Source organism: Schistocerca serialis, chromosome 8 (assembly GCF_023864345.2).
Source record: "Schistocerca serialis cubense isolate TAMUIC-IGC-003099 chromosome 8, iqSchSeri2.2, whole genome shotgun sequence".
NCBI classification, from domain to species: domain Eukaryota; kingdom Metazoa; phylum Arthropoda; class Insecta; order Orthoptera; family Acrididae; genus Schistocerca; species Schistocerca serialis.
Window position 1 is genome coordinate 316,224,383 of NC_064645.1, and position 72,089 is coordinate 316,296,471.

The 72,089-nt window shown below is 42.8% G+C and overlaps 1 protein-coding gene across 2 annotated transcripts; it reads left to right on the plus strand.

Annotated features, from left to right (window-relative positions):
* Window positions 1-14,240: 14,240 nt before the first annotated feature.
* LOC126416062 (uncharacterized) lies at window positions 14,241-54,880 on the plus strand. Of its 2 annotated transcripts, none has more exons than XR_007575407.1 (2): window positions 14,241-14,413; window positions 54,023-54,880. XR_007575407.1 is itself a non-coding variant. In XM_050083538.1 (2 exons), the coding sequence occupies exons 1-2, from the start codon at window positions 52,768-52,770 to the stop codon at window positions 54,787-54,789; spliced, it is 831 nt and encodes a 276-aa protein (XP_049939495.1). In that variant the 5' UTR covers window positions 52,763-52,767; the 3' UTR covers window positions 54,790-54,880. The 2 variants fall into 2 exon arrangements, 1 of the variants encoding a protein (XP_049939495.1); XM_050083538.1 differs by lacking the exon at window positions 14,241-14,413 and adding an exon at window positions 52,763-52,831.
* The last annotated feature ends 17,209 nt before the right edge of the window (window positions 54,881-72,089 follow it).

Here is a 72,089-nt window from a genome sequence, read left to right on the forward strand (position 1 = left end):
ACCGTAAATTGGATTGCCCTCTTCGCCATCAAAAGACCCCGAAGTTGTTATTTGCGATCGGAAGAAGAAAAAAATTGTCTAGACATTAAGCTGAAAACAACTGAATTGTGTGGAACAGGGATGGAATCAGTCCGCGACAAATCGTAAATTGGACGCTGTGGTCAATGCACGACTGCAGCTGTAGACCAAACACCTTCAAGCACTGGTGGCATATTTGCAAACACCTGCAGCTAAATTAAACTGGGCAGATTGCCGCACTGAAGATTTGAACAAAAAGCACCACTGAACAGTGGCGAAGCAGACGCGCAGCGCCACCCTTTGTGTTTGGACGCTGGGATTTTCCAGGCTACGAACACATCCCTTGGTTTCAGTTTTTAGATAGGCGCTGTTGTACATGGGACGCACGTATAGAAATTGAGAGGCATGTAACTGCACTTCAAATGTCGTAGGCTGAGTGGGAGGGACTTCACTCCCCTTAATTTCAGGTATCTACTGGTCTTCTTTTTAGCATATGCTGCCCTCTCCTTTTAAACGCCCCGTTGCCCTACACTCGAGTTACCTGGTTCACACGAACTCCAGAACTTGCTTCTCTCACCGCAACATATCAGTGACGGTAAGCCATATTGTATGAGCGTAGCTGTGTTAAACTAAAGATTACTACTATATTTTTATTAAAAATAGCCACACATTATCCTAAATACACAAACAGACACAAGGAAGTAATCGTTTAAAGAAAGAATATAATAACGAGCTTTGAAAGCAAGCGCTTTTATTCAGAAGATATTTTTAAATTCACGGTAACGTTGCGCTGAACAGAGTTCAATGAGTAGTACATGTACATTTCACTGTTTTGTCATTACAAAATTCAGTATGAAAATATGTTTTTCTTTGGTTTTCTTATCGGTTCTTGGTACGGAACCAGAGTTGACATTGCTTAGTCAAATCTGTCAGTCTAATCAGACTGGAATGTGGAGCTAGCAGTCATATATAAAGAAGTACTGTATGAGACGACTCTCTGTGAGTGTGATTGAACGATCATGTCTCAGCTGGTGCCCTGCACCTCATGCCCTCCACACCGCACTAAGGAACACCCAGTTTTTAAATTACCAATTGACTATAATTTCAGCATTTGTCGTATTATTTTATAATAATTACTTATGTTTTGTATATAAGCTAAAAGGATGTAAGAGCACAGGCAAATGAATAAAACTTGAATTACACAACATTTGTGCAAGCAGTTGCAGGGTGGAGAGTGGTCAGCACTACGACCTGGTTTGTTAAAACGTGTGTCTATTATGAAGACTGGTTAGCAATTAGAGGACAGCCAGTAAGAGCAAACGGAGTTTGCTGTTGGGGACGAGCCGTATATTTTTGGTGTGCGTTTGTGACGGCCTGGTGTGGCGCCTTGCACTGCTGTAACTGACTCCAGTGAGGAGGCTCCGCTTCCTGCAAGTTTTCCGCAAGCGGAAGTGGTCACCCGCGCTCGTCACCGCACGGCAAACTGAGCCGAAACGTTGCTACGCAAACCTTTCATCATCTTCGGCAGCTGCTATGGAGAATTTGTTGCATGTATGCTGTGGAGGCGACAGTTTACTCTCTCGCTTCTGAGTAGCAACCTCGATTAGGAGTGATCTCACCCAGAGCTGGTGTTTGTCGTTTGCGGACCTCCAGTTGTAGGCATTTGAGTGACCGTGCCAGCGACGAGTATGCAACTCTATAGCCAACTTCAATGTTTCAGCGCAAGTACCTCTGGAACTACAAAAGATATTGAAGTACGACTTTCACAGATATGAATGTAAGGCAGGGGTTGAAAATAAATACCTTTGAGACATTCAAGAACTTAGCAAATATTATTTTCAACGCAAACTTATTATTTCTTTAAATGGACACCCGGTATTATTTCTTATACCATCAACACGAAAAATCACAAAAAGAATAGCGTTGGTTGCATCGCAATACGTCGTTTACATCCAGAGAAACAAGTGAAGTTCACGCCTAAAATAACGAAACGCGTCGCTATTACATATCCCTAGATTCAAGCGGGAACCCCACGTTGCTCGTAATTGCGATGTAATTGACGTACTACGATGCAACAGACGCTGTACTTATTGCTAGTTACACTGCTATTAAGTGGACTGAAAACAATACGGATGATCAGTCACACAACTGCGTACAACTACCATTTACCCCTTTGTTAGATCCTTGGCGGGCCATTAGTTATATTTACGCTGGCCGGTGATATTCCGTTTTTCGTTACCGTTACATCCATTTTAGTGCTGTAGTAAAGATCAATAAAGCACAAACGTGTAAAGCCTTTCCTTATTTTTCATTGTGTGAGACTGTACGTCTGTATTGTTTCCAGTCCACTTAATAACAATGATAGCAATAAGTGTTTGTTGCATTGTAGTACGTCAGTCACATAGCGATTACGAGCAACGTTGGATTCACACTTCACACTTGCAAATCGGAATGTGCGATAGCGTCACGTTTCGTTTACTTCAAGTGTAAACTTCATTTTGCAATTTCTCTGGATGTAACTGGCGTACTGCGACGCAACCAACGCCAATCTTTCTGATTTTTGATATTGATTGCGTAAGAAGTAACACGGGTGTCCGTTAAAAAAAAGAAAAATGTAAGTTTGCGTTGAAAATATTTGCTTACGTTTTAGAATCTCTCATAGTATTGACTTTCATGAGCCTCTGCTTTACATTCATGTGAATGTGCGTTTTCAATATCTATTGTTGTTCTAGAAATATTTGCGCTGAAACGTTAAAGTGGACCATCCTTTATATACCTCCACAGCCAATCACACGATAATTTTCACTTTCTTTACACTTTTATTCATCGTATCCGAAGCTAGATATGAATTTTACAACGAAAATTAGTTTATTTCATAGTCAGACTGAAATTTAAACATAAAAAAATCATGTTTGGTTGCACTTCTTGTTAGATTAGGTGCACACATAGCGAGGTATAAGGCATTTAATTAGCGATGGGATAGCGGGCGGTGGTATATCCATGATATCGTCCTTAAATGTACTTTTTGATGGTTTCCGTTAGCCATGTCGCGTGAACTTGTGCAACATCGCTAGTCACTTATGTTCCCTATTCGTTACACCCTGTATGTTTCTTTGTGGGTGATACATTAGGGGACGTTATTTCACACTTTACCCATTAAAGCCTTGTTAGCTTTAAATTACAAGCTTCGGATATTCCTTTTATCTTTTTTATTGAAGAATATCCGAACACTTCTAGGCATATAGGCCCAATCTAGCACGAACAGTTTGAGCAGTTACTTACTTCCTAACTTTAGTGTAAGAATGCAGTTATCGAAATATCCCTTTCCTACAAAGGCGCTTCACTAAGCATTTACATAATGGAAGTAGTTTGTTCTTCCAATTTCTGTGTTTAACGTTGCTTTTCTAGATACATCACTTGTTTTTCGTTTTACATACCTTGTGATTCTGGAGTTGTTACTTGTAGCTTTTAGTCGCTTAGTTCCATCAGATCACGGTCCAGTACACTGCATGTTAAAGCCCTTTCAATCGTACAGTTGGTAAATGCCAGCAAAGTGGGTAGCAGAGCTTTTTCGGTGGTCTGGTGACGGTTGTGTTCTTGACTTTGGATGCCCTGTTGTTCTTCGAGCGTCAGATTATTACTCTGTTTGCTACTTCTTCCGTTAATTAAGTCCAAGAGGGTTACTCCAAAATAAATGCATAATATTTTGTTACAAAATTCCGACTTTTGTTCCGGAGGTCATAGGAACATTCTACCTGCTTGTATTCAAATTTAATTCAACCTGTTTCGGTAAGTCACGCTACCGTAGAGATGGCAGTTCGTCCGAAGCAACGTGTTGTTATACAGAGTTCTTGTGAGGTGAGAACGTGACAGTGATAAACATTCAGAAGAGATTGAAGAATGTGTATGAGGATAACGCTATTGATTACACTTACGTTAGTCGTTGGGCAAGCAGATGATCTGGTGAAAGAGGGCACTGTCAAAACCCCACCACAATATCATCACAGAGACGGACGGACGCTCGTATCTTCAGGCGCCCATGGCCAGTGGCGCCACGGCTAATAAGTGCTGCTGTGTGAGAACAGTTCCGTCAACTACACGCTGGCGTTAAACAATTGTGGAGAAGCTCCACGCATTTACCATCTAGATCCGTATGGCCGCAATCATAACGCGATGAACGATAGGGAGTAGCGTTTTACACTGCCGAATATCTGGATGCCTGCGAGACTATCGTTTTGCACCAGTGATGGGGTCTTCGTAATCTACTGATACCAGAGCGCGGCCAGTAATAAGAAATGAGCACAAACGAGGCAGCAGTCGGGAACTCTGGCGAAGCTTCCGTAAGTCGTCGGTGGTGGGGACGAGTGAGGCCGGACAGGATGGAAGCGGCAGCTGGCGATTAGCGGCGCTGTTTTCCGCGCCCAAGGCCGGCCTGAGCGCGGCCAGACCGGTCCGAGCCGCCGCCGTCTCCTGGAATGCCGCGAGCGGAAAACCTGTCCCTTCGCAGCCTCCCATTGTCCGCGCCGCAGCCTCCAACGGACCGTGCGTCTCACATTGTGCCCGGTCCCACAGGTAAAAGCGCCCAGACACCTCACGCGTTCCGATGCCGAGACAAAGCCACTACGGAGGAGGTGTCCACGAGTACAGGGACACTGTGCAAAGGGTGCGTCTAAGAAAGTTGAGGCAAAGCAATGAATAATATATCTTAAAGGTGGGCTAAAAATGCATACAGCGAAATGTGTCAATACTTGGCCGTACAGAGTTGCGAAGTAAACCAAACTGTCGCACGTAGTCTCAAGGGTAAATTTAAAATCTGTATTTTTTTTTATTCTAATTGGCTTCTGGCGATGACTCACACTGAGATCTACACTCTGGTGTGCTAAATTTAAGAAAGAAACTTTTCCCGTGATGTGTTACTCTTAAGTAACACAGCTCGGTGAAACTTGGGCCACACATAGAAAGAACTACAGTATAGTATAGAAGGCAACTGAGACGAACGGAAATGACGCCTATGTTGAAAGACAACAACTACATCGAAGTCATCGCGATTTGTGATCGTCCTTTGGACATTGCAAAAGACGAGACGTGTTCTTAATAGTACGAACAGCTATAATGCTCTCTAACTTACTTACACGCTGGCCACAAGGTTGGTAAGGAGTTCCTGTGGTGGGACGTTACTGCTGTGTGGTCGTAAGTGGATGTAGGAGTGCTAGAATACGTCTCACACTTGCTGGATGGATTTTAAGTCGGGGGACGGCCATGCTCCATTTGTTGTATATCCTCTCGTTCCAAGAGGTCTATCACCTGCGCTGCTCGATACGATCGCGCACATCATCCTCCTTCCAGTTTCTCTCTGATTCGCCTCCGTATGAAGTTCAAATGGCTCTGAGCACTATGGGACTTAACTGCTGAGGTTATCAGTCCCCTAGAACTTAGAACTACTTTAACCTAACTAATCTAAGGACATCACACACATCCATGCCCGAGGCACGATTCGGACCTGCGACCGTAGCGCGCCTAGAACCGCTCGGCCGGCTCCGTATGAAGTAATCCATATGTTGTCTCACGGGCCACGTTGTAATGAAGAACGCTGCTACAGTTCACCGTAACTGCTGGCTGATTAACACACATTGCCTTTTCCAGTTCCTTCAACTGCCTCGTGTTGTGGGACCAGTACCATTTGGCGCTGCAGTCTCGGAATTCAGGCCATGCAACGTCTAGCTTCTGTGCACGGCTGGGAGACCTCTGGCGACGTGCTGCCGCACATTCACCCATCTCTAAACACTTTTGAACGTTTCCAGAATGAGATCTTCACTCTGCAGCGGAGTGTGCGCTGATATGAAACTTCCTGGCAGATTAAAACTGTGTGCCCGACCGAGACTCGAACTCGGGACCTTTGCCTTTCGCGGGCAAGTGCTCTGTTGGTAGAGCACTTGCCCGCGAAAGGCAAAGGTCCCGAGTTCGAGTCTCGGTCGGGCACACAGTTTTAATCTGCCAGGAAGTTTCACTTTTGAACGTGTTAAATTACTTTATCTATTTCGTCGTTAGGTTCGGCAGAGCAGTGCACAATAATTTCTACAAAAAGCTTTTGCAAAATCTGTCAAATTTAAGATGAGACGTGTTGTCATATCAGGCGGTGCAGGATTAGTTCGTGGAACCGATCCCCCCCACAATAACTCTAATGTCAGTGCGAATAAGAGATGGAAAAAACACAAAGCTGTTAAAGTAGATATGGAAAGGGACGGATAATTTTAAGCAGTTCTACGTCGTGATCGAAATTAGAATCGGCTTTCATTACTTAGAATTTTAGGTTATAGTGTACTGAGAAGTTTGCATTCTAAGCAGTTGATTCGGAGTTGATCGAGTGGTTGCAATCCATTTTGGATTTACGAAAATAGCAGCGAGTTGAATAGAATTATATCACAGTACAACCAAGTAGAAGATTTAGAAATGTGAAGCAAAATTAAATTGTGGTTACTTGATACATAGGACACGAAAATAGTAGTATTTTTGAAAATTAATATTTGTACACTTTGTCTTCATGAATGTAACACTGTGGTATCCAAAGCATTTTTTTTTTTTTCATACGTTAGTAATGTGAGGGAACCAATCATGTGATATGTACAAACATAAAGCATCATTAGACACAAGGTTGCCGTATCTAGTTGGTGGACCTTCTCGGGAGGGTGTATAAATGAAGTAACAAATTTATTTAATGTAATTAATTTCTGATCTGTATGTCCTTTCTTGACAAAAAAATAATATTTTATGTGATCAACCGAAAACATACTTTCTCTTTCCATCCTTAAGCAATTTCGTTTGCTATGATAAGTTTACTAGGCGTAAACAATCGACAATAACACTTTGGTCATCGAAGTACACCTCACTATATACTTTACGCACAATATAACCCCCCCCCCCCCCCCCCCCCCCCCGCCAGTAAACACTTCAAACATTTCTAACTTGCGTTCATTGTTCGTATTACATTTAGAATGAATCGTCTTATCAGATTGCTATTCAAATGGGAATTACACGATTCTTCCGCGTGATACTGCTAAAATAGTTCCAGCCCTGTACTACTGGGGAGGTCTGGTGTTTACTCGAATGACGGCGCTAGATCTGGAAGATGTTTGCATCATCGGTACAAGGTACGCATCATGCAACGTCATCTGTGTGAGGCGATGTTGCCAACACAATCTTATTGGCATAAATAAAACTAACTAGGGCTGAGTTACTGTTTGTCCACGATAAATTGACGATTGGCGTAGTGGCTGTGGGAACGGCCGTGCCCCCGCGTTACGGCTGCGGAGGAAACAGGAAAGGTGAGGGGAAGGCAGCGTCGGCTGCTTCCTGCAATGCTGGCACCACTACCCGCGTTTTGTGGTTTAACACGAAATCGGAGGCGGCACTCGCGGTACTACTGCGCACTTAACAGAGACTTCCGTCGGTCGGAAATCACCTATTTTATTTATTTTTTTATTTATTGTATTTGTGGGTATCCATAGCCTCCAGATGCTAAATAAACTTAAACATGGTCCGTAGTAGGCGTTATTGTGATTTTTATTTAATCTTGTGATTAGCTAATTTCGACTACTTGTTATTGTCAAGCACCTGCAAAAGCAACATGGAAAAGCACTCCATATGCCCTTATGGGCAGTCGCTGACTGTTTTTATACATGACATCAACTAAGTCTGGCACGCCAGCAGTATATGTAACGTGCCTGTGATATGTGCTATCGAGAGTCTTATAAGTCTTTGGATGAATATAATGTGACAACAAATTACCAGCTGCTGTCAGTTACAACGTGGTTGTAAGAAAATTGTGCAGTAATGTTTTATCTTAATGCGAAGTGTGTAAAGTGTTATTTCTTCATGGCGATGTATGCAGACAAAGTAGTGCTTTTTCATTTTTGTTTTACAGATGCTTGACTACACCGTACTACGAACCTCGTTTACGTTTATTAAACGTAATTTATTGATATGTTCATGCTTGAGGGTTTTACCTACAACTTATGTCTTATTCATCGAAAACAGTGAAAAATGAAAGTAGATTAATGTACAATTTACGATACTACGAATAGAAAGTCAACTGTTTTTTTAATCTGTTTGCACATTGCATGTGTTAAACACAGCACTGCAGTAATGTTTACAAAGTGTAATTAACTGTACCTGAAAGAATTGTCAAAATGATGTTCACTAAAGATCACCGTCTTTTGTGTTTGATTCAAGTTGGTCGTCGTCGTCGTCGTCGTCTGAGGGCCGGGTATTGGTGATAACTGTATCGATGAGCATTTCCATTATTCCATGTCGTGTCGAATATTCTGGCTTCAGCTGCCGCACTTTCCTGCAGTAGCCTTGAATGTCCTGTGCAGTAACTGAAAGGAAACCAGCATTTTTTGCAATCTTTCCATCGAAATGTCATCAGTGATATTGTTCTCCCTGAAATTGTGTTTTGTTTTGGCCCAAGTCAGGCCTATAAGATTTAGATCGCAGTTTTAGTGCGGTCTCTCCTGTCAGTGATTTTATCCACGACATACGCTTTCATGGCTGGTTTGTTTTCCTTTATTTTAGATAGCATTTCAGCCTTCCTCATTGAGTCGTAGCAATTTGTTTGCCTGTCTCGCAACCACTCTAACGTCGCAATCATGTAGTCATATATCTTAAGCGTTCTGTCGAACTTCCTGCTTTGGTATGACGCATTATCCATACAATCACAGAACAGGATTGAGTATTAGGAACCATCTCACCTGCAAACGACACCCGCCCTCCCCCACCTCCCATCGACGTCCCCTAGTTTCGTCACCCTAAAGAAGTCTGAAAGTTAGTGGAAACTTGAATGAAATTTCCTGGCAAATTAAAACCATGTGCCAGATTGGGTTTCCAGTTTGGAGTCCCGGTTCGGCACACAGTTTTACTTTGTCAGGAAGTTTCAGATCAGCGCACACTCCGCTGCAGCGTGAAAATTCTACCTAGTTTCTTGTATCTTGCTGCGAGTACTTGTCGAATTGATCATTTCGTGAAGGATTCCATAAACTTACAGAAAAGTTCCGTCTGTTCAGTGCCGTTTCCAGAAAGCTAGTGTCGAAAAGGAGAGTGGCGCAAAGACAGATGGGCCGAAACAAATGTACAATTGGAACCACTAAATAGATATAATTGGCACCACTAACCAAGGAAGTGAGAAATGCGTTTACTAATCAGTTTGTTTCACCAGAAGAGGAAGTAAAATGTCAGTACAGACGTATTTAAATGTTAGTGTTACCGTAAACATAAATGCATTACATTTGTGATAAAAGCAGTAAAATACTGCTTGCAAAAACCGAAGAATAATTAAAACTCATTAAAATATAGTTTCTTGGTGAGGTGCCGCGCTGCATGTTTGTTTCATGTTATGGAATATTTCTTTGAAATTTTCATACGGCGTCCTCAAAGATTTCAATCTGAGTAAAGACCTCTGATTTTAGTTAACTGAATAGTGTAACGTCAGTATGTACTCGTCTAACATTTTTCAGTTTTTTTATTTTTGTGTTTCGTCACGATTTTTATTCATTAATATTAATGCAATAACAGTGGCGACTGCTCTAGTTTTTTAAAAATACCTGCACTTATTCATCTAGTACTTGCAGCAAATCCTGAAATAAACTTGTCCCAGTGACCTGAAGTAAACTTGACTAAGTTCTCGTTTTAACTTAACCATAATTCGCGTCTAGGAGAGGCTTGACGTTGGCAGCGCTCGGAGACAAATGAATATCTTTCAACTAGTGCCGATTTTCTCCTCTTCTGGCGGCACTTGGGAAATCGTCAAGTTATTGTGAACAAACAGCACATGTTGCGCTAACAGATGGCGTTACTTCAGTACTTGAGCCAAGCTTGTTACAGTATTTCGCAAAATCTGTACAAAATTGAGTCTTGTCGGGGTGTTGAGACAGGAATGTCCATAACGGTGACGATCCCGATGTACCGCTACTGACGGCAACCCTAATTAAAGAGCTCTCATACAAAGTCTAATGAAATAATAAGTACATTTGCAGGTTTCATACATCAAAGAAGTTAGAACCAGTCGTAGTGCTGAAGTGTTTTCTCGCATTGTTCTTTTTTGTGTTATTGCACTCCAGTAAAAAATGCAGGATGTCATCGTCAGCTGAACAGTAACTGCCATTTGGAGAGGCTACAAATTTTAACGGGTTTTCCTTTTGGGTATTGTTAGCTTGGGCGATGATGCAGTAAGGAACATAGATGTACTGTGCATAAAAGGTTGTTTCCAAATGGATATGGGCCCAGGCTCATAAGTCGGTTGATCTTACAGTTATTGTATGTACATAAACACATAGAATGACAACGTAGTTCTCACGGATCCCTGTTGGAGAAATTTGAGAGAACCTACTTTGAGAGAAGACTGTGAGGTCATTATTCTGTCACCAAGGGTAGGGATCGCAAGAATAAAATAACAGATTAGTGTGTTAATAATCAAGCTTACCAATGGTAAAACACCCACTGCCCATTTCCATACGTAGATATGTGCAAAGCAATGCGTTCATTTACATATATTTCGTATTTATGGTATTGGTATATTTTTTACCTAAAATTATATTGCACTTTCACAGCGCATTCGAACAATTGTGGAAGCAAGCAGCTGATTCTTACTGGGAGCTGTGGAATCTACCCAACTGCGTTGGTAGCACCGATGTGAAGCACCTTAGGGTTAAAGCTCCCGCTAAATCTGGATACGCATTATGTAATTCCACTCCATAGTATTGTTAAGTGATTTTACATGTACGTACGTACCACTACTAGACTTTTCCTATTCCACTCGCAAATAGAGTGCCTCCGTATACGCCCCAATTTCTCCACTCTTCGTGGTCCTTGCAGTAGAATCGTTCTGCATTCAATCTCAATAATGTTTCTCGAAATGCCATTTGCGTTCACGAAGCATCTCTGTAATACTTGTGTGCTGTTCGAACCTACCGGTAAATAATCTAGCAATCTGCCTCTGAATTGCTTCGATGCAGGTGGATCATTTTTATCGGTTGACGTTGGGGAGTATGACCGCAACAGTTACAGGAGGTATAAAAAGAAAGTTGTTTCAGTTAAGCATTGCTTGGAGGCGCTCTCCCGCTCTCGGAACGTAAACTTACTGGGAGAAGACTGGAGATTTCATTATTGTTGTGTTGCGGAGGAAGATTTACATCTCACAAGACATAATGAAACCATATCGTAGAAGACGTTTACTAAAGAGAAGCTTCTGTTTATTTCGGATTATCCAGTAGGAAGGGTGTCTGTAAAATGTTCTTTGGGTATGTTAGTACAGAATATCGGGTTTCGAAACTTAGTAAATTGCGGCGTGAATAAAATCGATATGACACTTCATGCTATTTGTTTATTTCATAACTTATGCGGATTTATGATAGATCTTTCAGCTACTTCTCTACATTGTTGCCGCTCCGATTTAGGACATTTGTCGTAACGTTGAGCCAGCTTTTTATACTCTAGTTATAGAAGGCAGCCGCCTATGCTTTCCGCCAATACTCTACGCTGGTTTACAGATCATCGTCTCTGCAAAAATGTTGTCTTCAAAGCCAGCGGTTCATGTGAGCAGAGAAGAAACTCGGGGACAGCCAGTTCCGGACTGTATTGCGTATGAAACACTCCCCATCTAAAACGCTACAGGGGCATTTTCATTGCCCCTACAGAGTACGGCCCGAAATTGTCGTGTAAAAGGAACCGTACGACAGTTGTTTTATGCAGTTTGCATGACATCAGACGAAATCTATCACCGGGCCCTCATACTTGGCGGGAGACGCTATTTCCTAGGCATCTTTGCGTGTTCACTGTCACTCAGAACTGAAGAGAGCGACGTGACGCGGTAGACGGGCATACTAGAGACACTGCCCAACCAACACATTTGTTCAAAGAAGGATTTTCGCAGTGGTTTCCATTTCGCTACTGATTGGAACTTGCTTTCCGAATAGCTCTCCTATTATAAGTCATGTGTGCAACACAATGTGGACCACGTTACTGGGAGCTTGCATCAAAAGCCAGGAGGCCAACAGTGACGTACAAACAATGCTATGTAGTTTAGTAATCCGATCTGTAGTTCCTTTCTTAGCCCAGGTGGAACATTGTCTTTCCAGAACAAAGTATGCATGAAGTTACATACCGAAAGGATCTGATATTACATTAGGTCAAGAAAAACATGTTCCGTAATTGTATTCAGATCAATACCTTCATTCCCTTGCACAGAAAAAGAATAAAAATAAAATTAATTTCAGTAACTGTATCTGTCAGATGTTTCACTTGCAGTCCTTTCTCATGCTTTATTTTTTAACGTTCCTGTTGCTGTATTCAACACTGCTGTGATCGTAAATGCATGGATATAGTTCACTACACGGACGAAAATAAATATTTAACTTACAATCACTTCTCATTTTCTTTTGTAGAGAAACAGTCGAATAACGAAAAGATAGAATCGCACAACCAAAGCAGAAATGTTCGTAAACCATCACTAGCACAGGCACAATACGCGTGGCAAAGTGGAGAGCGGTGCCGCATGACACAGTTACGTCTTGTCAGTCCTGTAGGCGCTGGCCGGTTATATTGTCTGTGTGCGTCGTATGAAGTAGCAGTTGGGATGCATGCCTTGTGGCTCGTCACGCGTCTCGTATCTCACTCCACTGGGTGCCTCTAACTGATACCTGTAGCAGGTATATCACTGTTGAACACATTACACATGCATGAAATAGAGTACACGGAAATCAGAGACATTGTACACAAACAGTTGGCATAATTTGCTTTGTCGCTGTTTAGATTAGCCTAATTTGCTATTATTATGGGATCGTGTTAATGACTAGTTGCGGTATTTACTCGGAAATTGTTTTCTTTTCGTCATTCGTGGAGTTTCGTGTAATATCTATAGGGAGAAAAGAAAGAACGTTAACACACATTATTTCACCAGCGAGAGGTCATTTGAGACAAACGGGACGAAAAAAAGATACGTCACAAGGAACGCGGTACCTTCTGAAAATGGCTAAAATTACAGGTTTATAGTACGATTTATTTTCAGACAGGACTGCAAGGTAATCGCTAAGGTAAGGGAATCATCGTGCGTGAAGAGATACTGAAAGCACACCCATTAAAAGTAGGGGCCATTTTACCGTCAGATGCTTTGCAATTAAGAAAGAGCTAATCTTCCCATCACCCCCCCCCCCCTCCCCTTCCCTACTTGCATAGCAACCAAAACAGTTGCGGGGACGATGACTTTTAATTATTCACTGTGCAAATGTAATAGTCCTGCTATAAAACCTTACGTAAATGTTTAGTATTTCTCTGGCAACACTTTTAAGAATCGGAAAAACTGTCAGGTCAGTTTACTCTAGCTGATAATGGATAGTCTGAAGAGACTGCGCCATCACGTTACTTGAATCGTTGAAGTGGATATCTACCCACTCAGGAACTCGATCGGCGGAAAAAGTGTCTGGCGTGACTTGGAGAATCTTGCCAAAGCGAAGTTATTTTATAAAGTTTTTTACCATTTCGAGAAATATTTATCTGATACTGAAGAAGAACAAACCCGTAATCATGCCTTCTTTTTCACTTTCTTGTTCCATCATAAAGTCAAAGATACAAGCCACAGACATCAACATGATTAGTCCGCAGCTCGTGGTCGTGCGGTAGCGTTCTCGCTTCCCACGCCCGGGTTTCCGGGATCGATTCCCGGCGGGGTCAGTGATTTTCTCTGCCTCGTGATGACTGGGTGTTGTGTGATGTCCTTAGGTTAGTTAGGTTTAAGTAGTTCTAAGTTCTAGGGGACTGATGACCATAGATGTTAAGTCCCATAGTGCTCAGAACCATCAACATGATTATGACATGGATAGCAAGGTCATTCGGGACGTGATATTTATGACTGCTATGACGAAACGGAGGCTGTGATAGATGGAAGCTGCATACGGCTGGAGCGATGACGGAAATAACGGAGGATCTAAATGGGGATAGCTAGACAAGAATGCGCCTTGGTTGCAGCTAAAGTCCTGTAATTAGTCGTCGTCACGCGAGTCGGTATGCAGAAATGTCAAGAGCTGCAGAGTACGGCAGCTTGTGGAAGCCAGAGAGGAAACTAGTGGCGCGCCACGTCAGATCACGCCAGCTACTACCCTCCCCACTTCCCCTCGCCACCCCCCCTTCAGCAGTACGTTAGTGCCGCAGCTGAGTCAGAAGGCGCGCCACGCCAGTAGCACAGCGTCTCTCAGACAGTACACTTCGGTAGTGCGCCACTTATGCCTCCACCGTCGTTCGTTCCGCAGTGCCCTGTTTTCGTGTGTTAACTCGACTGTTCGGGGAATCTAAAGTGCTTGTGTGATCTACAGTTTGTCTTCGTGCTCAGCAACTTGCATCATCGTGGAACGTGAGTACCCTTTCCATGTACAAAGAGGCATTTTACCTGTAGGTTGCACGTAGTGAAGATGTGCGATCTCCGTATTCGCCAAAAAGCAGGGGCCAAATACTCTGACTGCAGTGAATTCCTCATTCTGCAGATGAGAGCAAAGGTAGGAAGGCGTGCAAGAAAATGCAGTTGCTTTGCATAATGATCTGACGGAGGGCGTCATAGATGTTTCTGTGTAATTCGTCAGGGAAGTAATACCAGCAACGCCATTGTCGTGAGGGATATTACTGATGCTTCAGGTTCGGACGAACCTAAAAATATTTAACTTGGCAACTCACAAGCAGAAAATACATTAACAGGAAATAATAACTCGTAAGATGCCGATTCGACGTCGTCGATAGGTAGTAGGTTTAGCAAGACATCGGCTTGGTTGGTTTTGATATCCGCATGGAAATATTTCTCTGTAGTTCATAGTTGACACAGTTTGTTGTGTCCTATGGCACGGTGGAGACACAATTGTTTGCTTTCGAAGTAGATTGAATGTTTCATTAATACAGCGTACTGGATTCTTATTCTGTAGCAGGAGCGGGGTTCAGAGCCTTGTCCGGCCAGTGCAGCTTCAGGTTCCCCGCCGTTTGTTAAGTATCTCCACAGGTAGTTGCCTGGATGGTTCCTTAAGAAAGTCTTCGGCCCGTTTCGTGCTTCGCTTTTTAACAGTTGAAAACACGTACAATTTGAAATCACCTTGATAAAGACGGAATGTTTAAAGACGATCTTCGCTCCATAGTTCTCGCTTGCCGAAGAGTAGAGTGATATCAGTTTTGGCTGTTCATAATGATTGTTATTTTTCAGTAATTTCTATTGCTAACTCGAAGATGATACTTCAAGAAGGCTACCAAACATGTCTACCACATTCTGGATCAATTTTAATCGCCTTGAAGTCGATGTGGCTGCAGCACACTTTGTACTGATTGCTCAGTTCTGCAGGCAGTAACGTTGAATGTTCAAAACCTGATCTGGTTCCTTCCACACTGTTATCCATACTGATAGGTAATCGCGAAAGCTACGAAGATAAATTCATGTACAATTTTGTTTATGATCGTATCAATTATATTTACTCATATCCTCATTAAAATACGACAGACTTTAAAGAGAAGATGAATTTGGCCCCTGTCTCTATTTCCGCAGCACGGTAGTGTGAGGTTGTGTGTTACTCTGAGGAGGCATGTCGTTGACTATAAACTGAAGAGCAACAATAGGACGGAAATGTAGACTACGGAGGAATCCTGTCAAGTACATTGTCGTAGTCTGTTGATGTTAACTGTGTGGTTGTATTGTTCGTCTCTCTCGCGATTGTGATTTTTGGTATGTTGAGCTCCTGATTGAACTCATTCGAGGAGGTGGTCCATTTTAATTAATTCTCTGCAACTGCCGTCCGGAAAGAAATGAGATCTGTAGGCATTGAGTCGAGCCATTGAGACGAAGACAGACCGTAAGCGTGGGATGTAGGAGACTGCATTGGTGTTGCGGTGGGCGTATCAATTTGGCCTGCGCGGCCTAGCCCAGTATCGTGGCCAGGTGGAGTGTCGTGTCCCGGCCGGTCAGAGCAGCTCTGCGCCGCGCCGCATCGATCCGCGCCGACGACCTTGCTCGCCCTCTGCCGGGCCCGCCTCTTACCGGGACACTTGTCGCTGCCGCCGCTGCACGCCCTGCCCCCTGCTCGCCTCTTCATCTGTCACATCCCGCCTCCGGCCCCTGCCATAAATCTTTCTCGTGAGGACTTTCGTGGCCCTGGCGTGGCCTACACGCACGGGCGGGTAGTCAAGGCCAGTGAATGCACTGCTTTCTCGAAATGTTATTTGCTGCTCTAAGAATCGTGCAACCCGAACATTTTCCCATCGCACCATTAAAATGCCAGAAACGTTCACCAATCAGTGAAATGCTAGTATCGGCACGGCACTTATCGTTGGTGCACGCTATATCAGTAATTTGACTAGTGCAGTGGCGAAACAGTTGCCTCTATTAACTAGTGTAATCAGGCAGCATCTATCACCGCCAACTCGTCAATAGCATTGCAATGGACAGTCTGAATAGCAGCTATCTAGTAAGAGATAATTTGTAGATCGTTTTACTACGAGCAGGTCACAGCAATTCGCACTTGTCCGCCAGGGATAGGTGTCACTGGTGATAAAACAATGACTACATAACCAGTAACTCAATACAGTGACATAGCAAAACATCATTATTAAACTATCATGTTATTGTAATGTCCGCCGGCCGGGGTGACCGAGCGGTTCTAGGCGCTACAGTCTGGAGCCTCGCGACCGCTACGGTCGCAGGTTCGAATCCTGCCTCGGGCATGGATGTGTGTGATGTCCTTAGGTTGGTTAGGTTTAAGTAGTTCTAAGTTCTAGGGGACTGATGACCTCAGATGTTAAGTCCCATAATGCTCAGAGCCATTTGAACCAACCTCATTCAAAATCTAATCTTCGTGTAGGTAAGAAATAGCAGTCGCTGCACTTTCAACTACCTAGTCTTGAACAACTTTTTAATTTCATTCAACTTGCTCCACCCAAAAGACATACATGTGGATCATCATGTATAGAACACGTTTTAGGATTTTCGCCACAGTAACGAACATTAACAAATATTTTCATACAAAAACTTTTATTGGTTTTGTATCTACATTTATACACAGAAAACAACTGTTTCTTAATTTTTGTTTGGTGTAGTTTAAATTGGGAGGTTACCCTCATTGGTGGCATCTAGTAGTCAGGCCTACTAGATGAGTAGCCAGCCAAGCGAGTGCTGTCATTATTCGTACATCAGAAATATTTTCATGATTTATCACACCCACTGCAACTATGCTTGAAATTAGAGCCCTAATACCTAACAGTTAAGCTATAATTTATTCTCGTCTTTACTTCTCCACGCAACGGAATGGATAACGCATCTGACTCACAGCTTGTGCACGTTTCTGATGGACTCACTCTACCCTGGCAATACCACATTTCCTTTATGTGGCATATATTTTAATCAAAGCTTGGGCATACTAGCAAAAAATGGAGCTTATGGTATAATACCTCTACAAAATGGCTACTCACAACTCAATAATCAAGACCACCATTTGTTTCATATGTCTCCTCTTTTATTATAATAAATTCTTTCACGTTAATGTTGCATAATTTCTTGCATTACACTTACACAATAGTTAAAAAAGGGATTCTCCACCCAATGGGCATGACATTACATAAGCATATTACTATTCTATGGTCTTGTAATGTTTCTGTTTATTGGTACTGCTCAGAGCCATTTGAACCATTTTTTGTAATGTCCATTTTATTGTTGCTTTATTATTGTCTTAATTGTAAACTAATGTTCTCTTGACGCAGTCCGTATTGTTCTAAAATAGTTAATAGTGTTAACTGCTAACCGGTTAGTCACGCAAGGTGATCCTTCTCTCCTTTCCGAGCACTGGGTTTATTCGGATTTCCGCTCTACTCTAGCGTGTGCACGTCTTTTTGTCTACGCGTAACTACCGCGCCCAAATCCATTTGAACTTGCTTACTTTGTCTTTATTTGCAATTCTTACCCGTCACACTTTCCGTCTTTACCAAATTAGCGACTGTAGCTCAATCCATGCATACAAAGATTCATGGGACGCTGGTCATTCGTTTCTTTGTCTGCAGAGAGCATCTTATCAGCAACATTGTATTGCCGCCACAACAAACAGGTTATGCACTTTTTGTGTGGTAAAAGGAAACGCAGAGCTTCGACATACGATTGAGAATCTGCTGCTTAACACCATGAAACGCGAACGTGCGTCCGTGGACGGTATAATCAAACTAATTCTTCAAAAAATAGCTCTGAGCACTATGGGACTTAACATCTGAGGTCATCAGTCCCCAAGAACTTAGAACTACTTAAACATAACTGACCTAAGGACATCACACACATCCATGCCAGAGGCAAGATCCAAACCTGCGACCGTAGCGGTAGCGCGGTCTCAGACTGAAGCGCCTATAATCGCTCGGCCGGTAAACTAATTCATGTTTGCGGAAAATAACGACGTACGTTTTAAGGTTCCATTGCATTCCTTTGCTTTAGTAAAAGCGATTGATGTGGGGATCATCTAGATTACATCAGTGAACCGCTGTGAAATCCCGGAATGTGCGTTAAATCCTCCCTGTTACAAATGTACAAACAGGCTGCATTAATATCGAGCATAGTGCTGTCATCTTGAAAGAAGATTGTCACAGTAGAGAGAATTAATAATTTTCAGAACTGCTTGTCATGCAGCTGTGTTTGTTATAGGTGTCGCTCTGTCAGTGTCACGCGGATGTGCGTCTGTTCTGTTGCAACAGCGGCGGCAGCCAGACGGCTTCCCGCCCACAGCCGCAGAGCAAAACAAACGGCGCGCTAGTGTGGCCGGCGCGTTTCTCTTCCCTCCATCTTCCTGCCTTCCTTTTGGTGCGCCACCGCCCGCATCGCTGCCCCGCCGGCGACCTGGGAGGGGGTAGCGCTTAAAGCGAAACCTGTTCCGCGGCGACTGCCGGCCGTGCCTGGCCTTCGGCGCGCTGCCCGCCACGCCATTTATTACTCGCGACCAGACACTAATCTTCCTTTTATCTCTGCCATCCCATAACGAGCAGTTTTGGTGATGCTGCATGCAGGCTAGGGGATCGACCTCTGGTGCCAGGGTCACCACGACCACGTTCAGGCCTGTCTCTTTCTTGTCGTGCTCTTTACGTTCGGGATTTTCTATGTGCTTTTCATAAACACTGTACTTGGCGAGAGGATAAAAAAACCAGCTTGTTGTTATTTTGCAAGATTTTTCTTCAAAAGTGAATTGAAATGCTGTGTTGCGCTACGAAGGGAATTGCAACTTCTAGACACGCGTTGTTAGCACAAGTAGTTTATAATGCTTGGTCACAAGGTATACAGTGAAGTAAATAAAACTGTAATTAAATGTACACATAGAAATCTGCGAAACTTTGCGCTCATAAAAACATCAGAGTATTTAAAAATGTTGCAGGAATTATTTTGTTTCCATTGCGTTGTACATACACTAATTATTGTTCCGTTCGATGTAACAAACATATAATGTGAACTGACACCAATTTTTGTATATCAGTATCGAAAGATGTTTCCACCTTCCAACCATCTTAGAAACGCTAATCACTAACAGTAAATTTCTCCTTATGGGGCAAGAGAGAATAGTGTTTCGTGGCATCTTTGAATCTGCCGCAGCTTTTCCAGGCTGTTAAGCTAGTTTTTCTTCTTGTTTACGAAACAACTGTACTTGTGCATTCTCGGGACTGATTTAGTTTTTCTTCTTGTTCACACAATCAGCTGTTCGTGGGCCCTCGCGGGATTTATTGGACCCAGCTCCAGATGTTCGCACTCTAGATAATTCACAGATAGTCTTTGAGAATTTATCCCGGGAGCCTCACGTCTTTAGGCAGTCAGTGTAGAGAGGCAACTCAGAAGTATAGAGAAGACGAGGAAATGCTTCGAACCTAGAGTTTGTCTATTCCGTGTGCGTCCGTCCGTAGTTTTCTGGAGCTCCTTCAAATTTTCGCACCCACGGACATGGCGTCGGTTTTACGTGTCTTGAATTGAGAAAATGCGTTTTGGACCTGATACCGTGATGGTTTTCTCGCTCAGACATTTAGAAACAAATTCCTGTCAACGATATGGCATTCTCCACGGCACATAGTTGTGTTGCGTCCAGTAAAGGGAGGCAACGACAAGTTACAAGGTCCCGTGTGCAGAGCTGTTTGAAAGTGGCACCAGTTTTACGATTGCACCTTGTATCTTCAATCACGCCGCGCTATCTTCAGTATTCGCTTAGTTATTATGGTGTCTTTTCAGGGAACCGGGAAAGTAAACATTATCAGTGGCAAGGACGGTAAGGATCAGCATTCTCCGAAGTACCCTCCCTACCGGCTACGGGACAAGCATTCCTTCTTGGGATGTGTGACAGGCGGAAAGCAGTACCTATCGGTGTAATCAATGAATTTTCTGCTCCTTCTTTTAACCCGGAAGCCCCAGATTTCAGTCAGGTGCCAGTTTTGTAGACGGCATATGTAATTTATTTCTTTCTGAAACGGTACGAGCGTTGGCACGCATTGATTGAAGCCAACGAACGAACGAATTAATTGACAACAAGACGACCCGTACATACGAGTTGTTCACTAAGAACTGTCTCAGAACGGGCAAGTACGGATTGGCCAGTTTTCTGCAATCCACAGGTAAGTTGGCTTCTTACTCCGCCAATTAACATCGCCTAGAAATATTGAAGCTGCATACGTCACCCGTTTTTGGCCTTAACGCCATTAAAATGGCGAACATAAGCCATTAATGGAATATTACATCTGCCTTAAGTAATACTTCGCATTAATATTTGTTGGCTACATCTCACAACCGAAGTGTTACCTTGCAAGCTAACGTAATCTTTCATTTAAATTAGATGGCCCTTGACAGTAAGAAGGCTGAACTGTTTCCGCCATCAACACAGTGACAGGAAACCTGGTCTTGTTGCTCTCACTTTGTTGCCACTTCCGTCGCGCAGAAGTGTAACTAAGGCCCTTATTAAAATTAAGAACATGTTTTTGGCGTAAAGATACGGACACTCATATCATACTTGAGTTTCAGGTTTATATGTGATACGTGACTTGGAGATGAAGAGGCTTGCGCGAAATAGACGGTGTGGCGAACTAGGTCAGACCAATCTTCGGACTGAAGACAACAACAATATTGTGTTCCTGTTGGAGAGAGATTTTCTGTCAGGGCAGAGATCAGACTGCAGACTATTTATCCTCACAACGTTACAACTTCGGACCTGAAACGTCAGATATTAATGTAAACTACACCTAGACCTCGGCTACGCCACAGTTCAGTTTACGGGTAGCAAGCACGTTGCAGTCATGCTATCCAGGATGAACCATCGGTGGATCTGGAGATGGAATCCTGGTTGTTTTTTGTGGCAGTTAGTGCTGTCTTCTTAACTCAAGTGGCATACCGGTTGTATGACGAGGGTGGAGTTCGGACCGTATAGTGCGGACAGGTGCATAAGTGGTTTCAAAATTTAATGCCTTATTGAAGTGGATCCATAGAAATCCGGATGCGTAAAGTCGTTAAAACATTGCGAAACAGTGGCAGCGGTCCGGACTGAGTAATGGGCTGTAAAGTGCGCAGTCCGCTGGGCGAGGGAGAGGCAGCGAGCGGTGTCTGGTTAGGCGGCTGACTCCGGGTGACCGGTTTGGGCCCGCATTAACCTTGTCCGACTGGTTTCCCGGCCTGTTCTGAAATGCAAATGAGGCGCGGCGGGACCGGATCGGGACGTACGCGCAGATAGCTCCATCTCGGAGCCAACGGCCCGGCCTCTGCGGCCACAGCGGTCACCTGCGCGTGCACGCCGCCGGTTCCGGGACGTAAGTGCAGAAACATTCGTGTTTACTTGATAGTCTGATCAAGTCTGTTCCCGAGTTTACTAGCTGTTCCGTTTCCTTAAGCACGGTAAAGTAAGTTTTTCAGTAGTACTTTGAGATGACAAAGGTCATTGGATACCTCCTAACGTCGTGTCGAACCTCCTTTTGTCCAATGTAGTGCATGGAATCAACAAATCGTAGGAAGCCGTTATAGAAATTGCGAGCCATGCCGCCTGTGTAGCTGTCCAGCCGTCGCAGAATCGTTTTTTGCACTAACTGACCTCTCGATTATGTCCCAAAGATGCTCGAAGGCGTTCGTGTCGGGAGTTCTGGGTAGCCAAATCATACGCTCAAATTTTCCAAAATATTCTTCATACTAATCGCGAACAATTGTGGCCCAGTGATATGGAGCATTGTCATCAATAACAATTTCATCATTGTATGGGGACGTGAAGTCCATGAATGCGTGGAAGTGGTCTCCAGGTAGCCGAACATAACCATTTCCAATCAATGATCGCTTGAGTTGGAGCAGGGGACCCAGACCATACCATTTAATTAAAGGCCACACCATTATGGGTCCACCACCAGCTTGCGCAGTGACAACTTGAGTCCATGGTTTAGCGGGTTCCACGAAAACAAATTGTGGAAGTTGAAAATCTGCTGCCAAACCCGCTTTTCCATAATCGGTATAGGAGTGTTTACATGAACAACCAGAAGCGGTGTTGGGAAATCATTTATACGCTAAACTGGAGTTGGGAACCAGTGTAAAGGTTGATTCTGATATGCAGAAGATCGAGGTTCCATACATATTTCATTGTTTGACTTCTAGTTGGGAATAATGAGGTACTGCGATAGTGAGGAGAACGTTAGTGCCTGGAATAAACAGAAATACAGTAATTGTCCATTACTCTGGAGTATGAACGTACTGCCATCCTAAACATGTACCGAGCTCACTAGTCGAAGTCGCCAATATGGGTAAGTCTTTGTTGGCGTTCAGTCCAAAGGTATTCTGACTGAAGTCGGTCAAGGGGGGGGGAAGAGCTAATGGAGGGGGGGAGGGTGTTTGGAGTAATGGAATTTGGCTTAACAAAAGGACAGTTCGGGTCCTCTACCGACGAATTGGTAAAATTTGGTTTGCTTAAAGTAGTTTTTGGTAACTGTTTTGGAGTTCAGGGTAAAAAATGTGTATTAATAAATAATAAGACGCCTATTTTAAGTTACCTGATATTTATTGGTTTAGGTAGTAAGCTATTCGCCGCTCTTATTTTTTTGTTAAAATGTGTTTGGAATACATTCCAACCTATATTGCTACATAATAATTAAAAAAGTGATTGAATCTGTTGGAGTAATATATTCGCTGATTTCTGAAGTCATTTTACCCAGTGTAATATGATACCCCCCCCCCCCCCTTGCCACTGCCCCTGGGTAGTTGCACAAATTCCCATCACTATTATGTGGCTGAGAAAGGAGTGAAACGACAACCTGTAAATTCCTTTCCTGTCCAACTTTATACTTTTGATCAGCAGCTACTGGACCATTCCTTAACAAGCTGTGAAACTACCATCTTACATTGTGCTATGTTTTTAGGGCAACAGTTGCTTGTACACAATCAATAAATAATCAATATCACACAATCAATAAATAACAAGTGGGCGCGAAAGCTTGCCATCGGTTCGTAGTTCAGCGGTTGCTGAAGAAGCACCGCCCCCTTTCCCCGTGGCAGCCAACTTGCAGCTTATACAAGAAACGAATATGTAATGGATTAATGTGTCGCAGAAGTGACAGAGGAGTTAATGGCGAGGAGCTCATTTTTGTTAAATAATATTAACAGTCTCTACACACAACAAAGCACGCGGATCAACACTACATGCTGAGCGGTCGCTTACTGTTTCGGCGCACAATACTGTTACGTAGCTCATGTAGCGCGTAAATATTCCGGAGCGGCAGGAACACGGCAGACTTCCGCCGAACACAGAGGGCAAAGTAAAAGTGTGCGACCAGTTTGTGTCAATACGTTTGTTCTTCTTGCTTTAATAATGCATTTGTAATTATGTTTCTTGCGATGATTGAGTTAGTAATTTTCTCATAGGAAACTGTGCATCTGTTTCACATCTTCTCCTCCGCAGTTAACCAGGTCTTGACTGGCTGTCCGCTTGATAGTCCTGCACTGCAAAAGCAGGAAACGAAGTCTCCGTGCATTTGATCATAGAGTGCGTCGCAATGTATCAGTCTTGACATTATCAGGTTCAAACACCTCGACCTTTGTATAGATTTCCCGATGACTACAGTTCAGCCTCGAACTCTTCATTGTTATGCTACGAACAAAAACATTGGAGGAACAAGTGGCAACGCGTGTAATTGTAAAGTTCTAATATAGTAGAAATCTCGCTACCCACTTGGTGAGTATTAGCCGCAGTAGAATACGGCTTTGAGCTGATCAGCGTAATGTTCTGTTTATATCGTGCCTGTAGTCAGTAGTAACACCAAAGCTACCTGACAAGTGCAGTACGGACAACTATATGGTGATAAAAGAGCATTAAGGAAGGGAACCTTACGATTCTCTTCGAGGGCACGGTACTCAAAACGGTCTCAATGCCTCGTGCGCGTGTTTGACATGCTTCAGAGCCACTTCGTGCAGAACATCACTCTCCGGCATTCCCTGTCGAGAGAACGGATTCTAGCTGTGAGAGAGATATTTCATGAGCTAAATGATTTTTAAGTACTCCATGCATTCTGCGATAGTAAAATTTCGTAATTAGTTGTTCAATGCACATACAGTTAACTTGCGAAGACATAATCGAATGGCGTGTATAATTTTGCCTTTGCCTGCTTTGCCCTCGTTACTGGACTAGTTGCGGAGGGCCTTGAAAAATTTATAGTGCCCACGTTCCAAAACTGAGGCCAGGTACATGCGGCTTGCTGTATCTTTTAAATGGTGCAGTGATCACGAAGCTATTAAATGGTGCAGTGATCACGAAGCTAAAATCAGATAGGAACCGACAGTCCTCCTTCCCCCCGCACTATCTGTGAATGGAACAGGAAGAAGGGGAAGTGGGAGGGGTGAGGGATGGTACTTACACACTATGTATGCACCGCACGAATCGTACGGTGGCTTGCGGAGTGGAGATGTAGATATGGGTAACAATGCAAGCACTCTCACATGCATACAATATGAAGTTAAAAGTTGGATAGTGGTCGTGTTGGACCCAATCAGTTTTCTTAGCTGTGGTATCGGCGTTAATGGCGCGGGATGAGGTGGGCAGTTGTTGGAGGCAGTAGGAAGTAGAGGTGGCACGCTGCCATGCGCGCTATGGCAGGCAGAGACGGCGCTTCCAGTCCAGTGCAGTGCAGGCTGCGGGCGCCGGGCCAAGCACACGCCTTCACGTTGCCAGCCAGCACCCTACGCTGGCAGCCGCCGCACTCGGAGCTAACTAACAATGTCATCGCCGCGCCGCCGCTCCTTCCTAAACGACCTGCTGGGGTCCATCGAAATAAAGGCGCCCACATCGTAATTGCTGTAAATTTCTCTTTACGTTCCGCTCAGTTACAGTAGTCAACAACCATTTTGCATTTGATGTATGCTATATCAGTTCCAGCGTATTTCTGGTTGTAAGATCAAAATGTTCCATTAGAAGTCTCTTTGCCTAACGTTTCACCGCGTAATGCGGGAGACGTCCTGAGAGGCTATAAAGCCTTCATTAATCAATTTTCGAACTAAAAGAAATATCACCGCGCAGCGAGCGTGTCGGTGACCTATTTCGACCTTTGCTGAAGAAGAGTTGTTCAGATGAGTGTGAATTCCTAAAGGACCAAACTGCTGAGATTATCGGTTCCTAGACTTACACACTGCTTAAACTAACTTAATGCTAATTACTACACATACACCCTTGCCCGAGGGATGACTCAAACCTCCGGCGGGAGGGGCCGCGCAGTTCGTGACATGGCGCATCAAACCGCGCGGCAGAAGAGTGATTGTTGTTCGGTTTATTCAGGGATGAGACTAAGTGCTTCTTGTACGTTCTGGCATCGTAATGATCGGATCTTGCTAAAACCACAATTCCAAAAACGCGAATTTTATTGTTCCTGGGTCCCAGTGCATTATCTGATCCTGCCGATTTACCCATTTTGGCGAGATGACAATTTCTAATGTATTCATTATCACGGGTGTTGATTCTCTGTTAGTAATTCCTGCGAACACATGGCCCCATGGGCAGTGAGTGTTGCGTATTGCTGTGGCAAGCTGTGAGCGTAGGTCCTTCGCGATATTCAAATATTCTCATATCTTTCTTGTCGATTTTCAGATTTTCTCAACATTGCGTTGTTCTCAGCAATCTGCCGATGCGATCAAGTTCTTACGTGAGGAGGAAACGTTTTCCATTAGTCGTCTCTTTTTTGCCGAAAGCTATAGATATTGTAGGATGCAATGCGCTACTTACCTCTTCGCCACCTTAGCCTTTTTCTGAACATCAAAAACAGAGCTTCATAGGTTATTCTAGTCCGGCCCGGTTTTAAGTTACTCGCTTTTTCTCCTTGACGTGGTGACTCGAATTTTTGCGAAGGTATCTGTCCGTTTGAGTGGGATTCCTGTCGATTTCGTGCTCTTGGACCATGGCCTAATGCTCTTGTAGGTAAAATCACGAAGGATGGAAATAACGGCAGTGAAAGCCTGCAGTGTATAGTCTACACGTGTTACTAAACCTGCTGCCCTCTGGAAGGCAGGATAGGCGTGAGTTGTGCGCCTGCTCTCGCCAGCGTCGCGAGGCGGTCGCTTCCGCGTGAGCGCGCATCGCCGGCGGCAGCTTCTCTGTCCGGCTTTTAAAAAAAGAATGACGTCGTCCGCCGCGCGCTGCTACTTTTAGAAGCGCGCCTCGTACCGTACTGCCGAACATACGCTTCGGCACCTGGCGTCCACCGCACGCGACGCTGGGAAGCTCAAGCTGCTCTTTTCGTCTGATGAATAAACACCACCAGAAGCCGTCCATCGCTGCACTTCCGCAATATGTACGTCACTTGACGTTGACGTAACGGTAGGGTCAGTCCCCCAAGGGGTATGCAGATACTGTAGTTGCGATTATCGTGACGCCTAAAAAGGCTGACAGAAGACATCGGTGTTATCACAATGTGTCGGTATTGTCATTCAACGACTCGAATATCCTTCCAAGATTTATTGCTCCGTCCAAACGCTTGAAGGACATGCACTCCACTTGACCACTTGAATTCCTGTATCGACTACTTTCTCCCATTCGTATCCTGTTCCAGCTCAAAATATTCCCACATCTCCTCAGACATGGGGAATACCTTCACCCCTGCTACAGACCCTGTAAACTTGCGTATGAATATCCTACAGGGTCCCTCCATCACCCAATACTTGAGAGCTGACGCGCAGCCGCGACCCTGTCAACACCCCCCCCCCCCCCCCCACTGTTTTCGAAACACTTCATGTACATTCCCAACGTAAATCAAATCTCCTTTCCTTCCCAAACCGTCAACGCATCCCTGAAGTCGATCCTAAATTCCAACCATAACCTAGCGTGCGTACCCAGCATTGCCCAAGATGAAGGCTCCAACCGGCCATTTCCTTACCCAGTTGTCATCCCATTCATCTCCTAGCGCTCATATTGCACCCATCAGTTCGCTCCCACAGATTGGTTCAAATGGCTCTGAGCACTATGGGACTTAACATCTCAGGTCATCAGTCGCCTAGGACTTAGAACTACTTAAACCTAACTAACCTAAGGACATCACACACATCCATGCCCGAGGTAGGATTCGAACCTGCGACCGTAGCGGTCGCGCGGTTCCAGACTGAAGCGCTTAGAACCGCTCGGTCACCAAGGGCCGGCGCTCTCACAGACGCTTCACATAATTTCCATCATTTCCACATCAGTACCCATATCCCATCCCGTATTTCCAGTTATCAGGAACCCAGACATATAAAGAGACTGTAAGTCCTACACCAGCATCTTGCTCTGAATATCTTTAACTATTTTCTGTTATTATCTTTTAATTAAGTTACTGCGGAGTGTCTGTCTGGCCGCTGCCAGCCCGCCATCATATGAGGCCATAAACGTCTGTTAAATTAAAAAAAACCTCATAATGTTTAGCTAGTATTGTGAATGACAATGAGAAATTAAAAGTGCTTACACGAGACGTTACCAGCGCTTGACAGAAATTGAAAAGGGTCGTAAAGATCTTGTCATAATTGCCACGCATGAGATGAGTAACTTCTGCACAAACTTATTTGCCTATGTTTCAAAGGCCAAAAATAAGGAATAATTAACCAAATAAGAACAGTAGTTTAAGCACTGGGCTCAGATTTGTAAATAATCGATTTATAATCAGCGTATAGTCATTTAGTTTCAGATTTCCGTGCGTATGCAAAATGACTTCTGGCAAGCATACTTGTTGATACTGCAGTTCGTATTGTGTTTTCGTTACACCATTGTGCTTCTCTCTCTCTCTCTCTCTCTCTCTCTCTCTCTCTCTCTCTCTCTCAATCTCAATTTCTATCACTTTCCCCCCTTCCTTGCCCTCCTCTTCTGTGTATCCATTTAATCCTCCTCCTCTGTGTGTCAATTTAATCAAGTACTCGGTTCACAGTTGATAAATCATTCAGTACCAGTCAGAAAGGAATGAGAAAGAAAACTTAGTAGATTCCTGCATGTAAGTTCGCAGGATGAAAATCTTTGAACTACATATTCTCACTAGTATAATTTTCGACTGATAACGCGGAAAGAATTAGTTTCATATTCAGTTGCGTTTGGCTTCAAAGAAAATTTCCAGTTCTCACGCAAAGACCCGGTTTTTAAAAATCCCCAAATACACCCACCAATGAACGAGATTTCAGTCTCACTGTCGTTTATCAAAATGTTTTAAATTTATGTGTGCGTGTCAAGTGTGAGAGCTTATACACCTTTCGGGTGCTGAGGTGCTTCTATCGGCGTCGCAACTTCCAGAGATTCGCGTCTTTTCAATTACGCACGTGAAGTTAACTACGTTGAATCTCCATACTATGCGGAATGGTCAGACTTAAGTTGTGACGTCTCAGTTTTTGCTTGGGTAGCACCCAGCTACCAAGAACGGTATCATGACAGGATTTCAGGTCCAGGGACTGTACGCTCCACTGCGCTGCCTGCTGGGCTGCTACGGAACTTTGGTTTTGTAGCAACTTGGGCCGGCTGAGATGGCTGCGGGCGCCGTGAAAACAGCTTTAGGCGCACGTCGACGAGTTGCACGGTGCCCTGCAATTACCCTACCCTGACGGCTTGGCAGAAGGCCAGTTGCAGTGACCAGCGCAAACCTGTAGACCCTCCACGACGTACCATGTTCTTGGCTGATCTCTCGTGCAGGCTGCTGTTCTGGCACAGAAAACATGATTGATATGTATTTTTAAAAAAAGTTATTTCATATCTGTACCGCGGTGATGAATGAAGTTACGAAAGCGAGTTGGTATCTTATTCATGACCGCCTACACACTATTGTAAGTGAAAAAAAATTAGAAATATCTTTGACAATGCGAAAGTTATTTAAGGTGAAACAGTTAGGGTACTCATCGCATACAGGAGGTCTAATAGCTTTCCTGGCGGAAAGGAAACGTTTGAAGCTGCGAGTGCGAGTTAACAGTCAGCATTTCCATGATTAATCACGGAAATCATCCCTCGAGAGCGACATGTTCCTGCGCAAACTAATGTACTGTCTTAGTGGTTGATACGGGTGAAATTATGACGGTATCAACGACTCCACTCACAAATAATTGCGAATTTATTAAGTGTCCGTGGCATGAGAGCCCTAGCAGCCTGCGTTTACAGTGCAGTAGCTAATGCCAGCCCATTGTCTCTCAATTTTAGCATATTTCTGTGCCACTTTTGCGAAGAGATCAAAACGCGTTCTATCACAGTACTAGTGTTTACATATATTTTCGAATGCCGTTAAAATGTACTTTCACTTTAAAAAACGTGCCATCTCGGTTAATACCTAACAAAATTTTTCGCCGAATACACCAACTTCGGTCAGAAAGCAAGATAACCAAGGTCCCGCATCGCGGTTAAAAGTAAACAGAGTTTAAAACAGCAAACTATCTTCAGCCAACAGTGCATGTGAGCGCGGTTAGTTAACGGCCGCCTGTAGTATTTTCATCAAGCAGAAGGTGTGTTTGTAACTCACTACTGTTATAGTCCGTTCGTTTATGTATGGCGGTATGGAAAACAACACCAAAATTTTCGAAGTACGGCACGAATACCACTATCGAATTGGTGAGTGCGAATGCATCAACTCTTAAAAATAAAAGAACTGTCGGCTGCACTTTAAATGTACTGCAACGTACAGTGTCTAGTTTAGGTTATTATTTTTTCGTTTTTTCCCGTCAAGTTGGAATATCTACGTCATTTAAATACAAAATTAATTAAATATATGCTAATTTACACTTCTAGCAGTCAGTTCTGTGAAAAATGCGCATCGTATTTCTAAATACATACTGTATACACAAATCCAGTTTACATTGCAAACAAAAAGCTTTAATTACTGTTTTTTTTTACAAACGGTTTTAATCACGATTGTATAATTAAAAGAACTGCAAACTATTTTTCTATCATTTTGTACAGTCTAAACCGCGCGACCGCTACGGTCGCAGGTTCGAATCCTGCCTCGGCGATGGATGTGTGTGATGTTCTTAGGTTAGTTAGGTTTAAGTAGTTAAGTTCTAGGGGACTGATGACCTCAGCAGTTAAGTCCCGTAGTGCTCAGAGCCATTTTTTCTATCATTTTGTATTATGCGCTTCAAGTAAATGTTCATAGAATATGCACCTTTGTTTAAAAATTTGAATCGACGTGGAATCGAACCCAAGCGCCCCTCCCACTCAACACAGTGAGCAAGCACGTTACCACAAGGCCACACTACTTGTCAAAGCGAATCTATTTAATGTATTAAACATCTTCGAAAAATTTAGAAGACTGATTTTCCGAGAATTTTTCGGTGTTGTATCGAACTGTCTTGGGAGTGATGTATTTGTGTTTTAACGTCAAGTATCATAAATATGAAAAAATTACAAAACTGCTAGTGTCGTTATAGATATCCACAAAAGCGTTTTAGATTCTGTCCTGCTAAAACAGGAACTCTTTGTACTTCATTGACTTTAAACCATTATCAAGTACTTCAGTTGGCTACTGTCGAGATCATTAAAAGAAAATAAATTTAGATAAAACTCTGCCTGAAATATATTGGGTGAAAATACTAGTTGTACCTGCGTAGGTTATGTAAACACGTCGTTTTCTCCTTTTAACGTGGACAACATTTCAAATGTGATACAGATTTGGTACTTCAGTCCGTAGGAAAAGCTGTTCGTCAATTAAATAATAATTCAGCATTATAATTATGAAGGCGTTACCACATAATTCAGTCAGGTAGACATGGAAATGGGTGTTTCATGCATGTGCGCTGTCGAAGTAAGACAGAAGGTATCATTTAGCCATTAGAACATGAAACTCATTAAAGTTAGTCATTGATAAGGGTACTTGAAGTGCTGCAGTTTTAGCTTGCATGAAGGACAATTTTTAGTCCGTATATGTGAATTTTGTTCATCATTGACTTTTTTAAATTGTTTACTACATTATATATGTATTACATTTTATGAGATCCAGTAGTACTGTATCACTCCAATCCTCAAATTTTATGGCAACAAACAACATACTAAATATCAGACCACCGCAACCTACCCGTTAGAAAACAACTAATCTTTTGCCTCAGTAAGCTGGGAATCTCACTAAAATAGGAGCTATTACGTTTTGTCTTGTACATCAATACCGGAGAATCCCAACTGAGGAGATGGCACGTTACTCTTTTGTGAGTTACAGCTTCATAGGCTGTGCTCCGATGCCAGGTTATAAGTCTTTTGTTTACTCCTGCAACTCTTAACAAGTGTTGCCAGGCATGGTTCCTCAAAGTTCTTACGTAAGTTTGGTGTCTAAGGGCCTTTCTTAAAGGAAAGAACAGCAACGTAGTACAAAGTTGTTGGTGCAGTATTTCATCTTACTGTCTTGAAAGGCAAAACATTAAAAGAAGAACTTAAGTTGTGTAAACTCCATGAAATGAATCAGAAGTAATCGTCTGTGTAGTAAGATTTCACAACCTGCGACATGGTCGCGAATTGAACAGTGACTCGAATATAGAAAAAATTTCCTTTACTTCACGTCTATGGTCACAAACTTTTTGCCATCGGACTACCGGTTTCGGTCTATAATGACGATCTTCAGGTCTGTTTTTATAAAAACATGTCCTCATGTGGAGCACGGCTGATGTCTGATGACGATAAATTTGTGACCATACACGTGAAGTAAATGACATTTATTATGTTGTAAGAGTCGTAGTAAAACATAAATTTGTTACATCTAGCAGAGGTCAAATGAAAAAAACGTCACTGGGATAGTTGTGACTGATGTGCAGAAAGACATGGGCTGTGAAAGCGGATGATCTTTACAACACTACTTCACTCCAAATAAGAAGTATGCTACGATTTTTGTGGCCTTCGTTACTCACTATACAAACGAAAACGTTTCTGTTTATACCTCAGTTGTGCGGTTTAAGAAATTATATATATGACATTTTATGTTGCCTGATGAGCTTACACATCCCATTCCTTTGGCACGTTCTAGCGTCCTCTGCTTATTAGCTTTCTTGCTAACAGTTTAACGACGTCTCACTAATCATTGAGCAAGGAGATTACGAAATGATGTCATCAGTCAAGTACAAAATGTATATGACAAGATTTTTCGCGAGCGTCTCTTGGCAAGAGTATGGGGGTACAGCAGTGAGACACGCTCACCACTATTATACAGCACTTTGTTCCGCTATTCTGTCTGTCGCGATGTTGCTGTAAGGAGAAATAAAACGTTACGCCTTATGAAATGAATATGTGTCGTTATTCAGTACAACGTCCGCTGTGCTGGAGACACTTTGGCATGATGCCATATTACACTGAAGCGCCAAAGAAACTGGTATAGGCATGCGTATTCAAATACAGAGATACGTAAACAGGCAGAATACGGCGATGAGATCGGCAAGGCCTTTATAAGACGATAAGTGCCTGGCGTTGTTGTTAGATTGGTTAATGCTGCTACAAAGGCAGGTTATCAAGATTTGAGTGAGTTTGAACGTAGTGTTACAGCCGGTGCACGAGCGGTGGGACACAGCATCTCCGAGGTAGCGATGAAGTGGGGATTTACCGTACGACCATTTCACGAGTGTACCGTGAATATCAGGAATGGGTAAAACATCAAACCTCCGACATCACTGCGGCTGGAAAAAAAATCCTGCAAGAACGGACCAACGACGACCGAAGAGAGTCGTTCAACGTGACAGATGTGCAAACCTCCCGCAAATAGCTGCAGATTTCAATGCTGGGCCATCAACAAGTATCAGCGTGCGAACCATTCAACGAAGTATCATTGATATTGGCTTTCAGATCCGAAGGCCCACTCGTGTACTCATGATGACTTCACGACACAAGGCTTTGTGCCTCGCCCGGGCCTGTCAGCACCGGTATTGGACTGTTGGTGACTGGAAACACGTTGCCTGGTCCGACGAGTCTCGTTTCAAATTGTATTGAGCGGATGGATGTGTACGGGTATGGAGAACCATGAACCATCATGGATCCTGCATGTCAGAACGGGACTGATCAGCTGGCGGAGGCTCTGTAATGGTGCGTGGCGTGAGCAGTTGGGAGTGATACGGGACTCCCTGATACGTCTAGATACAACTGTCAGGTGACACGTACGTAAGCATCCTGTTTCATCACCTGCATCCATTCATGTCTATTGTGCATTCCGACGGGCTTGGGCAATTCCAGCAGGACCATGCGATACCCCACAAGTCCAGAATTACTACATAGTGGTTCCAGGAACACACTTCTGAGTTTAAACTCTTCTGCTGGCCACATGAACATTATTGGGCATATCTGGGATGCCTTGAAACGTGCTGTTCAGAAGAGATCTCCACCGCTTTGCACTCTTACGGATTTATGGACAGCCCTGCAGGATTCATGGTAGCAGTTCCCCCCAGCACTAATTTAAACATTATTCGAGTCTATGCCGTGTCGTTTTGCGGCACTTCCATGTGCTCGCGGGGCCCTACTAGATATAGGCGGGTGTACCAGTTTCCTTGGCTTTTCAGTGTACTTTACGTAGAGCTCAAGCGATACTCTAGAATTCCCATTGTGCTGCAGTTTTTCATTTGTATTTCTTCTCTCTCCCTCTCTCTGCTGTACTGTTCAAAAATATTGAATTAATAGTGCCCTTGAAAAGTAGTTGCAGCGTAAACAGGATTTTACAAAGGAACGCTCATTTTATTGACACCGTTAAACGGTCGGAAGAAAAACTATATTGCATAAATCATTATCGAAATTTCATAAAATACAAAATAAAAAAAGCAAATGTTAAAGGGGTTCTGACAAATTACCACCCTTCAGATGTAAGCACCGTTGGAGAAACGTATTAAACCAGATTTTGCATCAGAATGAAATACAGGCAGTATATAGTGTAGGTCGCCTGTATACATCAAGCAGTGGGAAGCGATTTATCTACGTAAAAAGTGTAAGATGTCCAGATAACTTTATGTAAGATTTCTAAGTCGTAGTTGTTGAGCATCCAGAAACATTACTCGGTCGACCCATCATCAGCTCAATCAAACTACGAGTTTAATTCCTTGCCGTCAAGGATCTGGAGTATAAATGAAAACAGCCTCTTACTGAATATCGGAAAGTACAAGGTTCTGCCATTTTGAGTACTCGTTGTGTGGCACTACGAACATTGGCGTTCACCTGCTGCTGGCAGTTTATGCGAGAGTTCGTTCAGTGAGAGAGAGGAACGAAAAGGAGAGTGGAAAGGAGAAAGAAAGAAATTCGTCGTCATTAGAAAAATACACGGAAAAGGCGGCAAGTACTACGGCTTTTTTTGAATAATCTTAAGTAATTACTGTTTCTAGCGCACGTCACGCTTCATTCTCACACTTCGAAGGGGGTGAAGGCGTACCGGATATTCCTATTTCACCAGCTGTTTGGAAAACTGTAGCTTTATCATTGAAGAAACGGAGTTTCAGCTCTCAGCATACTGCCTTGTAGATCGGACTGCTCAATCTCCTTTTGCCATCAAGAACTCATAAAGTGGACATTCCAATAGGACGTGGTCAGGTATACCTGTTGTTCGGCAACCGTAGCAGGTTGGATCCTTTTTGTGGATTCTGTTAGTTACTCTTGTCAGACAGTGCACAACACTGCGGTTCATTGAACGTGACATTTTGGAGACTCCCAGATGCGAAAGGACTGATGAAGCGGGCGTGCAGTTGCTAGGAGATGCGTAGAAGCTGGTAGTGGAGAGCTGTTAGAGCTAGTTGTCACGGCGCGTCACGTATTTGCGGAGCGCTAACCAGCAGAGCCACAGTTCCGAGAAGCTCGCCGTCACGGCTGCGGCGCTCTCGTAATTGCAGGCAGCCGTAGCAGCGCTCAGTGACGTCACCAGCAGCGGCGCGGGCCTTTCCCACAGTCGCCTGCAAGCACGTTCTGCAGGCTATTATTTTTGTTGTGCCTTTCCCCATTCGTTTTCAGTCAGTTCCTCTACTGTAACCAGAATGGCATGCTGTTTTGACTGCACACTGTGGCTCATGTCGCTTGTTCCTATTTAAATTGTACGGCTAGCTTAAATGCGACTGCTATTCTTAGATTTTTCTATCTGAAATAAACTGTACAAAATCTCATAGTCTCATATTGACGACACCCAACATATTGTATAATATTTATCGAAGGGCATCATTTCTATACCAGGGCGTGTCAGGCGATTTCTGTTTTTTCTGAACAAATATTGTTTTCTATACCGGGGCATATCAGCCGGTTTCTGTTTCTTCTGAACAAATAGCAACTCGCCAAAGTAGGCACATTCGCTCAGCTCCTGGTTGAAGTAGGGACGGCAACAAATGATTCCAATGAGACAGCTCTCGTGTCGTACATTCTCAACAGATGACGACGTGAATATAAATATTCTTAATTCAGTATGACCAACAGGGAACAGCGTAAAACGGATAGCAATTGAAGGGATGGGGTGAGAAAGATGTAGGCTAATCCAAATCCACAAAATTGAAATTTGTCAGGAAAGTATTTTAAAAGTTGTAACAAATCAATAAGGCACACACATTATTTTTTTTTTTGGGGGGGGGGGGGGGGGTAGCCAACACAAGTAGTTCGTTTCTCCCTTGTCTTAATATACGTGTGTGCTTAGTTATTTTGTGAGAAAAAGCTATACATTATTAATAAAAAATATTTTATTGCTGGATGACACTACATTGGGATTTGGCCGTTGTCACACTAAAAGAAAAGGTTTACAAAATTGTGAACACCAACATATAATAGTGACTACAATATCTCACAAAATATAGCCAGTATCTATCACCTCTGTCATTTTCTTCATTTTTTTCCTTTGTTTCACTCAGACTGTTGAAGTATACCTTCCCCCGAAATATCTGGTATATGTGGCATTAATGACATAACATCTTTACAGTTTTTTCTCGCAAATTTGAGGGAATTTTAAGTATATCGTTGGTAGCTGGAATGGTTTAAGCTCCTGACGTTCTCATCCTTTCCTAGTGATATTTGCAGTTTTGAATTCTTCGAAATCAGTACATTGATACCTCACTTTTAAATGTGACGGCGTTCCTTCATCAGAACGAAAATCGGAACTGACATCCATCATAAAGTTTGCCCTTCTTTGGAATATTTATCTGCAAAGGTGTCAGATCTGTAAAGTCTTCTAGCTTCATTTTAACAACCGTCTGAAGTGCTTCGGTGAAAGTCTCCTTGATGGGTTCCCCATTTTCCCTGGAAACATTATAACATTATATGCCCAGGTCAGAGAAATTTACTGAGTTGAATATGATACTTAAAGAAAAACAACACAAATAAACAGAATACAACATAAGTAGGGACTTTCCGAAAAGCAGTGTTAATTTAATCTTTCGGTACCTCTTCCGCCTTCTGGTGAAGTGGAGTGCCCATCACTCAAGCATTTCTATTCGTTCTTAAGATGTCCTTGATTGTTCTGGTGTGGTCGCAGGTTCGAATCCTGCCTCGGGTCATGAGAGCCGCGGATAAACCTGATAATCTGCTGATAAAGAGAAGGTTCTGAAAATTCTTAGAGCGGGAAAATAGTAAAGTTCCCTCGTCCAGCAGCAGTGCTAATCTACATTGCCACATACAGAGTGCTTGTGCGGGCGCCCGCTTTCCGCTAACGATTGACATGTTGTCACCTGCCGACGTGGAACCTACTCTGCTGCCCGTCGCCTAATGTTATTCCTTTAACCACATTGTTTTCCGCCGACTTTGAAAGATATCTCATTGAAATAATTATGCTCTAACTGTTTAAAATTAATATGCTTTTATGTCTCTGTTTAGTCTCTGCAATACACAAGCAATACGATCGAAAATAACGGTACCTAAGTCAGTGGCAAGTCTTCTACAGAAATCTACAGACATGTATTCCAAGAAGGCTGTTTCCCAGTATACCTTACGCTATTTGCTTAGGACCAGAAATGCAGTCTTTCTTCAAACACTTCCGGTTCAATTGCAGGACTGAAAGCAACATCCATCGAAAATTTTGCTGGTTTCGTGGAAGGTTTCTCCATATCACAGGACAACAAATTATATTATTGATAGAAGCCCAAGGAGGGTTCAAATGGCTCTGAGCACTATGGGATTCAACTTCTGGGTTCATTAGTCCCCTAGAACTTAGAACTAGTTAAACCTAACTAACCTAAGGACTTCACACACATCCATGCCCGAGGCAGGATTCGAACCTGCGACCGTAGCGGTCTCGCGGTTCCAGACTGCAGCCCCTAGAACCGCACGGCCACTTCGGCCGGCGCCCAAGGAGGGAAAAAAGCTCAACACGTGAATTGAAGTTTGTGTTATGGACGTTGGGCTAGGGTAGTCCGTGCTGCTGTGGTGGTGTAATGGCTAACACAGCTGCCTAGTTAGCAATGAGACTTTGGTTCATGTCCCGATCGTGGCGCAAGTTTAAATTCATTGCTTGGGCTTCTATCATTGTCATAGACAAAGATGAAACTCAAAAGTCTGAAGGAAAATTTAATTATGTAATTATATTTTTTCCTTGATTTGGTTGTCGTTGTGGAATGATACCAAATAGAAATGTTAGGAAAGAAATAAGTTGATATTCGGCCTGTTATTGATTTTCGGAAGTCAGGACTTTCATGAGAACAACCTGGAGAGCTGTACTTTATGCACGTGAAGCGTTCCAACTCCTCTAGGTGCCGCTGCCACCACCTGTCCTCAAAATAGTGATGTCAGTCTCTAACGTAAAGTACATCATGTCAGTATGTCTCACTTGGCACAAATTGTATGCTTTACTTGTCATTCCTTAAATTCATTGCAGTTTTTGTACAGAATTGTTGAATTATTTATCGGCATAAGTGCACTTCTGATGCGATGAATACACCTTTTTATCTCGTGTACAGTCTTCTACCCTCCCATTTTACACCAAAACGTTGGTCTTCAGGCGTGTACTCCACACAGTTCTGTGGAAACGCAGATATGTCATGAAAATAGTAGTGATTGACATGTAGAGAGTGTAACTGTTATGCAGTTGAATCTTGGGTTAGTGCAGAGAAGACTTGTTATCCCATTGCGAGAAAATTTTCTGTATCGTGTCGCTCCATAGTTATGTACAAGTATATCAAGTGGGCTGGCGGCAGTGACCCGGACGAAGTCGCGTAGCTGTAGCAGCCGGCGGCGGCGGCGACAATAACCGGTTGTGGCGCTCCGCTCCGCTGTTAGCGCTGTCCCGTTACCTGAGGCCGCAGCCGTACACGGCCATGCACCTTATCGCGCAGTGCTGCACTACGCCACCACGGTGGTAGCAGCATCTCACTCGACTGCATGCACTGCAGCTGACTCTAGTAGTAGTAGTAGTAGTAGTAGTAGTAGTGTGAACATATTCAAAATCCAAGGCCTTAAATATCTGATGTTATGGAACTTGTTAAGGTGTATGCTTTCTCAGAAAATTATTTTGAACAATTACTTCATGCACCTACTCGAAGCGTAAATAATTGCGAAAGCATACTTGACCTCTTAGCAACAAATAATCCTGGACAAATAGGAAGTATCATGACGTACACAGGAATTACCGACCACAAGGCAGTTGCTGCTAGGCTGAATACCGTAACACACGACTATCAAAAACAAACGCAAAGTACATCTATTTTAAAAAAATCTCATAAAAATGCTCTTAACGCCTTTTTAAAAGACAGTCTCCTTCCGATCTGACCACGTAAGCGTAGAAAAGATGTGGAATGATTTCGAAGAGATTGTATTGACGGCAATTGAGAGATATATACCACATAAATTAATAAGTGATGGTACTGATCCTCTATGGTACACAAAACGGGCCAGATCGCTGTTCCAGAAGCAGCGAAAAAAGAATGCCAAATTTAAAAGAACACAAAATCCCCAAGATTGGCAAAGTTTTACAGAAGTTCGAAATATAACGCGTGCTTCAACGCGAGATGCTTTTAATAATGTCCATAACGAAATTCTGTCTCGGAATCTGGCAGAAAACCCTAAGAGATTCTGGTCTTATATAATGCACACCAGTGGCAAGCCGCAATCAATACCTTCATTGCGCGATAACAACGGTGATGTCACTGATGACAGTGCCACCAAAGCACAGTTATTAAACACGGTTTTCCGAAACTTCTTCACCAAAGATGACGAAGTAAGCATTCCCGAATTCCAATCAAGAACAACTGCGAAGATGAGAAACATAGAAGTAGATATCCTCGGTATAGCTAAGCAGCTTAAATCGCTTAATAAAGGCAAGGCTTCCGGTTCAGATGGTATACCAGTCAGTTTCTTTTCAGAGTATGCAGAAGCAATAGCTCCGTATTTAGCAATTATATACAACCGCTCGCTCATAGAAAGTTCCGTACCTAAAAACTGGAAAATTGTTAGTCACACCAATAGCCAAAAAGGGAAATAAGAGTAATCCGCTGAATCACAGGCCCATATCACTAACGTCGATTTGCAGTACGGTTTTGGAACATATACTGTATTCGAACCTTATGAAGTGCCTCGAAAAAAAAGATTTACTGACACATAGTCAGCACGGATTCAGAAAATATCGTTCTTGCGGATCACAGCTAGCTCTTTATACTCATGAAGTAATGAGTGCTATCGACGGGGCATGTCAAATTGACTCCATATTTTTAGATTTCCAGGATGCCTTCGACACCGTTTCTCACAAGCGTCTTCTAACCAAATTGCGTGCCTATAGAATATCGCCTCAGTTGTGCGACTGGATTCGTGATTTCCTGTCGGAAAGGTCGCAGTTTGTAGTAATAGACGGAAAGCCATCGAGTAAAACAGAAGTAATATCCGGCGTTCCCCAAGGAAGTGTTATAGGCCCTCTGTTGTTCCTGAACTATCTGAGTAGCCCTCTTAGATTATTTGCAGATGATGCTATCATTTACCGTCTTGTAAAGTCATCAGATGACCAAAACGAATTGCAAAATGATTTAGATAAGATATCTGTGTGGTGCAAAAATTGGCAACTGACTCTGAATAAAGAAAAGGTGAAGAGTTATTCACATGTGTACAAAAGAAATCCGCTAAATTAAAAGTGGAACGATCACATAGATAATACTGTGGGCGGAGCAAACCAAAGACTGCGATTCATTGACAGAACACTTAGAAGGTGCAACAGGTCTACTAAAGAGACTTACACCACGCTTGTCCACCCCATTCTAGAGTATTGCTGTGCGGTGTGGGATCCGTATCAGGTGGGACTGATGGATGATATTTAAACAGTTCAAAGAAGGGCGGCTCGTTTTGTATTATCGCGAAATAGAGGAGATAGTGCTACAGACATGATACGTGAATTGGTGTGGCAATCATTAAAACAAAGGCGTTTTTCGTTGCGACGGGATCTTCTCATGAAATTCCAATCGCCAGTTTTCTCCACGGATTTCGAAAGCATTCTGTTGGCACCCACCTACATAGAGAAAAATGATCATCACGATAAAATAAGAGAAATCAGGGCTCGCACAGAAACATTTAAGTGCTCGTTTTTCCCGCGCGCCGTTCGAGAGTGGAACGGTAGTGACAGCTTGAAGGTGGTTCGTTGAACCCTCTGCCAGGCACTTAATTGTGAATAGCAGAGTAATCACGTCGATGTAGATGTGTGTAAGTTTGAATTTCAGTTATTAAGCAAGACTTCCTTGCGTTGTTCACGTTTTATTCTTCAGCAGCGTCACATCATTTCAGCCCTTAGTGGATCAGAGGGGTACACCATTATTTACTTATTTTTTCATCGAGTACAGTTTTGTGACTCTTGCTTGACCTTTGTCCTAGTCGTGTCACTACTCGAACTTTCCTCGTCGGTTGTTCTTCCCTGCGTAGCCTGCGGTCGTTACTTCTTCCTCTTGTCTTCAGGCATCCGATCATACGTTTGGAGACGTCATGTACCGGCTTCCTGAAAGTATCAGAGTAGCGAACCTTATATAGGATAGCCTTTTTCGCCCACTACATCTAGAGGAGGAGCTGATGCTTTGCTCTCTACAAGGATATGTAATAATTCGAAACCTGCCCTATATTCACAGTGGAACAATGTGAAGCGCCTTACATGTTGTGACCGCTCTGTTGATCCAACACAAAACAGGCAGCGCCAGCTTAGTTCGTGCGTAGTAGCTGTTCGCTATACGAAGCGGAGCCACCAGGCAGTATTGTGCGGGTGGTTGTAAAATAAGGAAATACTTATTATTTGCTATGGCCCCTGTTTGGCGGGCGGGCCAATCGCGCCCCGCTGTGAAACATCTTGGAATTTAACAAACAAATAAAATACTGTTACGAAGGACGGCCTGTTACTAGTAATCATATCCGTAACCTAGAAAGTACACCGTCGGAGACTCCATGACGGATTGTGTGTTAATGATGTAGTATGAGTTGAGACCCGGCCTGCAGATGATGAGCAGTGGCTCCAGCGGAGGACTCGTATGAGGAGCTGGAACTACGTGCAGCGGCAGCTCCTGGGCGTTGACTGGAGCAGTCCAGAGACCGGCTCCCCAGCGGAAACTGGTTATCAGCCGCGGCCGCTACGTCCTGTCGACGCGGCCTCATCGGGGGTCCATGCTGACCACGCTCTGTGCTTCTGTCCACTCAGCCAGGTCTGCCTTCTTTTGCAGTCGGTATCTCAAGCAGTCTTCAGTCCGAGGAACGATTATCAAGTTGAATTAACGAAGTAGAGAAGATCCAAGGAAGAACGACACGCTTCTTCACGAGGTCTCGTAGTAGGCACGAGAGTGTTGTGGAAATACGCAGCAAAACTCTAGTGGCAGACGCTACAAGGCAGGCATGATGCGTCACAGGTTTACTGCTGAAATTCGGATAGCGCACGTTCCAGGAAGAGTCGGGCAACGTATTACTTTCACATATCCATCTCTCGAATGACCTCAATGAGAAATTTCGGGAAATTGGAGTTAATATGGATGTTTACGACAATCATTCTCCCCACACGCCCGCCATTGGCCAATGGAATAAGGAGCGGTAGGGGGGGGGGGGGGGAATGATGGTGTTACCAGAGGCACCTTACACACACACACACACACACACACACACACACACACACACACACACACACACAGGCCTTTCATCTCGTCATAACTGCCGGAGCCTACATCCATCTAAATCTGCTTTCTGTAGGCAAATCTTGCTAACCGCCCAGAGTTTTTACTTCATAGTTCCGTGCATTACCAAATTAACTATTCTTTGATCCTTCACCGCATTTCTACTTTTACTCAGTTCGTGCCATAAATTTATTTTCTCCACCATTCGATTGAGTACCTCATCATTAATATTCAATCAACTAATTTAATCCGCAGCATTTTTCTGTAGCACCACATTTCAAAAGCTCCTGATCTCTTGTCTACGTTTCACTTCTGTACAAGGCTACATTCCGCACTAAAATCGTCAGAAAAGACCTTCTGACACTTAAATGTGTATTGGATATTAACATTTTCTCTTTTCCAGGAATACTTTTCTTGCTATTCTCAGGCTGCATTTTTTATACTTTTGCCTTTATCAATTATTTTCCTTCCCAAATAGCAAAACTCGCTCACTACTTTCTATTGTACCTAATCTCCTCAGCATCGCCTGCTTTAATTCATCTACATCCCATTACCCCACCGATCGAGGTGACGCAGTGGGTAGCACACTGGACTCGCGTTGGGGAGGACGATGATTCAAATCTGCGTCCGGCCATCCTGATTTAGGTTTTCCGTGATTTCCCTAAATCGCTTCAGGCAAATGCTGGGATCGTTCCTTCGAAAGGGCACGGCCGACTTCTTTCCCCTAATCCGATGGGACCGATGACCTCGCTGTTTGGTTCTCTCTCCCAAAGCAACCAACCAACCCATTAACCCTATTTTACTTTATTTGTTGTTCATATTGTTGTTGTTGTTGTGGTCTTCAGTCCTGAGACTGGTTTGATGCAGCTCTCCATGCTACTCTATCCTGTGCAAGCTTCTTCATCTCCCAGTACCTACTGCAACCTACATCCTTCTGAATCTGGTTAGTGTATTCATCTCTTGGTCTCCCTGTACGATTTTTACCCTCCACGCTGCCCTCCAATACTAAATTGATGATCCCTTGATGCCTCACAACATGTCCTACCAACCGATCCCTTCTTCTGGTCAAGTTGTGCCACAAACTTCTCTTCTCCCCAATCCTATTCAATACTTCCTCATTAGTTATGTGATCTACCCATATAATCTTCAGCAGTCTTCTGTAGTACCACATTTCGAAAGCTTCTATTCTCTTCTTGTCCAAACTATTTATCGTCCATGTTTCACTTCCATACATGGCTACACTCCATACAAATACTTTCAGAAATGACTTCCTGACACTTAAATCTGTACTCGATGTTAACAAATTTCTCTTCTTCAGAAACGCTTTCCATGCCATTGCCAGTCTATATTTTATATCTTCTCTACTTCGACCATCACCAGTTATTTTGCCCCCCAAATAGCAAAACTCCTTTACTATTTTAAGTGTCTCATTTCCTAATCTAATTCCCTCAGCATCACCCGACTTAATTCGACTACATTCCATTATCCTTGTTTTGCTTTTGTTGATGTTCATCTTATATCCTCCTTTCAAGACACTGTCCATTCCATTCAACTGCTCTTCCAAGTCCTTTGCTGTCTCTGACAGAATTACAATGTCATCGGCGAACCTCAAAGTTTTTATTTCTTCTCCATGGATTTTAATACCTACTCCGAATTTTTCTTTTGTTTCCTTTACTGCTTGCTCAATATACAGATTGAATAACATCGGGGAGAGGCTACAACCCTGTCTAACTCCCTTCCCAACCACTGCTTCCTTTTCATGTCCCTCGACTCTTATCAGATGGTAGAGTTTTGTCAGGACTGGCTCTCCCAAGGCCGTCAGTAGTTCCAATGGAATGTTGTCTACTCCGGGGGCCTTGTTTCGACTCAGGTCTTTCAGTGCTCTGTCAAACTCTTCACGCAGTATCGTATCTCCCATTTCATCTTCATCTACATCCTCTTCCATTTCCATAGTATTGTTCTCAAGTACATCGCCCTTGTATAGACCCTCTATATACTCCTACCACCTTTCTGCTTTCCCTTCTTTGCTTAGAACTGGGTTTCCATCTGAACTCTTGATGTTCATACAAGTGGTTCTCTTATCTCCAAAGGTCTCTTTAATTTTCCTGTAGGCTGTATCTATCTTACCCCTAGTGAGATAAGCCTCTGCATCCTTACATTTGTCCTCTAGCCATCCCTGCTTAGCCATTTTGCACTTCCTGTCGATCTCATTTTTGAGACGTTTGTATTCCTTTTTGCCTGCTTCATTTACTACATTTTTATATTTTCTCCTTTCATCAATTAAATTGAATATTTCTTCTGTTACCCAAGGATTTCTACTAGCCCTCGTCTTTTTTCCTACTTGGTCCTCTGCTGCCTTCACTACTTCATCCTTCAAAGCTACCCATTCTTCTTCTACTGTATTTCTTTCCCCCATTGCTGTCAATTGTTCCCTTATGCTCTCCCTGAAACTCTGTACAACCTCTGGTTCTTTCAGTTTCTCCAGGCCCCATCTCCTTAAATTCCCACCTTTTTGCAGTTTCTTCAGTTTTAATCTACAGTTCATAACCAATAGATTGTGGTCAGAGTCCACATATGCCCCTGGAAATGTCTTACAATTTAAAACCTGGTTCCTAAATCTCTGTCTCACCATTATATAACCTATCTGAAACCTGTCAGTATCTCCAGACTTCTTCCATGTATACAACCTTCTTTTATGATTCTTGAACCAAGTGTTAGCTATGATTAAGTTGTGCTCTGTGCAAAATTCTACCAGGCGGCCTCCTCTTTCATTTCTTAGCCCCAATCCATATTTCATCATTTATTTCTTCAATTTCTTCGTCATCTGCAGAGCTAGTTGGCATATAAACTTGTACTACTGTATTAGGTGTGGGCTTCGTATCTATCTTGGCCACAATAATGCGTTCACTATGCTGTTTGTAGTAGCTTACCCGCATTCCTATTTTCCTATTCATTATTAAACCTACTCCTGCATTACCCTTATTTGATTTTGTGTTTATAACCCTGTAGTCACCTGACCAGAAGTCTTGTTCCTCCTGCCACCGAACTTCACTAATTCCCACTATATCTAACTATAACCTATCCATTTCCCTTTTTAAATTTTCTAACCTACCTGCCCGATTAGGGGATCTGCCATTCCACGCTCCGATCCGTAGAACGTCAGTTTTCTTTATCCTGATAACGACGTCCTCTTGGGTAGTCCCCGCCCGGAGATCCGAATTGGGGGGGGGGGGGGGACTATTTTACCTCAGGAATATTTTACCCAAGAGGACGGCATCATCATTTAATCATACAGTAAAGCTGCATGCCGTCGGAAAAAATTTGGGCCATAGTTTCCCCTTTCTTTCAGCCGTTCGCAGTACCAGCACAGCAAGGCTGTTTTGGTTAGTGTTACAAGGCCAGATCAGTCAACCATCCAGACTGTTGCCCTTGCAACTACTGAAAAGGCTGCTGCCTCTCTTCAGGAACCACACGTTTGTCTGACCTCTCAACACATAACCCTTCGTTGTGGTTGTACCTACGGTACGGTTATCTGTATCGCTGAGGCACCCAAGCCTCCCCACCAACGGCAAGGTCCATGGTTCATGGGGGGGGGGGGGGGGGTTGTTCATATTATAACCCCTTTTTAAGGCACTATTCACTCTGCTCAGTTGTCTGCCAAGTGCCTTGCCGGCTCTGATAAAATTACGCCATGGACAGATCTCTTAGTTTGTTTTTTCCTCTAAACTTAAATTCCCTCTGCCAATTTCTCCTTAAAGAGAAATCGAAAGTTGATTTGAAGACCACAGTGCTTTAATAGGTAGAGTCTCGTTGGAGATGATATGGTATTCACTCTGTAAGACATTTGAACTGATTTACCGAGCCAGTTGCAGTTGTTTAATATAGACTCCGAATTTGGTGCAGCTCGACATTTTTTACAGTAACAAATGTTTGCAGATGGCAAAAGACAAGATAAAGTTCATAGGTGTGACAGGGATCCAACGCGAAATTTTTGGATCGGAAACCTCGACAGGGTTCTCTGTAGTTTACATTATTCCTTGCTTAGTGTACACATTGAATATTGTAGGAGATTTGCTGCCGGCCTGTCATAACTTCTTTCTCCATTTCATGTCTTTAGACTCTTAGAATTGTTGTCCAAGTTTTCTACAAGTTGTAGGTAAACCTTCGCTGTCTGTATTCTATTTTAGATACCTGTCACATTTGAAGAACAATTCTCCCACTACCAGTTTCTGTAGACACGCGTATCTAGTGATCCAAACGAGTGGGGTGTGATGTATCGACGAGTGGCTATCTCGCGTGATTTGGTGGGAGTGGCTGTGAAATCTCCACATACATGGAAGATAGCAGTGAGCAGGTCAGTCATAGAAGGGCAGGAGCGTCGTTATCGCTTCGGGACGTGCCTGCAACGTTTGGCTGGCTGCCGTGCGTGCTTCCGCCAGCGCTGGCTCGCCAGATAAGTGCTTCTGCGGACAATTCACGCTAGTCGCTAACGAACCGGAGCCGAACGGGACAGTACTGTCAACATAACATCACGTAGCTCACACCAGTGCGTCAACATAACATCACGTAGCTCACATCAGTGCTGAACGGTAAGAACGGGCTTCTGATATATCATGCGTGGTACGAAAGTAGAAGTAGTGTCAGAATTAAAGGACTAGCAGCGATACAAGCCTTTATTAATGATTATTATTATTTTACTTTTATCATTTTCTATTTTACACCAAATAAAGATATATTCATCAACATTAATCTTTCTTTTCCTCCTTGTGTGTTTGGTTAGTAGCTTCTTCGATGTGGATTCGTCTGAAATAATTCTAGTGCCTTTGATACCGTCGATGTCTTCCATGCTATAATATCTCTGCCTGCGTATGAATCCAAACATCCATCTGCGAGACTACCTGCCACAATTGCTACAGTCTTTGTGTTTTGTTATCATTTTAACTTGAAAGTAATGACAAAAACTGTTCTTTTCTCTCTCAGGACTATAATTTTCACTATTAAAACAGTTTTGTTTAAGAAATATTCGTTTATGTTCTTATTCATGTACAGTATCCAGCTCCAGGTATTGTAAGACGAAAATCATTTTTCGCTTCCAGATAGTGAATGTCTTTTGTGGGAAACCATTCATAGCAAAAATGTCAGATCCACGGGCAACCTTTGGACAGTGTCTCGATACCAGACTCAGCAATGAAATAAAGGCTAAGAGACACAGGAACGCAATTTTGGCTACTATTACGTCCGCGAGGAAATGTCAAACGTTTCTTCCTACCAAAGCTTGACGGCGACTTAACGTTCCGCGCCTCTCCGTTGACGGGCTGCGTGAATGTAATAAGGAATGTTCTGATGGTCCATTTTTTTCCCCAAGACGACCAAAGGAGATAGAACGTAGCTGACTAAATGAGGATTACTAATTTTCAGTACCTGTAAACAATTTGCTTATATTTTATTTTGTGGCGTGTTCTGGAGCAAAAGGCCAGGTTTCTTCTGTTGTTGTTCAAGCTTGTTAGGTTTCTCCACCTTGCCCATGGTCTGCCCACTTTGTCTACTCGCTTGGGTTTATAATGAAAGGCTTGCAGTAGGATCACAGTGACCAACATACGCGCAACGTATTTCTTTCATTCGTTTTTCTTCTGCACAGATTTTTCTGTTATTTCCACACGTAATTATGCCCATGCGTAGATATTTCCGATTTTATGTCCTCTGCTGCAACTTGTTACGGATCAAATTTTTTTCCTGATGGCTCCTGTTTCTTGCCTTTATGAACGGAATCTCATTGCAGGGAAAGCGGTGTAGAGATTCTGCGATATACAAACTTGCGTTTCCAAATACTTTTCTTCGTCAGAACTACTATGCGGCAATCTTGCAATACATATCAGTTCTTTGTTCCCTTAAGATGAAAAAGCTTCTGTGATTGGATAGATACTATCTTGAGGTAAATGTTAGTCCTCTGATTTATTGAAATAAGAGAGAATTTCCCTTATTCCTTTTGTATTATTAATTATATTTTTCGCCATTTTGTTATTTATTTATCGTATTGCGACAACAGCAAGTGTTAATATATACTGTTGTTAGAATTGCACCACATGTTTTCACTATGTTACATTTGGTAAAACATTAACTTATTCGAGTACTTCTGTTTCAGTATTCACAACTATCTTCGCCACTCAGTTTTCTGTCCCAGAACAGTTGTTCCTCTGTTTCTTCACATTATTTGACATCATTAGGCACTGTTCACTCAAGACCTCTGTCACTTGTCTGTCCACTGCTTAGATGCGGCCCCAACAGCCCTACTTGGCGTCACTCTCCAGGGGTATATTTCCTCGGCTAACGCCAGTCATTGTCGTCCTTACGACACACCTGATGATTTCCACTTCTTACAATATATGCCTTCACATGATTTCGTTGTCAGAACGATGATTTCTTCTAATCAAACTGCTACGTTGATGAATTCGTCTCGGGTTATCAGCCGAGTGGTGACCAGAAGATGATGGGTACGAAACTCATTGAAACGTTGCGACAAGACGACGCCACCACTCGGCTGATAACCCGAGAAGAATTCATCAGTGGAATACGCCGAGAAAACTGCTACATACCGTGAAGTGTGAGTTTAGGGATCACGTTACCGTAAATATATAAAGTATGTATGCGTCACTGAATGACATCGAAGGTAACGACGGAGGTTTCCAAGGGCATCGTCATCTTACAACTTTATAATATTTCGTTTGCTTAACTCTTCTCACACTGAGAGCTCTTGGAATAACTCCTCATATTCCTATGGATGTTTTATTTTTATATCTTTCCCATCTTCATACCTTACTGCGTAATACTTTCGTCGTAGAAATCAAATTACATGTGCAGAACTGAAGAATGGCAGCCTATGCTCTGTCCCCTACCGTTGTCTTCAGTTTTTTGAATAATTGCTTTATCTTCAGCATAGCATAGGTTCTTACTAAATCATTTCTGTGTTAAGTAGCGACGCCGATATACTGCATCCGTGCCAAAATTCCTGCTTTATGTCTATCCCTGGCAATAACTACTTTTCAACGTGCATAGAAGATGCAAACATATTCGTTTATTCTACCTGCAAATAATCTTCATCGTCTCAGAATATACGACTGGCAGTATTTAAAATAATTTTGTTTGAAATCAGTTGTGTGTGTGTGTGTGTGTGTGTGTGTGTGTGTGTGTGTGTGTGTGTGTGAAGGGGGGGGGGTGAGGAGGGTGATGTGTTGGGTGCTCAACTACGAGGTTATCAGCCGAAATCCATCGATCAGCGATGTTAACACGTCTTTAGATGTTCGTCGAAATGGTGGTGCAAGCAGTTGAGCATTGAGGTGACGACGATTACTTACTGTACACCATCTTGGCTTTGTTGCGCCAGGACTTCTCCAGCAAGACAGTGTTAGTATGTTGCCTATCAGTTATTACTCGTTTTACGTATCGCAATAATTTAAGTGAAAAAATTTAGTTGCACCGTGGTTGAGTGTCCATGTTTTCCGTCCATAAATTTTTGAAGCAGATGTCTTATGTTCTGCTATTAACATCCCACTGACTACTATCACCAGGAGAAAAAAAATGTTTCGTAGGCTTTATACCGAATTTGATGCATAGGCGTTATTCCATGCCGCAAAAGTCTCCACTCTCATTGCATTTGAATGACCGCTTCGGAAAAGCGGCACAATCAAATATGAATAGCAGTTGCCACTTACCGTAATTATAGTTTTAAGTTTTTACGCATATATTGTATATTCCGTTTCTATTCGGCTAATTTATTCTCATTTACCGTCAGTAATAGAATGGCTCCTTCTGTACTCTTCCTAACCACAACACTGCACTTTAACTGAGCGAGGTGGTGCCGTGGTATGACAATTGAATTCATATTGAGAGGATAGCGTTTCAAAGCCATCCAGATTTGAGTTTCGATGACATCCCTCAATCGCTTAAAACAAATGTGGCGATGGATCTCGAGTGAATACTTTGTATTGCTAATGATCTTTTCGTCGACGGGACGTTAAACCCTAAGTTCTTCTCGTTGGTTTTTCAGGGCAAATAAACTACAATAACCTGTTTGAATGTGAGGTGGTTGTCAACCCAGTATCTCGTATTATGAAGTAGACAGAATGCACGTGTGGAATTTTTCACGTTTGCCGGCTTCGCCTGTGCGCTCGCCTAACGACGTGGTGATAGGCTGGTGCTCCCTGTAATGGCCCGAGGCGGCGACAGAAGTGTTCCCAATAGGCAGTCCCTGTCCGCCTGTCAACAGGCGTCCGGCCGCCATGACCTCAAGAGCCGTTATTGACGGGCCATTAGGAGTCGGCTGTCAACAGCGCCACCCGGCACAGGCCCTGCGCGATCGATGGCCGCCGTAATCCGCTTAATGGGCTCTGCATCTGCATGCGTTTCTGCGATTCTTCTCTGCTGCCGGGCGCTGTCGCTCAGAAGTGCTACTGTGCTCTCGGGGCCCAGGTATTCTGGATAGGACTTGAAGGTGTTAGTTATTTACCGTTTGGCTTACAGAATTTTGCTTTACGAACAAAACAAACTGATATGAGAGAAAATATTATGAATCAGTACAGGCAAATACATATATGAATGTATTAGCCAGCTGTATCTAAAATGTTGAGATATGCGTTGCATCATAATTGGACCTCCCAAGACTCCAACCAGTTAACTGTGGCACGTGTTACGTCTACGAAGTGTTTCCAGGTACCCATGAATTTTCTTTCTGGCCAGTCGTACGAAATGACCCACAGAGAATGTTTCGTAGTCGCATCGGTCAACATCCGTAATTTCCCACACGTGTAGGGTTGCTTCGGGACGGCGTCGTCATTTCTGATATGGTTGAGGGATCTCCATATATTTTTCTTCCTTGGTTAGCAACTGGGAGTTAGGTTGTCGAATATATGGTACTTAACTCCTTATGACAATGGAAGGACGTCCGCTGATTTCTCCATTCATCTCTTAGGCTAGGCGCAAATTGAGACGAGTATAGCGCGTGTGGCGCGACGCAGCGCAGCGCGCGTTTTTGTAACATCACAGTTTCAAATGAGACCGCACAAATTGCGACGCGACGCGACTGGGACGTGACACGCGCCTGCGCCAGGTCGCGCGGCGTTGTGGTTGAGGCACAGTTTCTCGCGCCGCACGTCGCACGTGCCTCGCTAGCACCGTGGGAAATTTGAGGCGGGGAGCGAGAAAGTAGCCCGACCATATGCTCACTTCGGCACGGCGCATATGAGCAGTGAAAACACTGCCCATACGATAAATATTGCCTTATACTCTGTACTGAATTTTAATGCCATTGGGTAGTGTTTCGTTTTTCGCCATTTAAACGCTCCAGCTTTCGTCGTTAGTGCATTATATTTTCCTGTTATGTATATCTGTATAGTTTTGTTCTGTTTTGATTTTCTTCTCTCAAGAAAAATGCATAGTTCAGTAACTGGTGAGCCATTGGCCGCTAGAATTGTATCATACGCCTTCAGGATGTTTTCAGATCACAAGAATGGACATAGGTTAGTGAATAAGGAAGCAAGGAATATTATAAAATCATGTGATATAGAAGCAAGGCAGGAAAGTAAATCAACGTTATCCTCTCGCTTCGTAGTATGCTGACATATCCGTACGATCTGTTACAAAAATTCGGAAAGGGATAATCTCCACAGGTGTGACCCCTTTTTGCTCCTGGTAAAAAGCGTCCAAGATCTGAAGTATAGAAGGCCCACAGTCATTACTTCGATATTGATGTAATAATGTAATAACAATACACTGTACTACTTGCATGTGAACATCACATTTCCACTGCAAGCTAGAAACAGTCGAGAAACCTTCACGAATGACAATGTTCTACTTGGCTCGTCATGACGAGAAAAACATCTCAGTGGTAGCACACACAGTATCAGCATTACTAAGCTAATTATGTAACAGGATACACAAATGAGTTAGTGGTCGGTATTATTCCGAAAGTATGAGTATCTTTGAAAATGTGCGGCGATTTGACGTATTTAATTTATTGAAAAGTATTTCAGACAACGACAGGCGACAATCATGACAATGTTTTTCGAACGACGTGAACTCTTCCACAAGGCACTCCTGGCTGGCTTCTGCATTCTTGTCGCGTTTATTATTCACGGCTACTGACAGTACACAGGCTATTCTGCTGTGCAGCGGGCGTTGTGCAGTGGATGAATAGTTTACTTCTCACCATGGCAGAAGAAAAATTAATAGAGGCAGTGAGGGAACACTGAAAGCTGTATGACACAAAACACGCAGACTACATGAAGGTCAAACTCAAGAACCGGATTTGGAGTGATATAGCAAAGGATCTGAATGTGAAAGACGGTAAGTACTGCAATATTTATTTCACAATTTTTTAGTTTATACATATCACTGTGTACTTCGCTTGAGCACATAACCTGTGGAGCACAATAATGGTACAATAATTGGAAGTTGCTATATTGTCAATAATTACCAAGCAGAACTGACTGATGTTGCCATGGAACTGCTCCGCAAGTGTTGAAATATTCAGTGAAATTTTTCCTCACTTTGAAGGCAGTTGATGAAGTCCTCCTTCTGTTCCCTTGCACACGAAGTAACTGAGTTGCTGGCAACGGTTCGATGTCATTTAAATCATCTGCAACTACTACTGAAGATCGTAAATAGTTGTGCAGAACGCAGGCTGCATTCACACCATCTTTCACTGTGTCGACTTTGGTTTCAAATGGTTTCCTGAACACACGGAAACGTGATGATAGTATACCGAACGCACATTCCACAGTTTGTCGTGCTCGAGAAAGTCTGGCATTGAAGACCTGATGTTCGTAATTGTCGGTAACCTGTCTCTTAGGATATGGTCTCATAATGTTTTCCGACAATGGGAAAGCTTCATCTCCCACAAACCCATACGGCATTGGATCAGAAATTGTAGGTATTAGTTCAGGAATGGGAAGTAATAACGTGTTTTTTCTCATTTTCTTGGCCAACACAGTGCTAGCAAATACATGTCCATCGCTGAATCGTCCCATTGCGCCAACATCAACGGTGATAAATTTGTAGTCTGCGTCAACCGTCGCCATCAAAACGATGGAGCATGTATGTTTATAATTAAAGTACAATGATCTGCTTTTGCCAGGTTTTTTAATAAGAACATGTTTTCCATCGACTGCACCAACGCAGTGTGGGAATTGCCATCTATGTTCAAACCGTGAAGCGACTGATTTCCATGTCTGTGTTGTAGGTTCTGCGAAATACTTTGGTTGCATTTCTTTCCATACAGCGGTAGCTACTTCTTTTACAATATTAGATACAGTTCGATCTCCCAAGAGATAGTCATACGCAATACTTTTGTAGCTGTCACCGGAGGCTAAATATCTGAAACAAAACGAAAGTATATTGTTAATGTGGAACGATAAAAGTAGATTGCAAATATGTCTTTATCCAAACACTATAAGTTAATATTGCTTATCTTTAGTTTGTCTATCTATATGGGACAATATTAATGCCTTATTAGTTATACGTTGTTAATTATTGCAGGGGAAGAGACAAAAAATTCGTGGCTGAAGCTGAGAGGCAGCTATCGAGATGCACGACGACGACAGGTGAAATATATGAAAAGCGGAGCTGCTGCTGAGAATATCAAGCCGTGGAGATATCAAAACCAGATGTCATTTCTTGAACCTTTTATGACAGCTGGTCCACGTGATAGTAATCTAGGTGATGACAGTGATCACAGCTCACAAGCTACAACTAAAACATCAGCAAGAAGTGATACGCTGGAAACCGAGGAATTAGAAGATAACAACTCACTCGACAATGAGGCGAATGAGCAAAGTCAAGATATTAATAACTACGACAGCAACGAAGTATCTAGTAGGAGCATAGGAACGGAGTGCATAGCACGTCACACCGCTACTTCAACTCCAGTTATTCAAAGAAATCAATCAAGGAAAAGAAAACAGGAAGACGTTGTAATTCTGCTAAAACAATCAATGCAACAGCATGAGGACAGAGCAAGACAAAGAGCAGAAGAAAGAAGAGCGTTGGACTCACACTGTATCAAAGATGACCCTCTTTACAATTTTTTTATCTCTATGTATCAGCTGACTAAAAACATGCCTCAAAGTTACCAACACAGAATCAGAGGTCAACTTTTCCAGGCTGTGTCACTTGCAGAAGAAGAAATAATGAACGTAAGGAGCCAGACACCTTCGATGTCATCTTCTTCAAATAATTCAGCGCCATACAGTACAGCACCTGTTTCTCACTCTTCATCGCCATATATATCGACTGATTCACACTAACAGACAGCGTCTCACTATTCAGAACAGCAGCAGATGGAAGATTTGAAGGTCGACACAACTGAATCCGGTTTGTCTAATATCACCGATTTTGTTCACCGTTTTCGAGAAATCTGAAGGGACCATCACAATTATGATTGCTTAAGACTTTAATTCTTTTTTGTATCAGCATTTTGTGTATTTTTCGTTTTCTTTTCTGAGTAGTTTTCGCTTCACCGATCCAGATTTTCATTAATTATAAATTAACATTCTTTGTTTATGAACTGTATTATTGCAATAAAACATTAACAAGAGAAATTTGGTAAAAATTTTTTAAAAACCCACTTCAGCTAGCAGAACGGTTTTTTTGTCAAGGTGAAATTCGCTTAAGACCTAGCTTGTATTGCACTAAGTTGCGTGAAAAGTGTACAGGGTGTTGCAATTCGTTGACAAAAGTAAGTTATTTCCTGGTGCCCTCGACGAATCTGCTTTGGCAGAATTGCAAAGAGCCGGCCGAAGTGGCCGTGCGGTTAAAGGCGCTGCAGTCTGGAACCGCAAGACCGCTACGGTCGCAGGTTCGAATCCTGCCTCGGGCATGGATGTTTGTGATGTCCTTAGGTTAGTTAGGTTTAACTAGTTCTAAGTTCTAGGGGACTAATGACCTCAGCAGTTGAGTCCCATAGTGCTCAAAGGCATTTGAACCAATTGCAAAGAAAAACAAAAGGATTTTTAATGCTTCAGTATTTAAGAACCACTTATTAGGTTTACATTTTTCTTATTCTGATCCGTAGATATATTCTGTGGCTAAGTTCTAGTACATAGTTTGTTAATTTAGATATCACAGTGAGTAAGCAGTTGCGAGGAAAGTACAAGTCCGAAGAAATTCTCCCATCAATGCGCTCTTTTGCAGTACGCCGACTAAACCATAAGAGCAACAGAACTTGATTCAGTACTGATTTGTAGACCTCAAAAAGACTACTAAATAGTATACAAAAGCATATGTTTTACCTTTTACAACAGTCACACTCGACATTTTTGTGTTATATAATATTGTGCGAGGCACCTTCCTAATACAAAAATGGCCATTGCATTTCAACCGTGAAAGATAAACGTATGCTCTCGACGACTTTTATTTAGACTGTTTGAGTTCTGGTACTATGTACCTTGATGTAGATCATATGCTTTAGGCATAGTATAACTAGAGAGCCTAATGATAGCATACATTTTTAGTTTATGTGGCCGCTTAAAAGACGGCTGAGCGTAAGCATAGCTACGATAACTCCCGATTAAACCAGATTTCAAACAAAAAACACCATTAAAATCAATCCGTTAGTTTCGGCGCTACGGATGCCCTCCCTCCTCCCCGCTCACACACACACACACACACACACACACACACACACACACACACACACACACAAACACGCGCGCGCGCGTAGGAGTCAAACTTATATAACACCCATCGATTCTGTGTAAGGGAGCTGAAAATAAAATGCCTAGACACAAGGGTGCAACATTTTATAATTCCTTAGATAAAAAATTAATGTCAGCGTTCATCATTTACCTCAAAAATACTGCCAGTTTTTGTTCAGTAGCAATCGGCTCCTGTGCATTACGCCCATTTGAATCAATAGCGTGCTTTACTATTCCATGTACTTCAGAAAACTGCTTTCTGGTCATTCTGTAATAATTCGTGAAATCAGTGTCACGCATCTTGGTCGTAGTTTGAAATTGTCCACATGTTTTTCTTTCATACAAAATATATTTATTTGTGGATTTGAATTTTTTATTTATTAATGAATAAAGCAACACTTCCTCTTCAGCGTTAGTATCCGAATCTGATTCGGAACTCAAGTCTAACAATAACATCTCTCTTACTCGCGAAACACACATCGTCAGTCTGACAAGCAGTAGGCCGGTATTCGGAGTCTGGCACGCGCGTGTCACACCGACTAGGGCACACTCGTCACATACGCGTCTCAATATGCGCAGGACCACGCGACACGTGTCGAACGCGCGCGCCGCGCGGCAAAATCGTGTCACGTCACACGTGCTATACTCGTTTCAATTTGCGCCCAGCCTTAGGTTATAGTTTTCAGGGGCGAGTTGGCTAGTGTTGACCCAGAATTAGTTCTTAAAATTTTAATCGGGTGCGTGGTAAGTTGTTCACCGTTTCATAAATCGGTTAAGTCTGTGGGTCTCAGCTTGTGTTACTGCTTGTTGTCGGTGGAGACTTGGAGGGGCAATACTGGCGAGTCCTGTCAGCCATGATGTTGGTGAGGATTTAAGAATCCTTGTCATGGCCCTCTTCACAATCATTTAGATTCTACATCTACATCTATGTAAATCACATTTAAGTGCCTGGCAGATGGTTCATCGAACCAACTTCACAATTCTCTATTATTCCAATCTCGTAAAGCCCGCGGAAAGAATGAACACGTGTATCTTTCCGTACGAGCTCTGATTTCCCTTATTTTATCGTGGTGATCGTTCTTCCCTATGTAGGTCGGTGTCAACAAAATATTTTCGCATTCGGAGGAGAAAGTTGGTAATTGGAATTTCGTGAGAAGATTCCGTCGCAACGAAAAATGCCTTTCTTTTAATGATGTCCAGCCCGAATCCTGTATCATTTCTGTGACATTCTCTCCCATATTTCGCGATGATACAAAACGTGCTGACTTACTTTGAACTTTTTCGACGTACTCCGTCAGTCCTATCTGGTAAGGATCCCAAACCGCGTAGTAGTATTCTAAAAGAGGACGGACAAACGTAGTGTAGGCTGTCTCCTTAATAGATCTGTTAAATTTTCTAAGTGTCCTGCAATAAAACGCAGTCTTTGGTTAGCCTTCCCCACAACATTTTCTGTGTGTTCCTTCCAATTTAAGTTGCTCGTAATTGATATATCTTTTGTTAACATGGCTTCTCCTGCTCCAAACAGGAGTCTACACACATGGCTGTTGAACCAAATGAGATCACGGCCGCCAAGATCAGAATTATACAAAGTACAACAATAGCAGTTCTTGCAAGAACTCATTGACGCAGGATTTGAAGGCCAGTGCCCGGATATCAGTATCCTAAACCTTACGACGCACGACTCATGACTCGGGCACACAACCTCAAATTTTAAGCACTAAGAACGATAAACACTCAGATGTGGCCAGTTCAGTTGCAAAATATTTTATACTTCATACACGATCGCTTTCGGTATTTTTCGAGTATTTCGCTAAGTACCTCGTGCGGCTTTAAGAAATTTATTACCAGTCTCCAACCTTCATATCCTACAAGTATGCAGAAAATGGAAGATTGCCAACCTTAACGTCACCCCTAGTCACGCCGTGCACCAGAGCTTATCCGGTGATGAGTTCATCGTAAGTTCAAGCCTTGTGTAAACAAACGTACGCCCAGCGTTTGTCTTGTGTCGCAGTGCACATTCACCGGGTGTTGTTAACCCCAATAGGCACGTTCCTACCTACGTATGTCTATTAGGTGCAGGACGTAGGTATGAAATTTATCACATCGAAAAAAATATTCAATACCAGACGGCTAAACTGGATTGACCTGACCCAACTGCATCATTTCCGCTGCTGTCGAAAGCGTATTTCCGACCATGCTCCATTTTATCAGTGGGCTACACGATTTTGTCGCGGCTGCAATAACATGACGCGAATATTTCAATTTGTACCAAAAGTACAGAGATGTACTTAGAAATAGACAAAGTTAATTAGGTTTTTTTTGAAGTAATAATTAAGACTCAACACGTGTAGTTGTTGATTGAGATCCCATTGGGCACTGGCTTTCTCTCTTTTCACATGTGATATTGTCGTTCCTAAGCGCTGTGAATATTTGTGATGTTGCTTCACGGCCCCCAATGAAATATAGCCGCTGACAACATTTAAGAAGTGCGAGAAATAGTTTGTTTCCGAGAAGCTTTATGGGGAGACAAATCTACGTGGCAGTCGATACGGTGGATTGCAGAAATAACATGTGAGTTTACCGAACATTCCTTGTCTAGTGTTGTAAGTACGCGGGAAGATAACAAAATACGGGTAAACTGTTTGCTCCTGACTGTAAGTTCAAATGGTTCAAATGGCTCCGAGCACTATGCGACTTAACTTCTGAAATCCTTAGTCGCCTAGAACTTAGAACTAATTAAACGTAACGAACCTATGGACATCACAAACATCCATGCCCGAGGCAGGATTCGAACCTGCGACCGTAGCGGTCGCTCGGCTCCAGTCTGTAGCGCCTATAACCGCACGGCCACTCCGGCCGGCTTGACTGTAAGTATGATGTTCATTATTACTTGGCGGAATAGTAAACATCAGCATCAATTCGAAGGTGGCATGATGCCTTCATAATATATCGAAATTGCCTAGACCGTACCCCATTTCTTCGAGAATGCTTTCCCCCGTTTCTTATTTTTTCTGATATCCATCAGCCCCTTTCTTCATCCAACACATATGGTAGCTGTGGAGGACACGGTTTAGGTGTATTAGAACAGTATGGATGGCGATCTGCAGGCAGAAAGCGTGCAGAGTCGTAGAAACAGTTTAATTCGTCGCGCGCACCAGGGCACGCTGCCCGGTCGTCCTTGGGCGCCGGCGTGCTTCGCTTTGTATGTTCGCCCGCCGCGACGCATTTTCTTTTTACTGACACGGGCTGCCGGCTTTTTGTCAGCGGGCTCCTGTCGTGCGACTCGTTACGGACATTATAACGGCTCATTATACGGTTCTCTCAGGTCTAGCCTCTCTTCCAATTCTGCCGCCGATCCCCTACGATTTTAGGAGGGCGACTTAAAAGCCACCGACCAGACACATCGCATTATCCTGTTAAGAATAACTGCGGCAGTTCGTATGCGTGCTTCAGTGTGAGAGTTTATTTATTTACCATCAGATTATGGCAGTTCCGTTTAACTGAAACATATCTTCATAAATGAAGGTTTTTCAAAAGGGATCCTAGCTGAGAAGTTTGTCTTTCTGCAGTTTGTTTATTTATTTATTTTTCTTATAAGGTGGTGATGTCTTTGGCAGTTCCATTATGCGTAAAGGCATCTGAAATTTGATCACTATAATTGTTGGGCCGTTTTAAGAAAACAGTTGCCAGTTGCCGATATGGAGTAGCGGGAGCGAAGTTCAAATCCGTTTGAGATCATAATGGTTTTCCATGATTTCCCTAAACGCCATTTTCATTCAACAAGCTTGTAAAAGTGGGGCTCGTGCTCAGTTTTTAATATCCTCGTCGTACACGCCGCTTTAACATCAACGGTTATTAACTGCCCAAAGGACCCTCGTCTCTATCAACCATTATGATAACTGTCCCTGAAGAGGAGCCGGAGGTGGTCAAAATAAAAAAATTAATTTTTTTTTTTTCCTACCGAAAATTAATTGGAACATTCCTCTTTAATGTAAACTTTGAATTCTGGCGAACTGCTTGGGATTTTCTCGGCCTGTTACGCATACAGCGCCTTATGTTACGCATACAGCGAGTTTGCAAGGGTTGGCTACATTGTTTTCTGTGACAAATGAAGCGCTAAGACCGCGGAACATCGTCTCTTTGCTGTTGTTGTTGTCTTCAGTCCTGAGACTGGTTTGATGCAGCTCTCCATGCTACTCTATCCTGTGCAAGCTTTTCATTCTCCCAGTACCTACTGCAACCTACATCCTTCTGAATCTGCTTAGTGTATTCATCTCTTGGTCTCCCTCTACGATTTTTACCCTGCACGCTGCCCTCCAATACTAAATTGGTGATCCCTTGATGCCTCAGAACATGTCCTACCAACCGATCCCTTCTTCTGGTCAAGTTGTGCCACAAACTTCTCTTCTCCCCAATCCTATTCAATACTTCCTCATTAGTTATGTGATCTACACATCTAATCTTTAGCATTCTTCTGTAGCACCACATTTCGAAAGCTTCTATTCTCTTCTTATCCAAACTATTTATCGTCCATGTTTCACTTCCATACATGGCTACACTCCATACGAATACTTTCAGAAATGACTTCCTGACACTTAAATCAATACTGGATGTTAACAAATTTCTCTTCTTCAGAAACGCTTTCCTTGCCATTGCCAGCCTACATTTTATATCCTCTCTACTTCGACCATCATCAGTTATTTTGCTCCCCAAATAGCAAAACTCCTTTACTACTTTAAGTGCCTCATTTCCTAATCTAATTCCCTCAGCATCACCCGACTTAATTAGACTACATTCCATTATCCTTGTTTTGCTTTTGTTGATGTTCATCTTATATCCTCCTTTCAAGACACTGTCCATCCCATTCAACTGCTCTTCCAAGTCCTTTGCTGTCTCTGACAGAATTACAATGTCATCAGCGAACCTCAAAGTTTTTATTCCTTCTCCATGAATTTTAATACCTACTCCGAATTTTTCTTTTGTTTCCTTTACTGCTTGCTCAATATACAGATTGAACAACATCGGGGAGAGGCTACAACCCTGTCTTACTCCCTTCCCAACCACTGCTTCCCTTTCATGCCCCTCGACTCTTATAACTGCCATCTGGTTTCTGTACAAATTGTAAATAGCCTTTCGCTCCCTGTATTTTACCCCTGTCACCTTTAGAATTTGAAAGAGAGTATTCCAGTCAACATTGTCAAAAGCTTTCTCTAAGTCTACAAATGCTAGAAACGTAGGTTTGCCTTTCCTTAATCTTTCTTCTAAGATAAGTCGTAAGGTCAGTATTGCCTCACGTGTTCCAGTGTTTCTACGGAATCCAAACTGATCTTCCCCGAGGTTGGCTTCTACTAGTTTTTCCATTCGTCTGTAAAGAATTCGTGTTAGTATTTTGCAGCTGTGACTTATTAAGCTGATAGTTCGGTTATTTTCACATCTGTCAACACCTGCTTTCTTTGGGATTGGAATTATTATATTCTTCTTGAAGTCTGAGGGTATTTCGCCTGTTTCATACATCTTGCTCACCAGATGGTAGAGTTTTGTCAGGACTGGCTCTCCCACGGCCGTCAGTAGTTCCAATGGAATATTGTCTACTCCGGGGGCCTTGTTTCGACTCAGGTCTTTCATTGCTCTGTCAAACTCTTCACGCAGTATCATATCTCCCCTTTCATCTTCATCTACATCCTCTTCCATTTCCATAATATTGTCCTCAAGTACATCGCCCTTGTATAGACCCTCTATATACTCCTTCCACCTTTCTGCTTTCCCTCTATCTTACCCCTAGTGATATAGGCCTCTACATCCTTACATTTGTCCTCTAGCCATCCCTGCTTAGCCATTTTGCACTTCCTGTCGATCTCATTTTTGAGACGTTTGTATTCCTTTTTGCCTGTTTCACTTACTGCATTTTTATATTTTCTCCTTTCATCAATTAAATTCAATATTTCTTCTGTTACCCAAGGATTTCTACTAGCCCTCGTCTTTTTACCTACTTGATCCTCTGCTGCTGTCACTACTTCATCCCTCAAAGCTACCCATTCTTCTTCTACTGTATTTAATTCCCCCATTCCTGTCAATTGCTCCCTTATGCTCTCCCTGAATCTCTGTACAACCTCTGGTTCTTTTAGTTTATCCAGGTCCCATCTCCTTAAATTCCCACCTTTTTGCAGTTTCTTCAGTTTTAATCTACTCCACATCTGCCCCTGGAAATGTCTTACAATTTAAAACCTGGTTCCTAAATCTCTGTCTCACCATTATATAATCTATCTGATACCTTTTAGTATCTCCAGGGTTCTTCCATGTATACAACCTTCTTTCATGATTCTTAAACCAAGTGTTAGCTATGATTATGTTGTGCTCTGTGCAAAATTCTACCAGGCGGCTTCCTCTTTCATTTCTGTCCCCCAATCCATATTCACCTACTATGTTTCCTTCTCTCCCTTTTCCTACACTCGAATTCCAGTCACCCATGACTATTAAATTTTCGTCTCCCTTCACAATCTGAATAATTTCTTTTATTTCATCATACATTTCTTCAATTTCTTCGTCATCTGCAGAGCTAGTTGGCATATAAACTTGTACTACTGTAGTAGGTGTGGGCTTCGTATCTATCTTGGCCACAATAATGCGTTCACTATGCTGTTTGTAGTAGCTTACCCGCATTCCTATTTTCCTATTCATTATTAAACCTACTCCTGCATTACCCCTATTTGATTTTGTGTTTATAACCCTGTAGTCACCTGACCAGAAGTCTTGTTCCTCCTGCCACCGAACTTCACTAATTCCCACTATATCTAACTTCAACCTATCCATTTCCCGTTTTAAATTTTCTAACCTACCTGCCCGATTAAGGGATCTGACATTCGACGCTCCGATCCGTAGAACGCCAGTTTTCTTTCTCCTGATAACGACATCCTCTTGAGTAGTCCCCGCCCGGAGATCCGAATGGGGGACTATTTTACCTCCGGAATATTTTACCCAAGAGGACGCCATCATCATGTAATCATACAGTAAAGCTGCATGCCCTCGGGAAAAATTACGCCTGTAGTTTCCCCTTGCTTTCAGCCGTTCGCAGTACCAGCACAGCATGGCCGTTTTGGTTATTGTTACAAGGCCAGATCAGTCAATCATCCAGACTGTTGCCCTTGCAACTACTGAAAAGGCTACTGCCCCTCTTCAGGAACCACACGTTTGTATGGCCTCTCAACAGATACCCCTCCGTTGTGGTTGCACCTACGGTGCGGCTATCTGTATCGCTGAGGCACGCAAGCCTCCCCACCAACGGCAAGGTCCATGGTTCATGGGGGGGTCTTTGCTGTTTACCGTTTCGAATTAGTTCAGTGTTGCGCCTGTTCTTGGCAGTATTATACTTCTTGTGTAAAGCGTTGTTCTGGTTACGATGCCACGTTTTAGTAACCGTGTATATAAGAAGAGGAAGAACGTAGGGAAAAGAAAATCAACACTAACACCAAGTTGCGATACTACAATTACTGAAACAGTGCGTTCTTCTGCTACGCAACACATGGCTGGCCATAGCCCTGTGACATTTTCTAGCAAGAAGCTGACTGGTGGAAGTGACAGATTTCGTGAATGTGTTAGTGACAGTGATGATATTTTTCATCACTTAGCACAGCCAGAGTTGTTACACAAATGTCTACACGGAAAGACGCAGAATCCTAACGAGAGCGTAAACAATTTGATTTGGAAAGTGATTCCTAAAAGGGTGTTTGTAAGCATAAAAACACTGCACTTTGGCATTTATGATGCAATAGCAACCTACAATCAAGTGTGAAGTGTGAAGTTCTGAAGGCATTAGGATTTGCAGCTGGGGTGAACACTGTACGAGCACTAAGAAATATTGACAGAGAAAGGATAAGAGGAGCAGAAAGAAGAGAGAGGCATATGAAGTATGATGGAACAACAGGCCAGAAAAGAAGACAGAAGAGGAAGCTTTGGGAGGATGAAGAAGAAGACACTGATAATCCATCCTATAGTGCAGGAATGTATTGAGAAACTTTGATAGCCATTTCCCGTAAATTAGAATTTTTCGAATATAAGGAACATTTGCTCAAAATCCACTCAAGCTAGAGAGATGAAATTTTTATACAGCACTCCTAGTGGTCAAACTTACATTGTAACACAGCCATTTGGCAATATGTTCAGTAGTTTCATTTCAGTTTAATTATAAAGCAATATTTGTAAAAAAATTCGTGTCATTAATAAAAAAAATAATTGGAAAGAAACTAGAAAAGATACTCCAAAATCCCTCTGTCATAACTGCAATACTAAACCACTCTATATGTAAAAAATAATTCAAATTTTTCTATTTGGTAGTTTATTCATAAATGTTCCTCAAACTTAGTGATTTTAACATGGGCAGCATAGGCACCTCTGGCTCCCCTTAACCCTTTAACAGCAATTAAATCTTTCTGAAAGTTATTATTTTCTTTATGTACATGCAATGAAAGACATTAGGCCCTACGATTAACATAAGCACAAGGTTTTTTTTTTTTTTTTTTTTTTTTTAAGAAAACTTGTTACTCCATTGGCACTGATATAATTTTATAGCAAACCCACTGGGATTGTTCAATTTTTTGTCCGTCTCAGTCACTTGGTGTAATAAATTTTCGTGTGCAGCATTTACCTGTTTGGCTTGTCGGGTGTTATTGTTTGCAACGGCTAATGTACAGTGTTTCATTTCCTTTAGACCTGTTCAAGCCCCCATATGCCCTGCAGTGACAATGACTCTAAAACTTTCAAACGTATTCCATTTTCCTCAATAATTTCGCTGAAGATTTCGGTGCTGTTGGTCACAGCATTAAGCAGTGCCATGACTTCTGATCACATCGTATTACATGTAGTAGCTGAAGATACGTTAGGGTCACGGGAGTCACCAAAGTGCCATCTAATTCAAACACCAATCAGCCCGTAGAGCCACATGAAGCAATCATTATTCGTGAGACCAGTTCAACAGCACACAGATTCCATGATTCCATTGCTGAGGACACGGCTCGATCCTTATTTGCCAGTGGTTACATTCTGAAGCGAACGCTTTTTTCTTGTTTAGTGTGAATGCTGATGCGTAGTAATGACTTTCAGCACACACATCATAATTTTAAAGACACATCAACACTTAGCTCCAACTAAAACTGAAATTATCTCACTCGTATTGTCATCAAACGAGAAAAAAATTGCAGGCCGAGTAGCACATAAGAAGCGTAAGCTACAACGGTAATCTGAAATTGCATTAAACTATAACTAAAAAGTAACAGACCTTGTATCAAAATTATGTCATGACATTATGTCTATTATCGTTCATATTCATCAATTTCTGGTTCACCTTCATCTGCATTTTTTTATATGTATATTCTGCAAACCCGTATGAAGTACATGGCAGTGGCAGAGTGTGCAGCATTGTGCTATATGTTAGGCTTTCATCCCGTATGGAGCGCTGGAGAAATTCCTTAATCTGCATAGGTTGTAATTAGTGTAATCTGGTTTTCACGATGCCTACAGGAGAGATTCGCTGGGGGTCAGAAGAATATATCTAGATTCTCTTGTTAAAATTGGTTCTTGAAACTTTGTTATTAGCATTTCGCGCGATAATAATTGGCGTCTGTCTTAAAGTACCTGCCACTTCAGGGGTTTCTACATTTCGGTGGCGACGTTCTCATGTGAGTCAAACAAACCAAAATCTGTGGACTATTCATTTTTGTATAAGTTCACTGGGCTGACTTTTTTTTTTTTTCAGTATCTTACCAATGAACCGACGCCTGCCTCCTGCTTACTTACGACTACATTATCTGACCAGAGTACCATAAGGCTGTTTAGCCAACAGTCCTGTAGTCTCAGCAATACTCAGTCTTCCATGTAATAATATTGGCATCTGGAAATGCTTCAAGGCCACCATAATCTGCATGATTGCCCCAAACAACAGCCAGTGTCAGCCATGTACTGCCTCCAGAACACTGCTTGCACATCACAAGTGAAGTTCAGACGCAGTCCACGAAACACATTGGGACCTCCAATTAATTGCTGTTTATTAAATTGTCCAGCCAAGTCAATATCAATTGCTTTTAAGCTCAGATACACAGGTACACTGCGCCGCCAGCGACGACGGTAACCTAGACGTCGCAGAGGCATTGCTGAGGCACGTGAACACACAGTGATGTGTCAACCCTACGCCTTAATGACGTCTTGAACTTTGTTGGAGGCATTTTCAATGACAGGCCTGGAATGTATGTGGAGGAATGACGACCCATTCCTCCTCATGAGCCAAGGCTAGAGAAAATGGGTGTAGAGCGAAATCGACGTTCTGACTCATCCCCATAAGTGTTCCTCTGGATTCAGGTCTGGTCTGGTAAGGTCACTTTATTTCCAGAATGTTAGTTTCACAAACCATTACGTCACTTAATGCTGTTTTCGGATGCATTTTCATGTTGATACAACCTATCGTCCTTTCTGAACTGTTACCATGCTGTACGCGGTACACAGTGGTATAAATGTGTTCATATCCTTCCGCATTTAGATTTCTTTAGAGCAATAAGGAGAAATTCTAACCTCGGAAAACACCGTCATACTACCTCCTCCGTTGATCACTGTTGAAAAAATGGCTCTGAGCACTATGGGACTTAACATCTGGGGCCATCAGTCCCCTAGAGTTAGAACTACCTATACCTAACTAACCCAAGGACATCACACACATCCATGCCCGAGGCAGGATTAGAACCTGTGACCGTAGCAGTCGCGCGGTTCCGGACTGAAGCGCCTAGAACCGCACGGCCAGACTGGCCGGCTGATCACCGTTGACCCAACAGCATGGTAACGTTCTCCGGACATTTTCCAATCCAAACTCTTTCTTCTGATTGTTACATGGTATAGCGTAAGTGATCAATCCAGATCACATGCTTCCAGTCACTCACTGTACTACACGTTGCTCTTTAAACCATCTCAAGCGTCGCTTAGCATTGATTATCGTAATGAGAGGTTTATGAAAGGTGTTCGAGCATTAGAACCCAGTCTTTGTAACTCACATCGAGTGTGATGCTGCGATGTTTAGCACAATGGTCTAGCATCTGGTAGGACAACGATTAAAAAATCATGGTCCGACCATCCAGAATTAGGTTTTCCATGATTTCTCTAAAATCACCCTAGGGACAAACGCCGGGATAGTTGGGCACTACCGATTTCCTTTTTCATACTTGAAACATTCCGAGCGTGTGTTCCGCCTGTAATGTCGATGGGATGTTAAACCTTAATTCTCCTTCCTTCCTTTTTAACTCTCTACGCACAAAATTATTCGATATGGACTGCTGGCAACACTTTCTTACTCCATTCTTTTTCCCATTGAACGGCGGGCAGTGATCTCCAGTAGGGGTGTACCGGGTCTTAGTTTAGCTGTGGTCATGCCTTCGCTTTTCCACCTCACAATCACGTCACCGACAGTCGACTTAGGTTGATTTAGAAACGTTGGAAGTCCTTGACGGATTTGTTACACAGGTGACACCAAATGACTAGTGGACATTAGAAGTCACTTTGCTCTCTCGTGACCGTCCCATTCCGTTGCCATTAGTGCACCTCTATTGATAACACAATACATTATGCCTCCTGTTATTCTGGCGGGTCCGCCTCTCGTCGCATCTGTTTCTCAGTTCCGCATTACATATGGCTGTCCGGGTCCTTTTGATCAGATAGTAATTGGGATCATTCCATTTGATATCCATACCTTTGTTACATCCAGGCATTTCTTTGAGTTCCAGCTGTAGTCTTAGGATACTACTATTTTGTTTTGTGAAATGGCGATTTTACTTTTATGTACATTATGAAGTCACTAATCTGTGCACCATTCCGAAATATTATCAACATCTGCCTGAATAATTGTGCAGCTTTTTCATTGTAAATAACAGCATCAGGGTACATTTATTAATAATCGTTGGCGTGGTACCAAGTCAAATGTTTATCGGAAGTCAAGAAATGCCGAATCCACTTTAATGCCCTGACCCAAGGTTTTCAGGATATCATTAATGAAAGGCGCAAGTTACAGATGTAGAACACAAAAACAAATTGTTCATCCCTGCCACAAGCTCGTGCCCAGGACTCGTGTTGTCGCTTATATCCGTACTTGATAAGCGTCGGTTTCAGCTGCCTCAGACATTTGTGTTTTCAAGTTTATCACAGAAGTAAGAATGCAGTTGTGATTCACATAGAAAACTCGCTCAACCGTGGTTCTTTCGATTTTGCCACGGCACGTCTCGTTCGTCTGTAGATAGTTTGTGTTTTTTACGGCACGTTTGTGTGGCGAGAAAGCGCCCCGCCGCCCCCCTCCTCGTCATTCCGTTTTACTTCTCTTTTTTCTCCTATGCCGTTCCAGTAGCCATTTCCAGGTATTCTTAGTTGCTGGACGTGGGCGCGTCGAAAGAATTAGTGGGAAACGCTTCGGGACTGTGAATCAGAGTTAGTGGCGTCCTTGAAGCCTGTTATCTGACGGTTCTCTGAGCTCGCGTGCGAGACGACCGTTCCAGAAAGCAGCCTGCAGTCACGTGACGGCCGGCGATTTTTCAAGTTGGCGAGCCAGCCGGAGCGTGTTCTTCTTCCGGGGAAAGGCATCCCGCCATTGCAGAGCTGATGCTGGGGTCGCCGACCCCGCCCAGTGTTATTTCATTTTTGGACTCTCGCATATCATGTCGACTTGTCAACCCAGTAACCAGTCTTGTCTCTCACAGTGCGTAACCGACATTGGGCATTTCGCAGACACGCAAGCGCACAACTAATATGAACACGCACCTCTGGTTCAGTAATGCGTCCTTGCACATTATATTATGTGATCCACATCTATATTCTGAAAGCCATTGTGATGTGCATGTCAGTACATCACATTGTAGCACTCACTAGTGCTTTCTCCCGCTCCATTCACGTACCGAGCTTGGTTCTTTAAACGCTTCTGTAACTAATGTAATCTTGTTTCGTGGTAGTTAATGGAGCAGTACGCACAGTGGTCTAGTATATTCTTAGATTGCTCACTTAATATTGGATCTTCAAACTTTTTGAGTAGGCTTTCGTGTTTATCTACAAGCTTCTGGCGGATCGTGGTTTTTCAGCATTTTCGTTCTCTCGTGGTTCAAACGAACATGTATGCCGTCTTTGTATATGGTCGATATCCCTTGATAGTCCTGTTTTGTACGGTTCCTATACATTAGTGCAATACTAAAATAGGACCCTCTAGTGATTTGTAAGCAGCCTCCTTAACATACTAACTTCATTTTTACTGTGTGTTGCCAATGAACGCAAGTCTGCTACCTGCTTTACCGGCAGTTGACCCTATATAAACATTCCATTTCATATCCCGATTGATTCCAATTGCGATTCGTTCATGCTTTTGTCATATACAACCTTTTATCATTTTAAAGTTTACATTTTTACGTTCTGTAGATTTAAAGCATGTTGCCAACTTCTACACCTCAATGATATCTTATCATGGGCTGACTGAACATCTGTACATCTTTTTTTTCAGAGATAACATTATTGCATATAACTGCCTCGTGGCAAAATCTGAGTTTGCTGTCAATGTGGTCTGCCAGGTCATTAATAAAGAACGTGAACAGCAAGGGTCCTAATTCACTTTCCAGACGTATGCCTAATGTTAATTTTGCGTCTGTCGATAACTGCGTCTTCCATGCTAAGAGGTTCTGTGTCAAGCCACACGTTTCGTTTGATACCCCGTATGATCGTACTTTAGTTATAATCGTTGGGCTGGTATCGTGTAAAATGCCTTTTGGAAGTCAAGAAAGAGGTCGTGCAGGAATCCACGGACTAATGACTGGCTCCGCAATTGTCTTTTTTGTCGTTGTCCTGTTGTGCACTAGCTGTTAACCAACGTATCCGAATTTGATTTTGTGGCGTCACAGATAGTTACGGAGAGCATCAAGAATACTGATAACATCTCTTAATAATAAAGCTATGGGGCAATTTAGTGATCTTTGATGTTTGGTAGACCTTAAAACGTTTAGCTGTATTAATTCAGACGAACTTTTGAGTTTTTAATAGGATTTTATGCCACTTACTGTGAAAAGTTTTATATCCGATGGAGGTAATTTGTTTCTCAGTTTGATATGCGAAACTAGCAGTCGTAGCACAGTTGCGTTCAGAAAGACTGAGTATACCAAGGAACTTTGTGTTTTGTCGTCCCTTCTCCTAAAGTTCTTAGGCCGAAGCTTTTAGTTAATTGTCTACCGTGACTCATCATCTCCATTGTATAGTTCAGACGATGGTGTGTGCTCATGTAAAAAAGAGTGCAAGGGAGCGTATGTGGTCTTACGTCGTATTTTAGGCTATCCTCCTTTTGTGTGCTATAGCATCATTCGCCTCACAGAGTCGGCGTACGGGCGCTGATGACCACGATTTTGAGTGCCCTCCAGATGCAGCAACAACAACAATAATAATAACAACAAACAAATCTGTACACAGTAACTCAAATAATAAGATTGCCATACTGGGGAATTGCTTCTTTGTTATGTAACAAAAGCACAAAAAGGATTTGGTCGTGTAACTGCTTTGTTACTGTTCATCCTTAGAGTTACAACGATGGGAAAATGCCGTGATTTTTAATACGAAACACAAAAAAATTGTAGCTGATATTGAATGGTTGTGTGTCTAGTTCTTGAAATTTACTAGTGATAACTGTAAGTCTGTAGCCATTAGATCCTCCTGTCAAGTTCCATACGCTCTATTCGCAGTGCCTCACATCGAATTTTGAGTCTCCTTTCTCTATTTCACTGTAAGATACATACTGATGTCTCAGTGCCTCAGGCTGTACGACAGATGTGCAGCCTCGTTACTCTACATTCTATAGAACTTGGTTGAGAACTGCGGCTCGCTCGGGATAATCAGTTATCTGCAGCAGAAGGCTGCTGCAGACGACAGAACCTGAGGAATTTTGTTGTATGCGAATGCAAGAGTATTTATGGTAGTTCACATAGCATTTTATTGTAGCACATGATAAATAAGAAGCATTGCTGTTTGTGGAGGAGCTGCCATAAGAAACAAGCTTCTCACTGGCGTATTCCCTTCTTAGTACCATACTACAACTACACTCCACAAGACTCGCTTCCCTGTTCCATTGGCATGGGAAGAATGGTAATAGGTAAGACATCCATATGAACACTGATTTCTAAGATTTCCTGGTTGTCTTTTCGCGAGGCGTTTGTAGATGGAAATATCTGTGTGTACTCCTAAGGGACTAAACTGCTAAGGTCATCGGACCCTAGACGTACACACTACTAAAACTAACTTATGCTAAGAACAACACACACACACACACACACACACACACACACACACACACACACACACACACTCACTCACTCACTCACTCACTCACTCATTCCCCTAGGAGGGGCCACACAATCAGTGACACGGCGCCTCTAACCGCGCGGACAGAAAATAATATGATGAGCGATTCTTTGAGAACGCAAGTGCTACAAAGATGCTTCAAGAAGTCAAATTGGATACCTGAAGAGAAGGCAGCTTTCTTTTTCAAGAAACACTGTTGATAAAAAATAGAGAACCGGCATTTGAAGCTGACAGCAGAACGATTTTGTTGCCAACGTACATTGCGCGTAAGGACCACAGAGATGCGAGAAATTAGGACTCGTATTTGGCTTATTGACAGTCGTTTCTCCCTCGTTCTGTGGGGAGTGGAAAAGGAAAGGAAAGGAAATGAGTAGTGATGGTACGGCGTACCCTCCACCACGAGCGGTAAGGTGTATTGCGAGAGTATCGGTGCTGATGTGGAACGTACGGTCTTGGAATTTCAACAGGAAACCTCTCCGCTATAGACATCGCCTCTTTTAGCGTCTGCGGTTGGAGTACGTTGAGCACCTCCGTAACGCACGTACACTTCGTTGAATCCTGCCCCA

Excerpts from the sequence above, each read along its gene's own strand:
- LOC126416062 (XM_050083538.1), top strand. The coding sequence starts at position 52,768 with ATGAAGGTCAAACTCAAGAACCGGATTTGGAGTGATATAGCAAAGGAT. Across the intron at positions 52,832-54,022 it reads GGATCTGAATGTGAAAGACG|GGGAAGAGACAAAAAATTCG; the intron begins GTAAGTACTGCA and ends TAATTATTGCAG.